The sequence below is a fragment of the Bidens hawaiensis genome, unplaced genomic scaffold (genome assembly GCF_021521415.1).
Source record: "Bidens hawaiensis isolate Kalapana, Puna unplaced genomic scaffold, B.hawaiensis_p1.1 tig00009039_1, whole genome shotgun sequence".
NCBI classification, from domain to species: Eukaryota; Viridiplantae; Streptophyta; class Magnoliopsida; order Asterales; family Asteraceae; genus Bidens; species Bidens hawaiensis.
Genome location: NW_027491661.1, coordinates 1 through 72,089, shown reverse-complemented (window position 1 = coordinate 72,089; position 72,089 = coordinate 1). Strand labels below are relative to the sequence as shown.

The window sequence follows — 72,089 nt, the reverse complement described above, 5'->3', positions numbered from 1 at the left end:
GAGCTCAGTACCGATACCGAAAATCCCGATCCCGAAAATCGCAAATTTTTGGTACCGGTACCGGTATTTAAGGTAAAATTCGGGAAATACCGATACCATACCGTACCGGTCCCGAAAACTCAAAACCTTGGTACCGATTAGGTACCGACGGTACCAAAACGGTACCGATTTCGATACCGGTACCAATCGGTACCATACCGATTTTTGCTAATCCCTACTCTAAAGAGTCTAAACCCTAACTATTATGCATTAATCAGATAAATGATTTTAGTTTTTGGTATAGTTCGGTTTTAGGGAATTACCCTGACCACTTTACCAATGAATTCCATCATGGACCGAAGTAGCAAAAAAAAAAACCTGAATAAATTAAACATAAAATTGACAAATTTCAAACTTTGGACTGATGTAGCAAAAACATCAAACCACATGGACGAAACTGACCATTAACTAAAAATAAACATGAGAAAGACAAAAATACCCCTAAAACTAACAGCATAGTTGGATGCCGTTAGACCGGGGGGGACGTAATTGGCTAATGTTTAAAATTATAAGGACTAAATTAACAAAATTTCAAACTTTGGACTAAAGTAGCGAAAGTAGCAAACCACTAGGAGAAAATGGCTATTAACTCCAACAAAAAAGTAAAGGATGAAATATATGTAAGTATTTTATTTTTATAATTTACCTTGAATTGAGTCTTCGGATGAGTTAATCCATGCAGGTACCAACACCATCTCCTCATCCGTTTCCCACTTTAATCTTTCGCCTTTTTCCCTGGTTGTTTGATTTTCATATTTTTTTTCTATGACTTCGTTTACATTTTGATGTGGCAGGAGCTACTTGTGGTTCGGGTACTTGAGTATCGGGTATTTGAGTTTTGGGTACTTGCGAAAAATATAAGGCATTGGCAGTCGATATAACATATCGGTGAACGGTTGCATGGTGGGTGGCTTACGGGCCGATAACCTTTTTGGTTGGCAAAGAAAATGTTAGCAGGGTCATTGTTGTTTTTAGGCAAACTAGCTCACCACAATTGAGCTGCTCCCACAGATTCGGGGTTAAGCTCGGGTTCATGGTTATAGAAAGTTGAGAAATTGATTGTATTTTGATGAGACTCGAGAGTGTTTTGAAGTTAAAATGATGTGTTGAATAAAAATGAGGTTGGTTGTTTAAATATGTTAAAAATCATTTTTTTAAATTTAAACAATAATATTACCGTTGGTTTGAGAGAGGGCCCACCAACCACCCTCTTTTACCCCCTGTTTATTTTTTTTAATTTAAACAGTAATATTACCATTGATTTGATACTTGTACGACTTATAGGCTCCGCTTAAAGACTTGTATGAGTTATGAACAGTAGGGAATTGTGGAGGGAAGCACATTGATGCCATACCCCATAGCCTTTAGTCCTTAAGAGCATTCAAAACGGTAGAACTTCATAAACCGGTCACATTATATTACACACTTTTCTAAAAAACATTATTTTCATTCATAACATCAAACCTCTACGAACTCAATTAAAAAATATATAATTGCATATATGTAATGTATATATATGTGTACGCAAGAAAGATGACCCACCACCCCGTCCGAGGACCGGCTCTTCTCCATAAACCTCCGTCCGCGGATTCTCCCCACAACGCAGCCCCCTCCTTTTCTCTCGTCCGTTCGCCCTAAAACCGCCACAACACATAGCGTTGTACGTGCTCTAACAACTAATCTTGTGGTTTTGAAATAAATACTAGTATTTAATTATTCTTATGATTTAATTATTATTATTTTGAAAGGCCGAATTATTTTGGAAGAAAAAACGGGACGACTAGTAAGAAGAGAGAAACCCGAAATACAAAATGGAAAAAAAATGGAAAATACAAGAACAAACACACTACAAAGGATAATTAACTAAATGAAACATACACCATTTCTTCCAATACGTCATTTCTCCCCGGTCAAGGCTCAATCTTTTGCTCACATTTTTTACCCACAAGAAAGACAATAATGTTGAGAGAGAGAGAGAGAGAAAACTTCAAGAACAAAAATGAATGACAACAATTACTCGTAAATTTTTTAACCTTATTAAGACAATATTTGACATTTGTTACGTATAATTATACTATATATAAATGGAAACCTAATGTTGTAGTATTTTAGGGGAGGTCCAATCAGTGGCTGGCGTGTGACAGTCACTAAGTTAATTTTTTCTTTTTAATATTTTGAAATATGTTTTAGTATTTATTGATTTGAAAGTAATAAAAATAACAAAAATGGAAGCTGGTATGGTGGTATTGCATTATTGTTGCAACTTGAAAGCCTTGAGTTTGAGTCTCTTTTAGCCGGGTTTTTTGTTTCTTTTGTTTTTAGTGGTTTTTTTGTAATTTTCTTTTTGTTTTTTTTAAGAAATAGATTTTTTTTTTATTTATAGATTTTACATCAAATCAAATAATAAGGTGGTGTGGTGATAAAGTTATAATGTACTATGTTTTATATGTGTTTGAACCGTGTTTCCGGTGCAACGCGCCGAATGCAACCTCTTGTTGTTATAAAACTAAAAGTGTAGAGTGATGCTCTTTAACTTCCATCAAAGGCGGTTAGTGTTAGTTGGTTTGGTAGTTGCTTTCGAGTACAATAAATTGCAATGGAATAGAGCAGTCCCAAGAGTGACCATATGAGAGCATGGTTGGTCCCTTCATGATATGATTATTTCGATGAAAATTGTATTGATTAAAGTTTTCTCTTTTAAATAGAACGAACATTTGAAAACTATATTGTAAATAATAAGTTAAAAACGAATCTACATATGAAGATGTAAGGTATATAATATTACATTTTAATTGTTCTAATTAGGGGTGTTAATTAATCGATCCTATTTGAGAAAACAAGAATCAAAACCGAATTCAAAACGGGTTAGCATCAAACTAGATTTTGAATTCAGTTTTCAAATCGAATTAGGAATTGTTAAAACAAATAAAAACTTTATATAATTTTGATAATTAATAGAAAAACATATTGAACTTGATAAACAAATCGAAGATATATTCGTAAGTTTAGTTGCTTGAAGAAGTTCGAGATTAGAAATTCTTGTGGGGATTGCGTAAATCGGCCAAATTGAGAAGGAACACTATCTATAATTTGGTCCCTACTTTCATGAATGGCTGAATATAAAACTGTGTTTTTTCCTTTTACTTTCATAAACTTTTATATGGTGTTTAAATGAATACCTGTACTAATTTGTTAGACCCAAATAGAAAAAAATATAACATGGAACCCTATATGCATAGAAAAAAATATAACATGTTACACAACTCAAATGGGGGCTGGGCCCAATATGGATTCGTTAAATATATAATTAAAAAGAAAACAGTTTAAATAGAACTACAAATATTAAAATAAAAAAAAATCTCTTTAACAAAATAAATATCTACTAAAATCTTACAAGAATCAATTACTAGTTAGTCCCCCCCCCCCCCCTCTAATTATTTATAAGCTAAACAGGTCAAAATATATAAATGGGTTTTACATATCAATCTAAACGGGTTGGATATCGACATACTTTTTAACATACGTTATAAAAGCCTAACCCAAATATTTCTGTTTTATGTTTAATTTGCGTCTAAATTCTCTTTCGTGTTAATTTCCGCTTCTAGTTATAATCGTAAGAGATAATATTTGTCTGGCTCTACTATAATATTTTAGAGTACTACACACTCGCACTTCGAATTGATGTTTTGAACAAACTTATGATGTGTATAACTTAAAAGAATGTTGCAAATGAGTTAGTAGTCCCTTGCGTCGCAGATTGGAGACATTTAACAAACATGCTAATGATTTGAATTTTCTATCCCTAACTTTGAATATTATATTTAGAGAATTATAAGTAGACATAATGGACTTTTTTTTATCATTAGTAATTTACCATGAATGAAATATATAAAATAGAGTGTTGAGAAAGTATTATCTTTAGAGGTATATATGGTGCGAATATGAGTGGTGGTAGAAAGTTTAAAATTGAGAATACACTATATGAATTTGGAGTAGTCACAAACAAGTTCTATTTATCGAAAAATCAATTGGTTGAACTTTTCTTTCTTTCTTTGACCATCACCATTTATGGCTTTTATACTTCCATCAATTCTAGGTTATTGGCTTCTACACGACACGGATAGAAATATAAAAATCGTCAAGTTATCATATATACAATTTCAAATGATAAATTATTTTTTAATATTTTTTTTGAAACAACATGATTTTTAACTGCAATTCATATTCATACGCAAACAAAGTACTTAAATACATAAACTTATAAAAAATGACTTTATATGTAGAATGTCTACAAAGAAAATTTAAAACTTTAAAACGTAAGTTTCATAAACTTTAAAAACTAATATTAATATAAAACAAACAAACAAACTTCACTAACATTATTCTGGAAAGCAAGCAAATCAAAATATAAAAACATCCATGAAAGATTTCGATAAGCATCCAAGAATGATTCGGGTTCTTTTATTCATGGACCGGAAACACATTTGACGACATAAACATTCACATACCAATCTAACAAAATAGTGACTAATTGGCTACGAAAACTGGTTTTACATTTCATGTGAAAAGTCCTACACCCTCATAAACTGAAGCACATTCAAAGCTCATTTAAGAACCATAACCAAATCTAAACATTTTTAAAATGACATGTTTTAACTAGAATCAAATCGTTACGCTTTTAGAATGACCCACTTAAACACGAACCAAATCGATATCTTTTAAATTAACCTGGTATGACCATAACCAAATCAATGTGATTTTAAAAAGACCCGTTGAAACCAGAATTGTGACATTTGTCAATTTCGGGTTATTTTATACTTATATTCTTAATGTAAACCCGACCCGTTTTGTATCCCGAACCTTTCGATATTATCAAAATGATGAATTGTATGTTAAATATTTGTTTTATAGTTGTTGGATAAAAAAAACACCCTTTTCGGTTCTTAAAATTCCCCGAAAACGCTCAAAACGAACTCCAGGGACTAAAACTACCAAAATGGAGACTTGAAGGACCCATTTGTAGTTTGTGCTTCTTGGGTCAATAACCAACCCATTTTCATGAAACACCCTTTATGAAAGACCCATTCAACTTACTCTATATATACACACTCATCTTCTTCATTTGTGCTTGCTCATTTCTTCATTTCTCTCTCAAATTCTTGAATTCTAAGGTTGTTCTTCATAAGCTAATCTTTCATTTTAACTAACTTCTCAACACTTAAAGCTTGATGTTACAACATATATATAATATACACTCCTTGTTTACCTTCGGTCTTTCATTTCTCCGGTCTCGGCCGGTTGAAATGTCGGGCTAGTAAGGCAAGATACATGGAGGACTTTGTAGTCCTTGTTTATATATTTAACAAATCTAACCATATAACTTGTTATACTTGCTTAAATTCTACATATTTTAGTTTATTGTTCATATTTGTCAAGTTCCATGGTATTGGGTATGTGGTGACTAGCCTCGGTTTCATCCCGAGTTGAGAACCGAACCAAAAACCGAACTTTTGTTTAAAAGCATTATTGTTAACTTTTTGAATGTAAAACTTGAGTATTATTATTTATAAGTTATTTTACAATTTCCATGGTAATTGGGTATGTGGTAACCATCCTCGGTCTTACTCCGAGTCAAGGACCGAACCAAAAACCGAACTTTTGTTTAAAAGCTTTATTGTTAACTTTTTGAATGTAAAACTTGAGTATTATTATTTATAAGTTATTTTACAAGTTCCATGATAATTGTGTATGTGGTAACCATCCTCGGTTTTATTCCGAGTCAATGACCGAACCAAAAACCGAACTAAACCGAGTTCACTCGCTTAAGACACACAAGTGTGTTTTTAGCCACCAAAACTCATATTTTTCTTCAAGATTATATTTTAAATCAATTTTAGTTAGTTTCTAAACATACTTGGCATGTCGGTAACCAACTTGATCTTATAACAAGTTCGAACTGATAAGGTCGTATACTCGCTTAACGAACGTTAAGGTTCTTCACAATAGAACTACATACTTGGTTAAGTCTATTTTGATTTTATTAAGTTATCTCATAACATTTATTATTTTGGGAAGTTAACTGTAAGCTTGGTCAATTATCAAGTCTCGAACCGACAAACCCGAACACTCGTTTAAACCTCGTTTTAGGTATTCTTATAACCAAGGGTTTTGCAATATCGCATTTTAACCCACATTATTACTTAACATAGGTTGAGTAAAAAAAAAAAGAAAAAAACTAATGAATAGAATACCGAGACCCGGTTTCGAGTAAACTTATTTTACAAAACTCGTTTCTTTAATTTCTCAAATATCTGCATTTTAAATCCTAAACTTTATTTATTTACTTTATTTGTCATGTATTTTATTTTAAACCCTTCCAAGAATACCTACTAACACAAGACCCGTTTAATATAGGTCTTGCTCGTTAAACCGATATCTCCGATTATTCACGACACTATCTTTCAAGTTACTTGTTAATGTGAGTACTTTTTCATCCCCCGTTTTTCCATCTTTCATTTTGGGGGTGGCATTGTATACTTATTCAAATTCAAATGATTTATACTTGAGTCTTAAACCACAACACGTATTGTATATGTTTACTTAAATAAATGCTCGATTTGGTGTTATATGCTTTACATGATTATGTGTAAATTCTTAATTGCTAAGGCGGGTAGCCTCTTGAATGCTAAGGCGGGTAGCCTCATCAAAGTATGATCATATGTTAATTCCGAGTATATATGGTATCCCCATATAGAAAGGTGTCGTCAATGTATTCTTATTGACGATTTCATTATTGTCGTCAATGTATTCTTATTGACGGTTTTATTATCTAAATTGTTGCTATTATTTATTGTTTTCATATACTAGTTGTGGATTTCATACTATATACTTATTGTCCAAAACTATGAAAATTGATCACCAACCTTCGTGTTGACTAACTCTATTTTATGCAATGTTACAGGTTTGATGTTAGCTTGATTGGATTACTTGAAGAAACTTATTATCTTGGCTTTAGGATATTAGAAAATAAAAGAACAAGTTATTTGTTTATCTATCTATTTGGCATTTTGTATGAACAATTGTTGTGTTATTTATGATGATATAGATTTAAATGAGTTGTTTAAATATTGTAACTTTATAGTGTCATTGTGCAATGAGCAATCATGTCGCGCCTCGATGTTTCCGCCTTCATTGGTCGGGGTGTGACAGATTGGTATCAGAGCCATCGACTATAGGATAGGTGGTTAGACGTAACAGCCTAGTATAGTTTATGCTCTAAGGTCCCTATACGTGTGCTCATACGTGTTTACCATACTTGATTGTTTATTGCATTTATTAATTATTTATAAACTTGTTTAAAAATCTATCTCATCATAAATGTACACACACACACTTTCAATAGTATTCTAAGGTATTTTTAACTTAAAACAAAACATTAGTTTTTATATTGTGTTTTATGAATTACAAGCTTAACTTGGATCTCGTTGTTTACAATCTCCTTAAAGCTAGGTTCTATAATTTGTTTTGTGACGACCGTAGGGAACGAAACACTTGATTCGATCATTTGACAAAAAGATTCCAAGAATCGAATGTGATTTACTTACCTGGGATGATTGGGTTTAGTGTTGGTTTCTAAGTCAAGCAACTCGAGTTATATGAGCCGACACTTTAAGTTGTCATATGCGAGCGTTCCGGTCGCCTTCTTATTTTTATGGTGTTGAAAACATAAAAGCCACGGTGATACGTGGACAAGTGTTTTTAACATCTCGTTGTATCTCCGTTTTGTTGTATGTTATTATCATGATTTGAGGCAACAACATGAAAGACGCGGTGATACGTGCACATGTTCGACTCCATATATATTACTTTTACATAAGTTTTTATTGCCGAGATATCAAATCATGGTGGTTCATGTACGATTTTCCCAACTATATATATGTTTACAAGAAATTTTGTTATTTTTTTTTCGGAATATCAAATCATGGTGGTTCATGTATGATTTTTCCGACTATATACAAATTTCAACACTTCAAAACGTCCAAATTTTAAATTCTCGAAACTTTGAAACATATATTTATATATACGTTTTTATCATTTGGTTTATGTATAAACTTTATTTCTACTAACATTCTCATCCTTATGACACTAGGATTCACGTAAAAAAAATGGTTACACACATCTTCTATTTTAAAGTCAATGCCCTCAAACTCACTACAATTCTTAATAATTTTTAGAATGCCTCCGCTACGACGCCACTACCGCAAGGACTCCAGACGCAAGATGGGCGCTTTAGTAGCCGAACAAGTCGCCGCTGTGATTCCCAAACTCCTAACTCACTTGCAAGCAAACCAACCTCCACCCGTTGTAGCACCCGTTGAACCCACACCCGCTCCCTACTTGTATAAACAATTTACCGGTGCTAACCCAACCAAATTCCTTGGTACGAACCGTGCGACTACCTTGTTGCAATGGTTTGAAAAGATGGAAAGTGTGTTCCGACACAGCGAGTGCCCCGAAGCGAAGAAAACTAATTTCGCTTCGAGCATGTTTGAGGAAACTGCTATTACGTGGTGGGGTAGTGTTATGCATCTCCAAGGGGCGGAAATTGCCATGGCGCTTCCATGGACCGAACTTAAGGAACTCATGATGAAGAAGTTTTGTCCCAAACACGAGCTCCAAAAGCTTGAAGCCGAATTTTGGGAATTGAAACAAGAAAGTGGTGATAATGCTGCTTACTCGCTCCGTTTTCATGAATTGAGCACCCTTGTACCTCATTTGGTTACCCCGCTCGAACGTAAAATCGACAAATATATCGGGGGTTTACCCATGCTAATTCGGGACTCAGTCATGAGTAGCAAACCCGAGAACCTTGAGGATGCAATTACTCTAGCCGGTGCGCTATCGGAGAACCATGTTAAGGTGGGTACCCTAACCATCAAGAAGAAAAGTGATAAAAGCAAAACCGAACTCGCACCTCAAGCCAAAGTTGACCCACCACTTCAAGCCATCAACTACTCAAACTCTTCCCGCCACAACAACAAAAAGAAACCCAAACAAAACCACCGAAACTATGTCGTTACCCAACCGCAACCGCAACAACAACCCCAAGCTCCCCCACAAAATCGAAAACCCTATATCAGTTCTTTTCCACTATGCAACAATTGTCAACTTCATCACCCATCTCACTTACCTTGTCGCCATTGCACCATTTGTAACCGTTTTGGCCATCTAAATAACACATGTCGTTCCGCACAACGTACTCAACCCAACAAACCAAGAACCACTCCACAAAACACCCAAAACCGCTTTGCACCTTACCCGCAAAACCCTCCTCAACAACCCCGAGCTTGCTTTAACTGTGGTGACCCAAATCATTTCCGCAACAATTGCCCACGACTCACTTTTGCAAACCAAGCCCAAACTGTAACCATACCCTACTATCAAACCCAAGCCTACCAAGTCCAAACCTACCAACCTCAACTTCCCCAACTCAATGCACCACTCATCCAACCCATGCAAGCCATCCAAGCACCTCCTCCTCCACCACCTCATGCACCTCAAGGAAATCCCGGTAACCAAGGACTAGCTTTTATGATGAATGCTAGTCAAGCTCAAGTGACAAACGATGTTGTGAACGGTATGTTTTTAGTGAACGAGCATTTGGCTTCTATATTATTTGATACGGGTGCCGATAGAAGTTTTATTTCATTAAAGTTTGAATCTACTCTTGCCGTACCTCACACTAAGCTTTCTCGACCCTTTTCTGTCGAAGTCGCCAATGGAAATTCTATCACCATAAACTCGGTCCTTCGTAATTGTTCTCTCACTCTTTGTAAGCGTAAATTCTCCATCGATCTCATTCCGATGCAAATGGGAAGTTTCGATGTCATAGTTGGCATGGATTGGTTATCTTTGCACCGTGCCGAAGTCGTTTGTTATGATAAATTCATTCGGATTCCGCTTGTCAACGGTAAAACTCTCAAGGTCTACGGCAAAAATGTTTCCTAAAAGGCTCAATCTCATGTCGTGTTCTCAATCGCAAAAATACTTACGCCAAAAGTATGTTCCGTTCCTAGCCCAAGCGATGGTAAAAGACCACAAGGAAAGAAAAATCCAAGATATCTCCATTGTTTGTGATTTCCTCGACATCTTTCCAGATGATGTTACCGGTCTTCCACCCATTCGTCCGGTTGAATTTTGAATCGATCTTGTGCCCGGCGCAATGCCCGTGGCCAAGGCTCCTTACCGTTTAGCCCCGAAGGAAATGCAAGAGTTATCAAACCAACTCGAAGAACTTTCCGACAAAGGCTTTATTTGTCCAAGCTCCTCTCCTTGGGGTGCTCCCATCCTCTTCGTGAAAAAGAAAGATGGCTCATTTCGCATGTGCATCGATTATCGTGAACTCAATAAACTCACTATCAAAAATCGTTATCCTTTGCCACGAATCGACGACCTCTTCGATCAACTCCAAGGCGCAACGTGTTTTTCCAAAATCGATCTTCGATCGGGATATCATCAGTTGCGTGTTCGCGAAGAAGACATTCCAAAAACTGCATTCCGTACTCGATATGGACATTTTGAATTTTTGGTCATGCCCATCGGGTTAACCAATGCACCCGCGGTATTTATGGATCTCATGAACCGCGTTTGCAAACCGTTTCTAGATAAATTCGTTATTGTCTTTATTGATGACATTCTCATCTTCTCTAAATCCAAAGCCGAGCATGAGCATCACTTGCGTTCCATTCTCGAAGTCTTAAGAAAAGAACGACTTTACGCCAAATTATCAAAATGTGATTTTTGGCTAGAGGAAGTTCAATTTTTGGGACACATCGTCAATGACAAGGGTATTCATGTTGATCCCGCAAAAATCGAAGCCGTCAAAGATTGGAAGACTCCGACTACACCCACAAAAATTCGATCTTTTCTCGGTTTGCCCGGATATTATCGGCGTTTCATCCAAAATTTTTCCAAGATCTCTTTACCCCTCACTTCCCTAACTCACAAAGGACAGTCTTATGAATGGGGATCCAAACAAGATGAAGCATTTAATACTCTTAAATACATATATATATATATATATATAATAAACTTTATATAATACAATCAGATTTTGATAATCTTAAAATTATCGGACCCAAAAATTTCTTTCTTTCATAATTCGTTTGGTAAAATCTAGGTTATTTGGCTCAAGCCAAAATCCAATTGGTAAAAATGTTACCATAGCTTCACGAATCATCGGTTAACCGTTTGTTATTAATATATTTGATTTTATTACTATATTTTTGCTATATTTATTGTTATAACGTTAATGGCGTTTATAAAAATAGCTTATATATTTGAACATTTCACTTCATTAGGGTTGACAAACCTTTTTATTTCGGCTCGGTCGAGGTATATAAATTTTTTCAGAGATAACCCTGGCTACAAGCAAAATTCATCGCATCGGAATACACTCGCCTCCTAACCAGGGAATGTTATGGTTTGTAAAGGCCTTTTGGGCATGTTCTAACTAAGCCCATTAGAGTAATCTTAGGGACTAAGTTAAAAACCTTAGTTCTAGTCTACATATTCCAGTCAATTGTTATAATATGTGTGGCTTTTGTAGCACCAATAATGAAATAATCTAGTTGTAGCTCGTAGATGAGGCTTCATGTTGGGACTGAATCACATAAAATTCTTATGTCATGTCTGTTTACTTTCTATTTTTGCGTGTTTATCGTTTGTGCATGTGTGTTGTCTCCGCATTGCCGCTTTGTTCCTAATAGGGAAGACCCTCACCTAAGGCTGATGTCCGTGAACACTCGCCTAAAGGCAGGATATTGCAGTGAGATAAAATAACCGGTAATCGTTATCTACTCGTCTAGTCTCTCGTCATCATCCAATATCGCCAAAACTAAATATTGAAGACAGAAAGATTACGAGAAAAAAAATAGCAGGTAAATATAATTATATATAAACAAATACGTATGGTAATCATAATTTACTTGTCTATTCAATTAATCTATTTCTACACCTACAAGTAATTTAATTTATATTTACATGTATTTGAATTTTTGATATCCTTTTAGAAGAATTATACGGTAAACTCAAATATTTTTCTCTTTAATTCAAGGACAACTATTTATAATATTAAAAATATAATTAATATATATATATATATTCCTATTTATCTACTTATATTTTATATATTTGACTAGTCAGGTGCCCGCGCGATGCAGCGGTGTACGCGCAAACGCAACCGGTGTTAGTACGTTTGTAACCTCGCACGTTACGTGCATTTAACGTGGCATAGGGCGTGTAACCGGTGCCAGTAAGCGCGCCACATAATGCTTATACACGAGCAATCCAATATGTATAAACAATCTCATTTGCGTAAATGTTGCTTGAACGCATGCAACCGGTGGCGACAATCAAGAAGCAAAGATAAAATGTACAGTAATTTCAAATAAATTGCTTTTTAACCCAATCTGTTTTGACGGACATGTTCCGACCCGAAAACATTTTAACCCGAAACCCGTTTTGACATGCCCCTTTCGATCTAAATCCATCCCGACATGAACAACCTTTTTTTTTGTATTAACTTGTTCCAACCCTAACTCGCTTCGATACCATTAGCCAAACTTGCCCGATCCGTTGCCTGTAATAACTGGTAATCACGTAACATGCTAGTTTTTTAAAAATTAATAACCTATAGCAATATCGTACTCAAATTAAAGAGAATAAAATGCTCGTTTTTATGGTGTAATTTTTTAGAAAAAATATTAACTTGTGAAAAAGTTATAGCCGTTAAAAATTCCTGTGTGGTAGTTGGTTTAGAATGAGGGAAAAATGTGTAAATATTTAATAAATTAACAAAACTTTATTGAAGTTGAAGGACAAATTATTTTTGAATATGAAAAGACTATACTATCCTACATTCCTAAAATCCTATGCAATGTTACTTGTAAAGTATACAACAAAAGTGACACCTCTTAAAATTTAAGAGTTCCATTACTCCTATATTATAAATAGTATATATATAAATATTAATGCTTTAATATGATACTAGTATATTCATTTAGAAATAATTTGTATTCATATTGGCAGAGAATCAAATGAAAGTACGAGAATGAGTCCCAATCAACATAAAGGCAAATCATCAGAGAAGAAGGGTTGAGGTATGCGGTCTCAGATGGGCATTCGTTATGACAAGAAAAACAGAAATATTAATTTTTTAACGGCCAACAAGATTTTATTGCTATAAGCATTAACACCAACTAGCAAGATGCTAGCCCTCAAAAAACAACCGCCCAATATAACGCAAAACACACCTAGCTAAGAGCTGCCCATACCGCCCATATACATAACTAAATTAAAAGAACACCAACTCTCCCAAGTCAATGATGTATTCTTTGATCTATTCTTCACTCATAAGAAGCTTAACGCTTTGATCTCAGTTACGACATTTCTTATAGCTGGTACTTTTCGAACACCAAGGAATTTCTCGCATTTCAAAAACACCACATCATTGTAAGACGCATCACATGAAGCGTTTTAGCTTTACGAAAAAATAATAATCATAACTGTTGATTTAGGTTAAGCATTTTTAAACATATACGATCATTATATGTATTTTGTTATCCTTTTAGAAAAATTATGCCATACGGTATACTCTCAAAACATTTTTCTCTTTAGTTCAAGGCAATAGTGATGACCAGAAAAAAGAATAAAAATAAAAGTGTTTGAGCTGTGTTCGTACGGTATGTCGAACTTTAGCGACCACCCAATACACGAAGTCTTAAATTTATTATTTTGTCGTTTCACACTGGTCCGTCATTAATTCGTCACACCAACTAAAGTGATTTAAAACTTCTCAAAATAAAAGAGCTTATGAAAAATTTATACAAAAATCGTTTTACAGAAAAACTTTAAAGTTTTAGAAACTCGTAAAGACTCAATATCCACCAAGTATAGATGAATAAGTTCATCTTATAATAGTGTTTAGAACGTTGTGTCATAAAAGACTCAATCTTAATCAAAGAAAAAGAAGAAAAAAAAAACAACGAACAAACTCTAATAACAAAAAAAGATATGTTAGCTAGTTTGTTACAACTTTGTCGTAAGTATTCAATTCCAGTAGAAAATGAGTGAATTGATCAAGTTACGAAGCACTCAAATACTTGGTTATAATAGGGATGAACGTTTTGTCTCAAATACCCGTACTCGTATCCGTATCGTACCCGTACGCGTACCCATATTCGTACCGATTTAGCCTATTCGGTACGGGTATCGGTACTCGTTTTTGTTGAATTTCAGTACATGTATAATCGGGTATAGGTACGGGCACATTTGGCATTTTGTACCTGTTTGAAATATGTAGGGGTTTAATTGGAATTCTTCATATTTAATATCTAAAATAAATTCTCCAACTATGTTATTACTGAACAAGTAACAAACGGCTCTTCAATATTAAGGTGCTGTTTGTTTTTTCAGAGGTAAAACGTCTGCAGTCTGCAGACCACATCTGCAGACATCTGTAGCAGAAGAGGTGGACCAAACCTCTGCACTCTGCAAGAAGAGACTGTTTGTTTTTTAACGTCTGCAGACTGCTAAAACTTTCAATATAATCTCTATACCAAAACCACAAATTATCCAACAACAATTAAAAATATATAAATCCAAATTTTATACCTCTGAACTAGCAAATTATAAAAATTACATTAACAATTTTCCACGTGAATGTTTTTTCCTCCAAAAGTTTCTTCAATTGTTTTCGAAAGTAGATAGTTCATGCATAATGAATGAAACGAGCCAAAACTCGAGCTTAAAACAACTCACAAGTCGATGACATAAACCTAAACTTTCTACAAACCTTTTTTAACTAAAAATTTTCTATAGACTTTTTATAATCCTTAACTTTCTACAAACTTTTTTCAAGTAAAAACTAATAATACTTGAACAATTATGCAAAATTATAATTGAACAAAAAAAACTAATCAATTAGCAACTCAATTGAACAAATCAATTATTAAGAATTCAATTAACAAAAACTTAATAACTTAATTGATATCTGATGGAAATAATGAGTTTAGAAGAGGTTGGAAGACTATGGTCCAAGTCTGCACTAAGAAGAGGGCGCGCAGACGTTTTTTAATGAAACGTCTTTGAAAAAACAAACAGTCTGCAGAGGGCAGTGTCTGCGCGTAGTCTGCGCGCTGCAGACAAAAGAGGCCAGGAAGATCTTTTGTAAAAAAACAAACACCACCTAAATAATGTAACATCCAAGACTCAAACAAACAAACAAATTACTTAAAGTCGTCAATCGTATTAGGGTTCTTCAATACTATCTTATTATTAAATTGACGACCAATTTGGTACTTGTACTAATTTGGCACCCGCCACATACCTGTACGAGTACCATTACCTGGACTAATTCAGGCTGTTTGTTACTCGTACGGGTACCAGTTTCAAGATCGTCGAAGATTTGGAAATGAAAAAACAAAGTAGTACAAAAGCAGCATTGTACCGAAATACCCGTACCATACCGAAAAATTTGGTAGGAATATTATTACACGTTTTTATTGATTTTTTGTACGAGTACAATCAGGTACATGTACGGATACGGATACGAGTATTGTACCAAGCCCATTCCTTGGTTATAACATTAGTCACTAAAAGGATGTTTCTAAACCATTCAAAAGGTGTGTGTGTTTTTTTTGTATTTTTTTACTATCAACAAAAAATTTTATTATAAGAAGCTAGCAAAAATCTAGACACACCAAAACATCAATCAATACAACCACAGGACACCCACCAAGACCGAAGTCACGGATGACTCAATCACTTTGCTAGCCTAAAACGATATTTAAAAAAAGACCTTGTTGTAAAAATTTATCTTACTTTCACTTCAAATAAATCAAAATGTTGCCATCATCTTTTGCAAATACAAAAAGTAATGCAATTCCTCACATATTCTTATACATAATTCAGTTTAACCGCTGCTTAAATCATACACATTAATCCAAATCCCAAATTAAATGTATGATTATTAATTTTGGTATGGAAATTGAAGACCTTAATTAAAAAGTGAGGGCCTAAAACAGTAGCTTCATTTAACTGTGCCTAGAGAAGGTCTTGAGCGAAAAAACTAAACAAAACCATCAACTTGGTTACACCCGAAACCCACACAAATCTTTCTAACACAATCCCACCTTAGATGACTTATATTTAACCAAAAAAAAAATTAATAAAATAAAAAATAAAAAAACTAATCACCTTGTTTTTTAAACTATTGAAATCTATCAAATTGTTTAAAATACTTTTTTTACCTCATCAAAATCTAAGAATACATATTACATACACTTTGTCAAAATAAAACTAAATGTTTTCGTTCTTTTCTATTAAGAAGAGAAGACCACCCATTAGCTAGGTTATACAATTAGATTCCTCCTACTAAAAGCCAATCATTGGTTCATTTCACCGTCTCTAGAAACGGTTTGACCAAAGTCACCAAACAAAACCATTGACCTGGTTACACTGAAACCCACACCAATCTTTCTAACAAACCCATCTTAGATAACTTATTGTGAACCCAAAATAATAATAATAATAATAATCACTATTGAAATCATCAAAATGTTTAAAATAAAAAATTTTATCTAATCAAAATCTAAGAAAGCAATTTACGTATACTTGGTCAAATTAAAACTAAATGTTCTCACTCTTTTCTATTAAGCAGAGAAGACCACTCATTAGCTAAGTTACACAGTTAGATTCCTCCTACAAGAGCCCTATCATTGTTTTCATTTAACTGTCTTTAGAAATGGTCATGAAGTCACCAAGCAAAACCATCGACCTGGTTACACCTGAAACACGCATCAATCTTTCTAAGACAAGCCCACCTTAGATGACTTATTTTAACCCAAAAAAACTAATCACCATTGAAGAAACACTAAATCGAACTGAATAGTCCGATCGGGTATTTCCCCAGATATGAGTATTCTGAAGCGCTATGAGAACAAATCCAAGCTAGTGCCTGCAAATAGAACACCGTGAGTCTCGTTACGAGAAGGACAGAGTGGGGGGTCTTCCCGTAACCACCCTCCGGTGTGAGAATCAGTACTGTATTCTAATCGGAAAATAATACGAGTACCGCTATATTGCGTAAGGCTTGAAAGTGTGAATGAATACCTTGAAGAGGTGATCTTCGTATTTATAGCCGAAGGTGGGGGGAAGGTGATTGGTGAAGTTGTCACTATCAAGTTATTCCCTCTCTACCTGAATGGACACGTGTCGAACCTTTACTGGATGTGACAGCCTGGCCCCGTTTATGGTGTAGCCATTATCTGTGCACGTCGTGGGATGGCCATTACGTGTCCAGGTGTCTTCTTTCCATTGGTCGATGTCGCTATCAGGGGGTGTTGGGGAATCTTCTAGAAATAATTTGTTGCAACTGCTCTTCCATATCACGTGGAAATCATGCGTGTGATGAGTCCCTTGAATTGTTTGTGGATTCCTTTCGCGGATGCTCGCGTGGCCATCCGCGGGTTATGGTGGAGATCCATCAAGTGTGTCTTGGATCATGGATGGCTTTACCAGTCCACGTGTTCCTTTCGCGGAGATCTTTCGACGATCCGCGGATTGGATAAGGGATCCATGGGTGGCGGATGTCTTCTGACGATCTGCGGGTCGGGGTGAGCGGTCAGTGGGTAGCTTTGCTACCCTCCCTCTATAAGTCCCCCTAGTCCATTGTTGCTTCCGTGATGCGATATCGCGGGTGTAATTATGGACTTTGTGGAGGCCTTTGACGTGGGTTGTAACTACTAACCCTTTGGATTCCTGTTGCTTTTGGACTAGCGTACTGTTTTGGCGTCTGCAATGTGACATCTCCCGTCTGAATCATGTCAGGAGTGACGCTCAAGGTTGGTGCACGACTTTTTAGGCAGTTGATTCAAAATTATTTTGTTTTGTTAGTTCCCGCCTAACATGTCGTCTTCTGATTGGAGGGTTCCAGCGTGTGAGCTGGAACCCTCTCTCTTTGCATTAATTGCGATGTGTATATATATGAGAGGCCGTTTCAGTTTCCGACTTACTTGCAAAAACTTTTCCTCCAAACCTCTCTATCTTCTCTCTGTTTTTCTTCTTCTTTTGATCTTTCTAGGTTTCCGATCAACCATGGCTGGTGGTAAGAAGAAGGGTAGCAAGGCTAAAGAGGGCAAGAAGGATTCCTCGAAGGGGCTGGTGGAATATATATGCATCAATTGGAAGGTTTCTGACTTCCAAGATATCGTCAACCTTTATGGGTTGGCGCCGGAGTGGGAGCCTGAGCTTCCTTCTCCTGGTTCTCTGGCTGATCAGCCACCGGCCAGAAAGATTGCTTTGTACGATGAGTCTTTCACCACAGGAAATTTTTGGTTGCCTATCACCAAGTTTTTCGGTGATTTCTTGGTTGCATATGGGATTCACATTTCCCAGTTGCATCCGTTCGGATTCATGAGGCTCCGACACTTCTAGTTTTGCTGTAGAGCCTTCGAGGTGGAGCCTACGGTGGATCGCTTTCTCGCTATCTACAAAATTCAAACCCACGGTAGCTGGTTTAGCTTCGCCGTCCAGGGGAAAGCTATCGAGACTGAGCCTCCAAGGAGTGCTCATGAGTGGAAGAACAAGTTTTTGTGGGTCAATACGGACGTTATTCCGCTAACCATGACCCACCGTTCGTTGACCGCCAAATTCTCCCTTCCAGCTGCTGATTCGGAAGGTCAGGGGTGGTTCCAGAAGCTGACGCGAACTCCTACTCCGATGGGTCTGATACCTGAATCCGTGCTGGTTTAGGTGGGGATGAGCCGTCTGTGGTAGTATCCTGCGGAGCGACCATACTTCTCCCGAGACGACGAACGTAAGATCTTCCTCTACTGTGTCTCTTGATGTTGTTCTTTATACTTATGCATGTTTGCCTTCTTTTGTTTCCGTTACAGGGGATGGTTCGTTGTTTGAAGTTCTCATTCCCTCCGTCGTGGGGAATATGTTCAAGATGCCCTTGGAGATGTATCAAGAGCCTGTTCTTGATCACTTTAAGGATAACTTCCTTTCCCCCTGCGAGGTCGCGCAGAGCCGGTGGTCAACGAGTCTGCGGTAGCTCAAGGTGTGTACATTCTGAACCCTAAACCTCTTACCGTTATGCATCTGGACGGGACGATAGTCCTTTTTTCTAGTGTAGAGTCCTTTCTTCTAGTGTAGAGTCCTCTAGCGAGGATTCAACTAGTGAGGGTTCCCCACCCGGTACCCCGGAGAGTTTTCATGCTGGCGTATTGCGTGCTATTGAAAATATGATCCGCCGCAAGAAGAGGGCGGATACCGCTGGTGTATCCGGCCTAAACAAGGATTCTGATGCCGATGAACCCGCTGGTGGGGAGGCTAATGAAGACGTTGAGGATCACGTTGATAGGGAGACCTTTAAGAATGCCGATGATCCCGTTGGTGGGGAGGCACCTAGTAACGCCGATGATCCCACCGGTGGGGAGGCTTCCAAAATTGGAGGGGAGGGTCCTCTCCTTAAGAAGATCAAGCTGACCCAGCTCCAAGACCGGGTCCGGAAGAGGACGACCACACGCCGGCCCGCAGGTATCTGAAACTATTCATTTCCGGCTCCATACTTGTGAATATCGCTAACTTTTGTCTCTGGATTAACAACCGCCACTATTGTTCGCTCGCCTTCTCCGCCTCCGGAGGTTTTGCAAGCGGGGGTTAACGAGGATGTGCCTTCCGAGGATGCCGATATGCAGCCTCCCGAGGTAGTGGTGGAAACTGAGGTTGTGTCCCCCAAGAATAGAACTCAGACTCCCCCAATTTCCACGGGTGAAAAGGGGGAATCCTCAAATTTTTTATCTCAGGATCAGGGGGATTCCCTTTTTCGTCCTTCATGGAATCTTGGCCCAGACGCGCTTTTTACCGATCCGCGTGTGTGCCAAGAAACTTTGAACATTGCCTCCCACCCTCTGAGTGTAACAGGATACACTCCCAGACTCAGGCTAGTTTGGCGCAGGCACTTAGCTATCATCTGGCTAATGTGTTATCGACTAGCCGTGAGGTATTTAAGGGTTGGGTTGTGGGGAAAACCGACCTTGAGCGCGCTGTCCACCGCATGGTCGAAGCTGAAGCAGCGAGCGATGCTGCCCAGGCGGAGGCTAAGAAGAAAGAAGTTGCTCTCCTGGCTGCTCAGGAAGAGAACAGGTGTTTGAAGGAGCGGATAGCCGCTCAGGTCGAGTTCATTGCCACCCGGGATGAGGAGGTCCGGAGACTTGCGTCCGAGGTAAAGGAGAAGGATGACCGTCTTGCCTCTGTTACTGAAGAGAAGGCGGGTCTGGAAAAGGCCTTCATCGATGCCTCGGACGAGAGGAAATGACTCCTCAAGTTTGGCATTACCAAGGTAAATATTTCAATCCTCTCTCTTATCAAGAGTATCATTCTGACTTTCCTTGGACCAGATTTTCAGGCTTATCAAGGACGGACCTGAGCTTGGGGATTGCCTTGCTGACCTGCTGGTCAGTTGTTCGCGGATAGGTCGCCAGGTTGGCTTTGCGGAAGGTTATTCTATGGCTCGGGAGGGACGTCCGTCTTCCGAGTTTGAGCTTCATGGCCAGGATTGTCCAAAGGAATATGATGCACAGATGGATTTCTTCGATAAGCTTTCTTTTGACATCCTGAGGTATATTGATGCAAATGGACGCTTTTGACCAACCATGTTTTTAAACTGTTTAAAACGAAAAATTTTACCTCATCAATATCTAAGAATGCATCTTACACATAATTGGTTAAAATAAAACTAAATGTTCTCCCTCTTTTCTATTAAGCGTAGAAGACCATCCATTAGCTAGGTTATTCCTTATTGTTAGATTCCTCCACTAGAGCCCAATCATTGTTTTTATTTCAGTGTCCCTAGAGACGATCCTGATCGAAGTCACCAAACAAAACCATCAACTTGGTTACATCCGAAACACACACCAATCTTTCTAAGACAAGCCCACCTTAGATGACTTATTTTTAACCAAAAAATAAATAAAATAAAAACTAATCACCTTGTTTTTAAACTGTTTAAAATGAAAATTTTTACCTCATCGAAATCTAAGAATGCATCTTACATATACTTGGTCAAAATAAAACTAAATGTTCTCCTTTTATATTAAGAAGAGAAAGCCGCTCATTAGCTAGGTACGTTATTCCTCAGAGTTAGATTTCTCCTACTAGTTTTGCCTCATTGGCTGAGTTTTAAATATATAAAAATGCATTGACATTAACAATAAACAAATGTAAAAACTTATTTTGTTTTTAACCACGCTATTTAACAATTAAAAACATATTTAAATGACTTTAAGATAAAACATCACGTAGGTATTGATTATTACTTAAAAATGTTAAAAACTTTAATCTTGTTGCATATATAAAACTGTTGACTTCATATTTTATTGGAATATAGTATAACAAAATATCTTCACTAAAAGAATATGTCATCATGATAAGGTATGATAGTGAAATTTTTATCCTTTCCAACTTTTTATATCGAATATATGTATATACGACCAATCAGGCTACCCCAGAATATTATCGTAACTTATTTGAACGACGTAGTGCTTGTTATATACACACGTATAAATGAGTTAGATTAAAAAAGAAGCAAGCATTAACATGTTACTAATACCCAATTTATTGATGATTATATATTTTTCGGTTCATATACTATAGTTAGTTACTAATCATTTTTTAAGATAGTGCACGTTATCGATAAATACGAAACATGAAGCATTAAGTAGAAGTTCTCTTGATGGAAAAAAATAAAGCATTTTTATCCTAAATTGGCATAACTTTACGCTTAGCGTTTTAGGTTTAGAGTGCGGTTATAAGCAATACCCCATTCGGAGCAATAACGAATGAGACTGAAAACAAAGTAATGGGATATTCATAAAACTTAGTATTTGTACCCACACTAGAAAATAAAAGATAACCATGTGAACCTTTTTGTTGTATATCAAATAACAATGTTTAGCAACCGATTAAATTAAAATATCCGAACTTGTACGTGTAGAATACCGTAGATAGATTCCAATAGCCTAAGCCTTGGTCCTTTCATGACTATAAAGCCAAACCAACCTCAAACAAAAACTTGACTGTCATATGTTACTGCAAAGCCTACGTTTAATAACTGTAGCACATATAACGTACAACTAAACTTTAATTGGAGAATAAACACGTGTTATTATAGCGTAGAATCTATTCCTTTCCAACTTTCAATATCAACCGCGCCAATATGTGTAAGTCGCAATGCAGTCAATCTTTAAAAAAGTTGAGTGGTTGTCCGTCTTCAGAATCTTCAAGGCATGGTGCTAACGGTATTTCTTTTTGTCTCACGATATTATTCATTCGATCATTCTAGATTATCATTCTATTCAGATAAAAGTATGATATAGTGAAATTGATATATGAGAATTAATACAAGAACGTTTAGGGACTGGAATAACAGTTAGAGAAAGGTAAAGGGGTAACAAACATTACCCACTAGCAATATGTTGAGAGAACAACTTCATTTTCAAGCAAAGTGGCAAACTTATTCCATTTTTTTCCCTCTAATATTAATATTATTTTAATTTAACTTAACGTTAATTTGAATTCCAGTGTTTCCCCTGTCTCTTTCAATAAAGAGTCTAGCAGCCTTTGTCTAGTGGAAGGGTATTTTAGACAAAGTACAGAAAGTACAATAAGAGCTTCTTTGACAAGATGACTTGAGTAGTTAAACCCACTACCCCTACTCCCCAAGTAGTGCCTCTAATTAAGGAATCAAGTCAACATAGTTTACTCTCTTATAAGGAACTTCGGCTTAGTGATTTCCTATGGCTTAGTGATAGTCCGGTTGTTTTTCTTAAAAGAGGTCGCTAGTTCGAGCCTCTTTGGCTGAGATGGGTTTACCCGGTTGTTGGGTTTCTGTCTAAGGGGAATTTCGAGTCGGGGTGAAATGACAACTAACTGACGGTTAAAAACCCGTCACATACTAACAGGTTGACTTGGAAAAAAAACATTTTTAAAAAAGGCTTTGTCCCTCCAATAATAGAAAAAGACATAACGCAAACTAAGTAAATATTAATATTTATAATATAAAAAACTTTAAAATTATTAAAATATAAAAACGAAGAACTGCAAGAACCGAAAAATACGTATATATGGTGATTGGCGGATAAAAAGATGAGAAAAAAGGAGAATCAGTTTTATAGTCTATTATTATTTTCTAAAAGGTTAAAATTATTAATATTATTTTCTAAAAGACTAAACTTATAATTGTTTATAACATGAATTCTTTTTGCTGTAAATCCATTTCAGTTTATTTGCTGCAAATTTTAAAATTTCATCCAAACACCCCACAAGACTATATAAATTATCATACGTAAGTATTAAATTGAAGAATTGGTACATATTTCCATTTAAGTAGATGGTTTAAAAAAGGCTTGATAATTAGTTGCTATATTAGAACGGATGTTACCAGAAAAAAACATAACTGATTTTACAAGAGTCTCTGAAACATCAGTTCACACTTAATGCATAATCAATTTTTGAAAGAAAAAAAATTCATAAATTTTTGAGACTTTAACTTAAATTTCAGTTATTTCTATATAGAACATTTATCTCAATTTATACAAAGACACTTTATACATAACTAGAGTGATCTAAATGTTACATTTATATACATAACAGATTTTAAACCAGAAACAGAATAACCACATGTATTTGTTTCTTTATAACTCCGTAATTTAAAATTAGTATCATTATAAAGTATGATGATTCGACATGATATATAGATTGAGTAGATAAAAAGAAAAAAAGATTATGTTGTGAGATACGTAGTTGGAACAAAATCAAAATACTTTGAGAACCAAGATTCCTAAACTCCTTTTCTTTTGTCACTTCATTTGCCACTATAAGTAGCCGTTCACATTTCATTCTCTTCACACTTCACACTTTCAACTTCCAACTTCTTCTTGTGTGAGAATGGCGGTTAAGGGCGTTGGCTATGTTGTAATTCTTTGTGCACTTTTGACCGCAGTCAGCGCTCGGATTCACGGAGTTTACACCGGCGGGCAGTGGGAGAGTGCCCACGCCACCTTCTATGGCGGTAGCGACGGCTCTGGGACTATGGGTGAGTCATCATTTATATTTTAATATGCTACAACTAACTAACTAATAAACCATTTGCGTTTTAATATATTACAACTAACTAACTAACTAACCGTTAGACACAAATGGTTAAGTTGTGTGCCCCTGATAGAAAAAGTTTTTTTAGGAGCAGCGCTTCTGAAAGTTAAAACCCTGCGAAATACATGTGTGAATTATTTATTTATTCTAAAAACTCGAGTTAAAATAAGAAACAGATTCTGTACTTATTTTTTTCTTTTAAATCGTACTTGCTTACACTATACGTTTTTGAGTTATGTTGATTTATTATATGCTATTTACCTTTGCAAGTGAAGATAATTATGTTGTTTTAATTTTTTACATTTTACTTAAAAAAAATCTTTCTAATTCTTTTTGTAAAATACTCGAAACCCGATAAAACCATGACAAATTTGGATATATGGGTGTCTATTTAAAATTTTCAAGCCTAAAAAACCCAGAACTAGAAATTTTAATCCCTAAAACACATGTAGTTACAACTAACTAACAAAGCCAACAAGTCGGTGTTTTGGATTGCTTATTTTCATAAACTTATAACTAATTTACTTTTTGAAAAGTAATAAAGTGTTTGGGTTTGCTTTTGGTGCGACAGAAAAAAATTAATAAATTACACTTTTGTAACTTATTAACTTATTAAAAAGTTACGTGTTTTAATAAGGAATGTCAAACGCCTCCTTGACACTACTAATATTTTGGTTTGTGTTACAGGAGGAGCATGCGGCTATGGAAATTTATACAGCCAGGGCTACGGCGTCAACACCGCGGCACTCAGCACGGCTCTGTTCAACAACGGGCAGAGCTGCGGTGCGTGTTTCGAGATAAAGTGTGTGAATGACCCACAGTGGTGTCATCCCGGCAGCCCGTCTATTTTCATAACGGCCACAAATTTCTGTCCACCTAATTTTGCTCAGCCGAGTGATAATGGCGGGTGGTGCAACCCGCCTCGAACCCATTTTGATCTTGCCATGCCTATGTTTCTCAAGATTGCCCAATACCGTGCCGGAATTGTTCCCGTCTCTTACCGCCGGTGAGTCGTTTTCTAACATCTATTTAAATTACTGGAGTTGTTATTTTACTTCTAGTTTCTTTACATGATATAAAATACTACAAATAGAACTTTTATTAGACTACACGATTAACCTAACAGAATGAAAATTTAAATTTAAATAACCAATAAAACCAAACAGAAATAACGTCTTAAACCAATATCTGACAGTTGGGTTTTCTTTTTTTTTTTCTTCGAAAAAGAAAAAGAAAATTATAGTTTACTTTTGATTATGCATGATTCCAAAACTGAGCCGCACTGAAACCGTACCATACGAAAACGACACTATCCGCACAAAAACCAGACTAAACCGTGGAATCGAACCACACTGAACTTTCCTACAATGGTTGTTAATTGTTAATGGTTTTATGGTCCAAACTCATTTGGGCCAAACTTTCGGCCCAAATGTATAAATAACCTTTTGGGTAAAGATTTTGACCCAACAGGCCAATATCATCTCGGGTAATCTTTTTTGGTCTCGAACTTTTAAGCTCAGACGTAAAACCAAAGATCTACCCACAACCAACCAAACTCATATTTGAAATTGAAAAACTGAAACAGAAAGGTTTCTAAGACCGAAAAGCAGTTTTGATGTTTGAACTCAAAAACTGAAACCAAGTTTCCAAGTTTCACATCTAAAAATAGACATAGTGGGCTTTGACTCTTTTTGGTCTCACTATTCTTTAATTTCCAAATTTACCCTTGTAGAACTAAACTTACAAATCATTTTGCTTACATAGGGTCCCATGCCGAAAACAAGGCGGGATTAGATTCACCATCAACGGATTCCGTTACTTCAACTTGGTTCTCATCACCAATGTCGCTGGAGCCGGGGACATAACACAAGCATGGGTGAAAGGTTCAAGGACTGAATGGATGAGCCTTAGCCGTAACTGGGGTCAAAACTGGCAGTCAAATGTTGTGCTAGTTGGCCAGTCACTTTCATTTAGAGTTAGGGGAAGTGATCGTCGCACCTCCACCTCATGGAACATTGTCCCCGCTAACTGGAACTTTGGTCAAACCTTTATCGGGAAAAATTTCCGAGTTTAACCTCTCTTGATTATTGAAGGGGATTAAGTTGGAACTTAAGGTTTTGATCTTACTAATAGTCATTACACTATAATAAAGATTTTGGTGTGCTAGGTTTAGGTGTCATTTTAATTTGAAATCAGGTTTTGACTTTTGACTTTGAGAGAAGAAAGTCAAAAGAAAGAGATAGGACCAAGTTTAGTAGTGTGTGATTGAGAGGTTTGTTTGAGGGGTATTTTTGACATTTGAGAAATGCTTAATAGGAGCTGAAGACGAGTCTCGACTCGTGACGGCCCGAGCTTTCGTTTTTTTATCATCTATCATTATTATCAATGATGAGAATGCAATTATCTATTTTGCTTTGGTTTAGTTTTTTTGGTTGTGTTTAAACTTTAAATGATGGATTGGTATTTAACACCATGTTCATAAATGATTGCCACCTAACCAAACATCCAAACCGAATCAAGTCATCGTGTTCGAAATCCAATGGTACGATTCTCTATTTGGTTGTTGAGTTTGGAACTTGAAACAGGTCCTGTAAGCTGAGCCGTCCTTTATGTAACTCTTTGGAATATCTAGTCATGTATAAGTGTTATAACCATGAACCAATTTTTTTATTGAACAGAAAACAAACGGCCTTAAAACAGTGCAATGAAGTATTCTTAAAACTCAGCCACCTACGATCATTAACACATAGTTAAGCGATCGGTCACATGATTCACCTCCGTTTTTGAACATCCCAATCCACACATCCGTAGCTGAACATTTGCAATACTTTAATATCTATTTAAATTACTAAAATAAATCTTTCACTTCTGGTTTCATTAAACGAATATAAAAATACTAGAAAAATTACTTTCGTTTCTAGACTACACGGTCTATAAATTTTCTAGACTACCGAATTTGTAGAACGTAAAATGTACGGTCCGTTTTTTTAGTTAATGCATATGGATTAGTCACAAACTGTTAAACCTATTAAAACTATATGTTCGTCCAACCGGAATTGGACCAAAAAATTTGTTCAAATTATATATTATAATATATTATCTTATAAAACAAATAGGCAACTGTTCACCTTCAACCTTCTCTCTTCTCTCTCCTTCTTCAGACGCTAGAATTTATTGTCCTCCCTTGCAAAAGGATTCTACAATCAATCAGTGATATTAATGATCCGTTTCATATTACCTTCATCGAATTAATTGCCCTATTCATTAAATTGTGGTTTCAATTGGTCATCATTTTCTGATCCATCATCTCCGTTTCAGTTGAAAACAGAAGGGGGATTCAATTGGGGTTATCTTCAATGATTAAGGATCGGTTATCGGAAGAAGTGCTATAAGATGAAAGAAAGGTTAGTCAGTGTATCGAAGGAGACGGCCACCAGTGCTATTGCTTTTTCCGGCCATTAACGTCAATAACTCCGGCATCAAGAACAAGGTATAGTGTTTATATTATTTGAGCAGTTACCCTATTAATTAAACCTTCTTAACTGTCTATGAATTGAATGGTGTTCATCGACTTGTGAGGAATCAAAGCGTGCATCAACAATCCAGGGAAGCTCCACCACACTTTCGTTAATGGCGTAAGGTTTCGGCCTTGTTTATCTGCATTTTTTCTCATTGTAAAGGATTTTGATTGATTTCCATCAACAAATGTTTGATTTTTGTTATTTAGGTTTGTCAACTATGATGGTGCGCCCAACGATTCCATTTTGTTATTGTCAGGTTCGTCACGCCTATACGTGTTATTATTATCAATGTTTGAATTATTTATCAACATAATTGGATTCTTGATAACTTTTTGATGATATTAGAGACAATAGGTATCTAATATGTTTTTTTGTGGGATGCTTTATTTTTTTTAAGCTTTATATTTTTGTCTAATTCTTCTTTTCTCTCTTAATCGATCAATATCTAGCATGTAATTTATGAGAATGCGTGCAGTCGAATCATATGGCTTGGAGATTTAAATTACCAGATTGCCCTCTCGTATCGAGCTGCAAAGGCCCTTGTCAAGATGCAAAATTGGAGGGCTTTATTGGAAAAAGATCAGGCAAGTCTTGAAACTTAATTTTATTTTCTGCATATTCATCCATGAATTCATATAATTATGACTCTCTAATACTTATAATAGTAGGATAGAGCGGGCTGGTCGGGTCGAGCCCGGTAGCGGGTCAAACGGGTTCTGGTCGGGACTGGTTATAAGAAAAGTGAATTTAGTTCAAAAGAATTTGGTTAGTATAGTATCAATTTTGGTTTGGGGTCAGAACAGATTATAAGGAAAATGAGTTTGGGTCAAACCGATATCATTTTTTGTTCAGTTCTGAACGGGTATAAGCAAAATGAGTTTGGGTCAAACCGATATCATTTTTTGTTCAGTTCAGAACAGGATTAAGCAAAATGAGTTTGGGCCAAAACAGACTATTTTTAACCAACCGGGTTTATGTGATTACAGCTTCGGATAGAACAAAGAAGGGGACGCGTGTTTAAAGGATGGAGTGGAGGGAAGATATATTTCCCTCCAACATACAAATATTCAAATAATTTGGATCGATATGCGGGCGATGATTTGCACCCGAAAGAAAAACGAAGAACACCCGTATGGTAAATATTTAAAAAAAATGAAAAGTTTAACAAAGAACCTCATTTATGACATTTTTAAGATGGATCTTTTGGTTCAGGTGCATTTTAACTTTCAAGTCCACGAAAGTTATGAAAGCAATGAAACAACAAACAAAAGGAAAGTAAAATCATGAAACTGACCAAAATACTATATATGCTGATATGGTTGTCACCTATGTTAACTTATTTATTATAAATAAAAAGATACTAATTAAGTTAATTTAAAGTTTAGGTCAATATGGGTTTTAAGAAAAATGGCTTCGGCGGCAAAACGGGTCATTTAAAAAAACAGTTTAGTTTGTGCCAAAACAGGTTTTAGCCAAAATAGAGTGGGATGAAAATAGTAGTTTTAGGAAAAAAAAAACAGATTAGAATCGCAAGGATTAAAAGATGTGTTTTGATGAGAAGGGAAGCCATGGGCAAAATGGTTTAATCAGATTAGAATTACAAGGCTTAAAAGATGTGTTTTGATGAGAACGAAAGCCATGGGCAAAATGGTCAACTTGCTCAAAAGGGGGTTAAATAATTCCAGCATTATTTTTGGTGTATTTAAAAGTATGATGATTACTCGGCTGTCTGGTCAAGAAAGACCTTATTGTCGAGTTTGACATTTTTGTTAGGTTTGACTTTTCTAGGATCAAAATTGATTTTAGTATGAGTTGACTTCATGGTTCGCTGACTTTTTCCTTGGTCACCATTGATGGTTGGTGGGCTGTTGTTAAACATTTGTTGTTTGGATGCTTTAGTAATCAGATTTAACATGTATTGAGTCGCTTCCCTAAGAAAATTTTGATTGTTGTTGAATTTCAGCTTAATGTTTGACAGGAAATATATGGAAATTAGTCGAAGTGGTTGGTTTTTTTCCTTGGTGAACGGTATTTAGTATGTTACTCCTTATCTTCCTGATTCCACTCTCTGTAAGTAACTAAATATGTTAACTCCTGCCCTGTTCCTAAGATCACACACCAATGCATACCCAATACTTTACACATATTTCTACAACTACGCATGATCATTTTAGGATTAACTTTAATCAGCACAACTCTTTGTTTACCATTTGTCTAATTAAAGATTCAAACACAATTTCCTTGTAATACCACCATATAAACTCTCTAATCCATTTAATGATTTCAAATCATTTTTCTACAATTCTTGACAATTTCATCTAGCTATGTTGGTTGAAGTTTCATAATCTACTGTTACTAATCTTTGAAATTGATAAAATTAGCTCAAATTACAATAATTAGCAACAAACCGTTACTAACTATTTAATTCAGCACCTAAATTTCTAAGTTTGTTATGAATTAATTATTTTGGTCATCTTCAACCAAAACTTGTATAAAACTTGCATTGGTACATGAGAGTTTGCAGTGTAAGTGTAATTTGGTTCCGATGAAAACGGTTTATGTAAAATGGGTCATTTTAGAAAGGTGTCCATTTGGTTTGGGTCAAAACGGGTCGTTTTAAAAAGATACCAGTTTGGTTCAGGTCAAAATCGGCCATTTATTTTAAAAAGGTATCGGTTTGGTTCGTGTAAAAATGGGTCATTTTAAAATGGTATCGGTTTTGTTCATGTCAAAACGAGCCATTTTATAATGGTATCACTTTTGTTCGGGTTATTTTAAAAAGGTATCAATTTTGTTCCGATAAAAATGGTTCATTTAGGCATCGATCTGGATTCGGTCAAGTATTATTTAAAAAGGTATTGATTTGGTTCAAGTCAAAACTGGTCTTTTTAAAACATATCTGTAGCAGGTTGTTGATTACAAATAACTGAATTTTGTATGATGCTTTGTTGTGTAGATACGGAGATGGTCAGTCGACTGATGATGCGGCAACATTTTATAATTGGTTTAGCGAGGTAAATTATAAATGCTGTTAGGGAGATGAGAAAGGAGATTGGCTTGAAAAACTTAACTGAGGTGTATTGTTGGCAATGCCAACATTCTTCATCGATTTGGATGGAGTTTGTTCTACCTTACACTGAAGGCATGCACACAAATCATACATTTAACTTATTTTGTTAAAATGTGTTATATCCAAGCTAAAGAATGATGTACTCAATTTTGAAATCATACATTTGTCGTATTTCCCAATCGAATGAATTATTATATACACCAAAAAAATGTTAACTGCTTAATTTTAAAAAACATGTAATTTGTTTTATGTTAGAAAAATCTGGTTTGATATACCATGTCAAAATACAATCTGCAAGGAAAATATAAATTTTGTATAGTAAAATATAAAGGTACCGTAACAAACTAAACCGCTGCCATACAAAATTTTCGTTGTGTCCCCGCCGCAACGCGAGGGCACACCTCCTAGCGTATATATATATATATAGGATCAGGATCATGTGAGAACTTTTTGAGAATTGAGAACTATGAGAACCATTTTGGACCACAAAAAAACCCAAAAATAAAAAAAATCATAAAACAAAAAAAAAACTCAAAAATAAAAAAAGTAAAAAAACCAGAGTTCTTATTTATCATTCTGATTTCTAAAAAAAAAATTCTCGGTTTAGCTAAATTATACATATACATATATGTATAATATGTACATATATGTACACACATGTTTTTTTTCTATACACATGTATAATTTAAGATAAATGCTAATGTACATATGTGTACATTACATAACTAAAAATTAAATGAAAGAATACATATGTGTATAGGTATAATACGAATTAAAAAAAAATCGGTTTTTTTTATTATACATATATGTATAATATGTACACACATGTTTTTTCCTATACACATATGTATAATTTAAGGTAAATGATAATCTACATATGTGCATATTACGTAACTAGAGATTAAATGAAAGTATACATATGTGTATAGGTATAATGCGAATTAAAAAGAAAAAAAAAATTCGGTTTTTTTTCCTTAATGAAACCGGAATGAAATATAAGAATTTTGGTTCTTTTACTTTTTTAAAATTTTCGGTTTTGTTTGTTTTATAATTGTTTAATATCTTTTTAGAGAGTTTTTTTAGTGGTCCAAAATGGTTCCCAAAGTTCTCAATTTGCCAATGGTTCTCTTAAGATCCTTACCCTATATATATATATATATATATATATATCATGCCATCATACTATTAAGCATGAAATAAGCCATCACATGGTCATAATAAAAATAAAAAAAATAATGACAAAAAAAAATAAATAAATAAAACTGGTTAAAGCAAGGACTGGGTGCCACACATTCATTTCTACCAGTTTTAACTTATTTTACATAAAACATAGTCTTAAAACAGTGCAATCCATAAACCCATGACCAAATGCAACAAACATTTAGCCACCAACAATTATTAACACATAACTAAACGATCTGTCACACGACTCGCCTGCGCTTCTGAGCATCCCTCTGAGCATCCCACATCTTCAAAAGATACGAAACCCCCTCCTGCAAGCTAGCTTTCCTCCCTTCCGTAAAATTCCACAGCTCGGTGGTTATGTACATTCCACTCGGATTATAATCATTAATCTCGATCAAAGCAGTTGTCACAGCGTTATACACTTCTTCACCCATGTCGCGCTTTAAACCTTTCAGCTTCTCATCGTTTTCATCAATAATCCCCTGTACCATAACATCAAACTTTTATCCACAAGTTTCAAGAACTGATCTAATTCCAACATATTTGTTAACCGATAACCACACGCACCTTTGATTTCCTGTTCACTGTTACAATTTTAAACGGATGCCAGTTCGGATCTCTGAGATATTCTTCCCACAACGAACGCATTTCTGAGGAGCGGTCCTCCGCGTCTATCTCACCGTACTTCCTTTTCATAGCGTCTAAAAAGGGTTTATTCTCAAGCTCCCCCATTCTCTTCACACCAATATGCGCACTTGATAGATCCTTCAACCCCTACACGCATAACATATTATTATTATTGACTTCCTAGGTTAAATACAATGGTTAAGTGATTGATGATTAACATAACGGAAAAAAAAGTGATTAATGATTATAAAACACTTGCATCGATTAATTCTTTGCGTGCATCTTGCAGCTCGTCATTGCTTTTGCGTTCTTGAACAACAAGAGTCTGATTTAAGCTTTCTAAATCATCAAGCTCTTCCTCTTTTTCCCTCAGGTTTTTGTGTATGTCTTCTACTTTCTTCATAACTTCCAAATCATCATCTCCCATGTGCTTCATAACATTTAATTGGCCCCTCAAACGCTCTATTTCAAGCTCGACTGCTTGCTTTGCATCTAGTTGCTTCTCGAGTAAAATAATTTTCTTGTGAAGTTCTTCCTTTTCCCTCTGCGGTGGATAATAATAATAATCATAATCATAGATCCGCAACACGAAACATGATCTTTTTTTAAAAGAAGAAACTAAGTTAAAACGCGAACTTTTTGATCTTCAGCAAGTTTCATGACACTTTCATCAGCTTTCTTTTGTTCATTAGATGCCCTTTGAAGCAAACTGTTTCTTGCAGCATTCTGACATAAAAATAAAACTAGCCAAAGTTAACAAAATTAAAGAGATGGTTAATAAAATAGCATTTTAAAAAACACCTGTTCCATCTCTTCAGAAACCTTTTTCCTTTCGTTTTCATTGTAAACCTCACGTTTTTCCAGCTCTTGCCCACGAAGCTCGAGCTCCTTCTTTTCATTTACCAGCCGTAATTTAATCTTTTCATGATCGTTAAAGATCTTTTGAAAATGCTCGCGTGCGCCGACCTGGATTTTCTTGAGATCTGATAAACAAATAGTTAAAAACAGTTTAGTAAATACTAAACAGTGACTAATAATATAACTGCATAAATGACCTGTAAACAAAACGGACGCACACGAACAAGGCATGTTTGTGTTCGTTCGTTTAACTTTAACCAAACAAGCAATCGAACAAGAACAATCAAACAAAAATAGTTTTATGACTCACGTTCGCCCGTTAATAAAATGAGCATGTTTGTGTTCGTTTATGTTTGTTTGTTAACAATATAAACAAACAATTCACGAACTAACATAATTGAACAACATAACTGAGCTGAAACCAGTTAAATATAACGTGAAATGCAAATGCTGGGCCTGGTTATTAAAACTAGACTAAGTTGTGACGAGCCAAAAAGGTTCAAATGAATATATTAATAAACTTAAGAAAACGTAAACTGTCGGACATAAATGAATTTAAATGAGGAAACGTTCACGAACATAAGTGAACAAATGAAACATGTGTTCATGTTCGTTTTTCTTTTCATGTCAGTTCGTTTACGAACATAAACGAACTTCCCGCCGACGGTTCACGAATTATTCCCCAAACGTACAGATCATTTACAGCCTTGCAGGCCTATGCATAATCTTTAAGAACAAAAACGCAACCTTCATTATAAGATTGATGAAGCAAATCTTTTTCAGCAATTAACTTGCTTAGCGAACTTTCGGTCTCAATAAATTTACTCTCCATTTCTTCAAAATGTCGTTTCTTCACTTCAATCACACTTGCCAAATTCGACACGAGCGAGTTCGCCTTTCGGTCTTCTTCCGCCATAATATCAGAAACGGTTCTAAGATCGCCAATCTTGCGAAGATGCTCGCCAATAATATTAAGAGCTTGGTAATCATCAGCACGTGCTACCCAACCGTAAATTTCAGATTTATGATCCTTGACAACCTTCCAATCCCGCTTACCGTGATGATCCGCTTCATAAGCCTTCTCAAATGACATGGCGTTGTTAAACCCTTCCCACCCTTTGTTAAACTCAACAATCGCGGATCCGGAGTGACCACGAAAGTTCCACAGCGGAACAACGCGCGTGGGATTAAACCCCCTCGCGGTCAACTGGTCCCTCATGTTTGACCCGCTTTTACCTACGTATCGCCCGTCTTTAAGCTCGATTGGGAGATTTACAACTATACCCTTCCATGGCCATACAAACATCTCATCACCATCATGGTCAGCAAGGCGGTCAATTTCGTCTATGGGCTTTGATGGACCCGAGGTTTGGGCTATGTCTTTTTCAAGAAACTTGACTAAAGCAAGATGGTTTGCTTTGTCTTTTGGATTTCTCTTTTTCGAGTCACTTTTTCCCACCATTGTAGCATGCTGAAGAAGATCCTTGTATTTATAATCTTGTTTTTTTTTGTTGGGGCAAAATGGGCAAGTGAAGGTTTCTTCAGATAACTTGACTCGGTGCTTTCCGCCTTTTAGTTGTTCATAAGATTCTTCCACATATTCCTCGACTTCGGAATCACTTCCGTCAGTGTCTCCTCCTGAGCTTTGATCCATATAATCATCCTCCATTTTTTCTGTAAAGTATAATAACAATAACCAAAATAATTAAAAAAGGATTGTCATAACAAGTGAACAAACAAGCATTTCCGGTATAATCCCATCGTATGGTAGGATCGGCTCTACGGTAACAAAATGAAGAGAAAACTATACTAGTATCATATAACAATTAGTAAAAAAAATATATTTTTAGCAGTAAACTACTGGTAAAACAAAATGGTGAGAAAACTATAGTACGAACAAATAATAACAAAATAAAGCGTGGAGTATAGTATCTAGATAACATAAACATCAACAAAACAAAAGGTACCAAAAATAGCAGTAAACTACTTGCAGCGCAAAATGAAGAGAAAACTACAGTAGTAACAGATTACAAAAGAAAATGTAAGTATAATATCCAGATAACATAAACATAAACATAAACATCAAGAAAACAAAAGATACCAAAAATAATAGCAGTAAACTACTTGTAACACAAAATGATGAGAAAAACTATAGAAGTAACAGAAACGTGACAAAAGTAAAGTGTAGTATCTACATAGCATAAACATTAACAAAACAAAAAAAGTAGCAAAATTAATAGCAGTAAACCACTGGCAACACAAAATGATTAAAAAACCAAAATCATACTAGTACAGATTAAAAAAGACTTTATAAACAAAAAAATTACCAGCCCACACCCTCGGTTTCTTGCAGATTTACACTAATAAAAACACAATTTTACATGACTAGAAAATCATAACTATAACATTTCAAACATCATAGTAATGCTATGACCTCAAGATCTATGAATATAATTTTTAAACGACTTAGGGTTGTTTGGCAATCTTGTGCTGAATCATTAAGAGGCATGACCGATTAAGAGGCAGCCTCTAAATCGTTCATCATGTTTCTAAAACATACCTGTTAAGAGGCTCTATAAACCACTAAAAGGTGTATTTTTAGTGAACGAAATGCTCTCTACATCTGACCAATTCAACCAAACACAGTCTGACCGATTCAGAGGCTAGGGTTGCAGGTTGTTGCCCGCTTGCTTTCTAATTCGATCAATTTTGTAAAAGCTTCAATTTTGGAAACAAAAAACCTAACTTTTTATGAGCCGGTAACGATTACTGAAGGGAAACCCAAATGTAGCATACATAAATCAAATTACAAGCCATACTCAGCAATTTTACTAAGTAAACATAAATATTAGAATATGTATAATAAACACTAAAGAAGCATACAATTAAAGACTACAGAAAGGAATTGAGCAAATTGTACAAGATCGATGGATGGGTTACCTGAAGGAAGGTAATTAGAAATTGGGGGTTAGGGTTTAGGAGTAGGAAGGATGATGAAGTGAAGACCGAAGAGGGAGGGGGTTGTTTGTACTTTTTGTGAGTTGAGAAACGCAAAATACCATTCAAGATTCGATAAATTAAAAACAAAAAGAAAAAAAAAAAAAAAAAAGGAAAGTAGTTTCAAGTCAAGTGCTCTTGTCGTCTATTGAATCACAAGTTCACACTAAATTAGATATTATCAAAAATTATTATTTAATTTAATTTGTTATATAACTAGTTTTTATCCGACGCGTTGCGTCGGGCAAGCCGCTAAATCTGGACGGTGGTAAACCCAAGCATTACTGGTCCTAAGTGTTGAGGCGGTAAGTCAACGTGAATTCGGTTGATTTTGGTTACGTGTGTTATTATACGATAACTAAAACAAAAAAGTTATAAAAATTCAGATGGACCAATGGGGTTGCGTCTGTTGGCAAAACTCGAGTATTGGTAAAACCGGGTGTTACTGATCCCTGGCGTTGAGACGGTGAGCTTATGCAAATTCGATTGTTTTTTCTTGTTCGTTACGAAACCGGAAACTAAAAAATTTAGCATTCCGTCGTTTTTCGTTATATTCGTTACACTACTGAAACTAAAACAAAATGTGGTAAGTCTACGTAGATGATGTAAGTTTCTATCACGTTCGTTACAATATCCGAACTAACAAAAAACAAATAAAAAACATAACAAAACTAATTAGAAATATAATTATCAAAATTAAAAAATGAAAAGCAAAACAAAAATTAAATTAAAAAAACTTGACCCAATTAAACATTGCCAAGTGAACCAATCATGCATCTACGTCACCAAACTTCTCTATTATATATATTAGTAATGTCGGTATAGAATGGAAACCCATAAAAACCCTATGTAGCATCATTTTTTCTTTATAAACAAAAAAATTATATTTGAAAACGAAAACAGATACTCCTGTCTGTCCCTAAGAAGCGTATAATTGGCATATCGAATTTCGGGGACGAAATTTCTTAATGTGAGGAGAATGTGACATTCGTGACAAAACCGGATACACCTCAATATTTACAAACCGAATAAGCGACTACACGCGTATTACATACCGAATAAACGAATAACCGAACGGGTCTGGTTATGACCCAGATATCCTGGGGGGGCATCTGTAAGTGATATACGTTTAATATAAGCCTGCATATTGATTATAGCCTTAGTATGATAGCAAACCAGTTAAACAAAAACATGCTCGTTTAACTACACGCTATAGATTTAAACACGAAAGAGAGTTACAAAACAAGCATTGTATCATCCGTTAAGACGAAAAAGACTTACCAAACACTTAATTGAAATATTTTCAGCGATCCGTGAAAATATTTTCGATTTTTACAAACGTATAGTATGTTTTTATAAATTTACACAAAAATGACCGAAAAACACTCGTTTTCGCGCTGTTTGTCGTACCCGATAAATTTTTTCGCGCCAAACACCGATCCCGAAATAAACTTGGACTCGAGATTTAACGTTTGGGAACGCTAAACAAAATTATTGGGCCATAATTGGGCCTAAAAATGGCCTCACATTCTCCCGGCCGCCAACCATGACCAACACCACCTAAAGATATACTAACTTGTTTATCTTCACTCCTAAGCTATTTTCCACCAAAATATCTGCATTGAAGCTGCTTTAGACCTATTCCTCCATATTCCATCCAAACCCTAGGTAAAATAATCATTTTGATCATCTTTTTTTTTTGCTTATATAAACATGTTTAAACACATAAAATCATAGTTTGATTACCAAAAATCATTCCTGACCATGCAAAAACCTTAAAAATGGTCCAAAAACATGTTTTTATCTTACACATGGTTAGGAATCGGAATCATACTCTTTTTTGGCCACAAACATGGATTAGATGGTTTAAACGGTGTTTTTACGGCTCAAAGGTTCGGTTTAATACCCTAACCGAAACCCTAAGTTGAGAGGCTGCCATGTTGATGAAAAATGCTTGTTTTGTGATACAGGACCTGTATCTAGCTTTCATAGAAGCACAAGAACCCGAAAACCTGATTAGAAGGGCGAAAACGAACCAAAACCGCTAAGGTAATACCGAATTACTCGATTATGGGCTGTTTAGGATTCGATTGTGATGTGCATATTTTTAGGTCATGAAATTTTGTAGGGAGATCAGGGACCATATCATTGAGTCCCTGTTCAAATTTGGTAATTTTTAGACCATCCGAGAATATTTGGCGAATTTATTACCAAATTGGGACGTTTATTTGGGAAAAATAGTTAAAGTGCTTGAAAAATTATAAAAATTTTTGAGGAACTCAGATTTGGTATATTTTGATCACACATGAAATTTGGGAGTATTTGGAAAAGCCTAAGAAGGCTTTATGCATATGCGTTCATATGAGTTTTTATAGTCGTTTTTGGCCCGAAGAGAATATTGAACAAGATTGTTACATTCTGGAATTGATACAGATATTTTTGGGATATAATTTGAGCATCCATGAAATTTTGTGGAATTTTTGAAAATCGTTTGGTATAAACGGATGATTTTCGGGCTAAATATAGCAGGTAAAATGAATTTTTATAAATTAATAAACCAATAAATAATTCTAGAAATATTTTTATAAAAATCAAAATATTTTATTTGATAAGTGGCTAAATTTTTATAATTTAATGATTAATGGTTAATTAATTATGCTAATTTGAAAATTAAACAAATTCAATTCTTATAAAAACCGGTAAGTTCGTGATTAACGAACCTGCGAGAATATCAGAACACCAAGAGTGATCAAAAATCATATTTTTGGATTAATTATATAAAAACGACCATTTTATGAGAAACATGGAAAACCTGGATAGATTGTGCGCGTTTCTTCTCAAATCAAACTGAATAAACGGAAACGGGCCCCGTAGCGAATCCGGAACTCCAATGTGTGATATTTCTTTATAACTTAATTATTTTATTGACCAACGCATTTACCCAAGCTTACATCCCCATAACTGTTTTCTGAACGCATAAACGAATAACTTGGCCCAGCTGGGAAACGGGGAAACTGAGCCAGGTTCGGTTTTAAGTATTAGACATTGAACAATATCACAATCTAAGGCTATTGACACTTTCTGGGTATTCCAGCAATACCCATAATAGATATACAGCCGAGTCTAGTATTGCGATTATAATAATATTAATATAATATTAATTATAGGAATTAGTGATAGCAAATCAAACAAACCACGAGCTGACTCGGTGCTGATTATCTACTAAATCGTGAGTTTCATGACCCCACTTTTAAACTGTTTTTACAAACTTTCGGGGTGAAAAACATGTTAATACATATCTGTATACTATGAAATGTTTGATGATGGGAATTATCTAAGTGCTAATACACGAAAGTCCCCACGAACATAGTGATTAACTTTGAGCCGGTGGCTTGTGAATAGTACTATTGGTTTGACAAACCTAAACGAAATCGGCCTGGTTACCGTGTCACATAGGGCCGTTTGCACATAACCATACTTATACAAACAGGCTATGTAGTGTTAAAAATAGCTACCGAGGCATGTTGTGGGCGGAAGGGGAGTCACAGTGGTTGATTGAGCGTGGGAAATGGATGCACGCAGCACAGACAATCAAGGCTTCACTGTAGCTTAGCATAATTACATCATAAACATATAAACAAACGTACTTGTGAACGTACATACATACATACTTGCGTATTTACAAACTATGATTGTTGTACGCACAACTGATTTCTTGAAACTCGTGAAACTCACCAACTATTTGTAGTTGACCCGTTTTAACATGTTTTTCAGGTACTGGATTGGATTAGAAAGTCAATATGCTATGTGTTTGACTTGCGATCAATGGTGGGTGAATTGATGCAAGTGTGCTAATAGGAAGTAAAGCCGCTTAACGGGCTGGATTTAGTTTGTATCACCTAGTTGTAAACAAAGTTAGATCGATGTAAAATATTGTAAACTAGTTTGTATTGTTTTTTTATAAACAATGTGGTTGATACCAGAGGTGTCTGTTACATTTCTGTTTTACGATTCTGCAAATCGCTTAACTGGGTGTGACACAATACCCGGATCTGAACCCGACCCGGGTATTGCCAATACCCGATTTTCCAATACCCAATCATATCCGAACCCGGTTCCATACCCAAACCCAGGTATTTGAAAAACCCGATTTGTGCACCTCTACCTCATCCTAATATCCTCATCTTTATAATAAAAATCGTATATGTTTCTTTTGTTTAATTAAATAATATTTTTTACACTTTTATCATTATTTTTTTCCTCTCTTATTCACTTACAACTACTTACAAAAAATTTAAAAAATAAATGAAGGGACAAATTTACAAAAAATAACTATCCTTTCTCTCTACCTACTATCAATCCAATCTTATAATTTGAAAATTCCCTTCATAGTTTTTTAAGGGATGGGCTAAGAATTTGGTTCATATTACGAGCGAGACCCCCCCCCCCCCCGAATACCCAATACCAGTGTCCATACATGTACTTATACCCGTCTATTTGGTACTGTTATCGGTACCAAGATTTTAGAATTTTGGTATTCGATACTAGCAGTACGCGTATTTCGGTACTGGTTTAGAATATGTAGGTTTTATTTGGGATTTCCCACAATGAAAGTACTCGTGCTTATTATATTCAAGCGGATTTTTCAAAACATGAATTGCCCCCATATCTTACTATCATTTAGCGAAGATTAAACGAATATTAACTTTCTTTAGTTTGGTTTATTTTGTTTAAACATCTTGATAAGTTTTTTTGGGAGAATCTGTATATTTTGGTATTCAATAGTTGATTATTAATGGATTTGATATTATGGTTTATTTTTAGCTTTGGTATTATGTTTCGGCTGTGGTTTACGATTTGAAATTATAATTTATTGAATGTTTGTACCGTATAGTTGTATGGAGATTTAAAAAAAACACGAAGTTGTACCATAGCGGATACCAGACCCGTACTCGTACATAAAATTTGATATGGGTATGGGTATCCAGTTTTATTGATTTTCGATCCAGATACCTTTAGGTACTGATACAAGTACGGTTACTATACCGATCTAATACCCAGTTCAAATCCCATTCACAATAAGAGGTAGATGTGTTTTCTACGGATTTTTTTTCTCGCATTTAAGAAGTTGGTTGGGAATGGAAGATGGGATATAATGTTCTTAGTGAAAATTTGTTTATATTGCCTAACATATATGGCTTTTGGATTTGAAGATCTTTCTAGAATCCACCTCTCTATTCTTTGGGATAGAGATACGATGATGCTACATCTCATCATCTTCATATCCTATTTATACATTTGTTTTTGGTGATTGATTGATTGATCAATCAATTTTTAACCCCCAATGAAATATATTGATCGAGTAAATGGAACATATTCAATGAACTTAAAAAAAAATTAAAACTATTACGAACTCAACGGGACCTTCTCCCTCAAATCATACAAACAAAGTAGGGAATCCGTTGAGTTCTTACACTTACATGTATACAATTCACTTCATCCTATTACCATAGAGATGAATCCAACCTGAAATATGAACTGTAAAAGAAAATGCCTACTAAACCGATCACAAGAATACCAACTACGATAACTATTATCCAGAAAGGAATTATTCCAGTAGTATCAGCCATTTTCGCCACTTCCCACTGCAGTTCATCAATATTTTATAGTTCCATTTTTAAGATGCCACATATAATGGTTTGATTACTGATTTAAAAGTTAAATGTTTATAAAACAAAACTAGCAAATGTTAATATTTTTTTATTTGGTGTTCTTCCTTTAACAAGATGAAGGTAATTTTTGATCCAAAGTACAGCGTGATGATCTGAATCATTGTTACACTAGACTTTCAGTGATTCCATACTATACTGAGCGTCTGAACCTAGCTGTCCCTTTATTACATGTACGACATAGACCACATGCATCTGGAGATGAAATTTATATTTTACTATTTATTTATTCAGTTCTTTTTTTCTTAACGACCAACAAAAATTACCTAAATATTTCGTATGGGGTGACCTAATGACAAAAGGTCACCGTCAGTTGGCCCAATCTAGCCGTACAGAGCCCTTAAATGCCTCTTGGTTATCCCCAGTTTCGGAGAAAACCCACCCGCCAGAAGGCCTACTAGTGATACAACCCGGACGCTCTCATGATCGAAACAGAGATCACAAAGATCACGGTTTTCCTTCCTTAAAACCACCCGTGTCATCTCCAAAATGTTGTATGTGGGGATCGAACCCGAGTCTTCATTAAAAAATTCAAATTTCATGCTTCATACCACTACACCACATTGAAAATAACCTATTTTTTAATTTTAATGTCTTGGTTTGAGTCTTGAGGGTCATAATAAAATAAAATTAATTAAACTAAATTAAACATTTCAAACTTTTTTTAAGTTTTCCTACACATTCTCCCCTATTATCTCGACAAATTAGTTGCTTGCGTAGTGAAAATAATCTAATTAAACTGACCCCTCGAGCCACTCGTTACTATTTTGGGCCTCCCGCACATGTTACTATTCTTCATCATGTTACATTTCATAACCAAATCACACTCATTACCCCAGTCAACCCATTTTAGCCAATCTCACCTATATTGTCTTCGGTCTTCACATCTTTGCTCTCAAAGCGCTTCTCATTTCTGGCTTTTCAAAGTATCGCCAAGGATATTTAAATCTCTCTATTATATATGAATACTAGATTTTATCCCCGTATTACGGGGGTTGTTTTACGTTATACGTTTTTAATATTTATATATGTATATTTGGATTTTAATTTTATTTATTGTAAGAAAATTAATAATTAATATACTTTAGGTTTGATGATGAAATAGTTTCACAAATAAATTATATGTTATAATCCGGTTTAAAAGCTATCTGGGTTTGGTGATACCCATTACCCGTTTATTTTATTTATTATAAAATTGTTTCTTAATTATAAATAATATTTAAAAAAAAAAATAAAATAGGATATTGATTTTTAGTATATTCTTATTTTATAGGATTTTCATATCAAATATTTGATTAGATTATTTTTTAACATAATGAGATGTTATAACCCGTTTAAGAGCTATCTGGGTTTGGTGAGACATTTACCCGTGAATTCGGGTCAAATGCGTTAGAAGCCTTTATTTACAAATAAAGCAATCCGATGGCTTGAGATAATGGTTGTTTTACATTTTTCGTTTTTTAATATTTATTTTTGGAGTTTAATTTTCTTTATTGTAAGAAAGTTAATAATATACTTAGGGTTTGATGATGAAAGGGTTTCATAAATATATGATATGTTATAACCCATTTAAAAGCTATCTAGATTTGGTGACCCATGACCTGCTTATGTTTTTTTACTATAAAATTGTTTATTAATTACAAATAATATCTTTTTCTTTTTAAATTGGATATTAAATTTTAGTATATCCCTATTTTATAGGATTTTCATATCAAATAATTGGTTAGATTAATTTTTAATTTAATGAGATGTTATAACCCGTTTAAAAGCTATTTGATTTTGGTAAGACCCATACACATGAATTTGGGTAAATCAATGAGAGGCCTCCATTTAAAAATCAAGAAATCTGGTGGCTTCCATAAAAGGGGGGTAGCGACCACATCGCGACACATAGGATTTTAGGGTTTTCGTTTATATGTATTATAGATTTTATTCAACTTTTAATAAGGTATTTAAAGAGGTAGTTTTCCGCTACGTAAACTTTGAAAAAAATCAAAACAGGTACCAATTTGTAACATCCCGAAATTTCAAGATAATATTAATTATATTACTTAATAATAGAGGGAAAGTTTACTCGGGTTATCTGGAAATGAATAAAAGAATAGGAGTTGGTATGGGTCGGGCTAGTGTCGGGTAATGGACGTTGGTTATGGATTTGGATTAATTGAGATGGGTTAAATGAGAATGGGATTTCAGGGATATAAATACCCCCAAAATCCCAAAATATCTTCATTTTCCCCCACTCTCCTAAACACACACATACACACACACCAAGCACACCCAAAACCGCCGCCGGCCGGGCCGAGAAAGAAGGAAGGATCGAGCGAGGTCCGGGTAAGAGAGAAAGATTAGTGGTGATACCAAGATGAACGAGATCCAAACAAGTTCAAAAGGTATGATTCTTGAACTTTGAAGTTTAAAGATCCAAGCTTTTTAGTGTTAAGTGACCGGAAATGGTCGGGAAGCGTAGTGGGTGATATTGAACCATAGCGGGGGTGTTAAAATCGCTCGAAATGTTGGACAGAAACCAAACAGCAGGCTGTCTGGGCAACTTCGCCTTCATCTGGGCAACTTCGCCTTCATCTGGGCAACTTCGCCTTCAAGCGATGAACTTCGCCTGCAAGCTAAGTTCGCCTGATGAACTTCGCCTGCAAGCTAAGTTCGCCTGATGACAAGTTCGTCTGAGGTTTAAGTTCGCCTGATGACAAGTTCGCCTGAGGTTTAACTTCGCCTAAAGCTAAGTTCGCCTGAGGTTTAACTTCGCCTAAAGCTAAGTTCGCCTGAGGTTTAAGTTGGCCTGATGACAAGTTCGCCTGAGGTTTAACTTCGCCTAAAGCTAAGTTCGCCTGAGGTTTAACTTCGCCTAAAGCCCAGTTCGCCTGAGGTTTAACTTCGCCTAAAGCCCAGTTCGCCTGAGGTTTAACTTCGCCTAAAGCTAAGTTCGCCTGAGGTTTAACTTCGCCTAAAGCCAAGTTCGATTAGAAAATAAATTAAAAATCTAATGAAAAATGTGTTAAGACAGTTAATGGAAATAAAATTTTTCCAAGCTGACCTGGCAGCTCGACCCCAGCCAGGGGCTCTGCCCCTTGGACCCTGCTAGGGGCTGCCGCCCCTAGACCCCGCTGCCAGGGGCGCTGCCCCCGGACCCCCGTTCGTTGTGGGTCATATAAAGATAGAAATACATTATGAGAGGTGATAGTTAATTGATACGTATACTTGTTATACAGTCAGCCGTGCACAACTGAGGAAAGGGATTACGACGGTGAACGTAACCGTGTTCAGGTGAGTTTCTAGCCCCATTTATGTGTTATGTTTTCGGGGCTGTGTGCATACTTAATATGTTTTTTAATACACTTATCCTAAGAGATAAGTGTATGCCTTATATGGATAATGTGAAATGTATGAATGATTGCTTGATGGTACGTGAACGATCTTCGGATATTGCACGTACTGTCAGGTCGCAGCACTAAGAATAAGGTAAGTATGTTATGTAAGTTTATGCGTATGAACATGATAGAGATAATAGAAGAAAGAAATGATAATGTATGGTTGTATGGTTGCGAAAAGGGAACCGAGCCCTAATAATACTCGAGGAATGTAGGGCGTAATGCCCTTTATAACGTAAGATATGAAAGTAAGTTAATACAAAAGAAAGTAAGGAAGTATGGAAGTAAGAAAGTATGAATGAAAGGATATAATTTTATGTGTATGTCGTGTATGGTATATGTGATAGATACGATTGATTGCTTGACGGTACGTGAACGATCTTCGGATATTGCACGTATCGTCGAGGGAAGTGATTAGCTCCTTACATGGATAATAAATATCAACTTATAGATAGTGTTCCTTCAATGGAAAGTATAGTGTTCCTTCAATGGAAAGTATAGGGTTCCTTCAATGGAAAGTATAGGGTTCCTTCTATGGAAAGTATAGTGTTCCTTCAATGGATAGTAAAGTGTTCCTTCAATGGAAAGTATACAGAGTGTTCTTCCTATGGAAATTATATATAGTATGGTAATGGTAAAGGTTCTTTTAATAGATATTACGTGATGATCCTCCAATGGATATTTATACGAGGTTAAGGTAGAAATGTGTGTCTTCGGATACGTTAAGAAATATATGAGAATAAAATTGTATGTTGCCTGATTAACTAGAACTCACTCAGCGTAGCTGACTTTTAGTATGCACGCAGGTGAGCTGATTATAGAGTTAGCATGAGGATGACACACGGCATGGATTGAACGGCTGGCATCTGAAGAAAGAAGTAAAGATGTTTTAAATATAAAGTTTTATGTTATGGTATCAAAGAAAAGATTTAATGTTTTGTAACAAATGATTGATGTTTTATATTCCGCGAAAAGTTTTAATAAACTCTGATTTGAAGAACTGTGTTTATGAGTAAATCCGACACGAAAGTAGGGCCACCGGGTTCGGGGCCTTACACAATTGGTCGGTAAACTTTGGAAAAATTCAAAACAGGTACCAATTGGTCGATGCCTAGGCCATCAAGATTTGGTTGCCTAATTTAGGGATAGATTGTACAACATTGAAATGTAGTAATTGATATATCTTTTCTCAGTGAGAAATATTTTCATCATCGTACTTAGTATATCCCATCGATAGTAAAGCTATGGTAGAAATATATTAAGCTTTATTACATGCATTGTATATGTTGATCCAAAATGCATACTTCTTTTTATGTTGACAAATTCCAGTCCCAACTAACCCCTGAAAGCGGTAACATGCTTAAAATTAATCAAATGGTAATCGTTTTTTATGGGTATCATGATCTTGTAATTCATAATCATCCATGAGTTTTAGGCCATTCTGTTGTCTTCTAAGTGACGGTTTTCGTGGTCTTTGATGCCTTAGATGCAGGTTTTCGAGCTGCCGCAATTCCCATTCTCTGGTGTGTTTTTTCTCCAAGTATAAATTAACGTTCAACTTGTGGAGTTTCCTCTCAAGCCACATGATATCTTCTTCCACTGTAACCAGTTCTGTTAGTAGTTCTTTTATCTGCAATGAAACAATGAATTATGAGTTATGATACTCTTACATACTTTTAAAAACTATATTCTCTATATGGTAACAATAATTATGGGGGTGTTTGGGATTCCTTATTTTAGTCTTCTTATAACTTAGGTAGCGTTTGGTATGCAGGAATAATAGTAGGAATGGAATGATTCATTACGTGGGAATGAAAAATGTGATGTTTGGTTGCTCAATGGAATGGAATCATCCATTACACATGGAATCCCATTCTATCAAAACCATTTCTTCCCACCCCCCTTCTTTTTTTTCATTCCATTCCTTCTTCACCCTACTTTCTCAACACCACCACCACCTAACAACCACCACCACCACTACCATCGACACCACCACCAACTCCGTCGACACCACCACCGCCGTCACTACCATCACCACCGCCACCACCATTTTCCTCACCGGAGTTACCACCGTTGCCATTGTAAGTTTTTATTTTATTTTATTTTTTGGTTAAAAAGTATTTTGAGATATGAGTGCTTTTATTGTTTCTATTTCATTTCTACAATTTTTTTTGGATACCAAACAATAAAAATGAATAAATTATTTTCATTCCCATAGGTTAACCAAACAAGGAAATGGAATAGTAATGATTCATTTCATTCCATTGTCCATTCCATTCCTTCTTCCATTCCATTCCCTCCTCATTCCATTACCTTCAACCAAACATACCCTTATTGTTATAACTTATAAGTCATACTTTACAAAAGTGTAACCTATGACTTATTGCTCTCACAACGTTGAAGTCATTCAAACACCTTACTACTTTTTGGAGAAGTTATAAGTCATAAGGAGGCTAAAATGTGACATTCGTGACAAAACAAGGTACACCTTTTAGCTATTACGTATATGGGGGCATCTATAAGTGATATATGTATATTAGTAACTAACTGATCAATATTAGCCTTGGTATATAGAAAACCAGTTAAACGGAAAGATTTCTGGCTAACAGTATGCTATGATATTAAACGCAAATGCTAGTACCAAAACAAGCATTGTATCATCCGTCAAGCAGAAAAAGACTTATGAAATAATTATTTGAGATGTTTTAAGCAACTTGCGAAAATATTTTGGATTTTTACAACCAAATGGTACGTTTTATTTAATTTGCAAAATTAAGCCGAAAAACAACGCAAAAACGAGCGTTTTATAAAGAATCCCAAACACCCTAAATCTTAACTCAAGGACTTTACTGGGCTTATATTTGAGACATTCATTAAAAAATGAATGAAATGTTTTATTTACCTTAAAGGGAAGTTGAGTTTGAATGGATAAACATGGGCTACAAGGGTGAAGTGGACCATCCAATGCATACATCAAGACTTTGGTTAAATTCAACTCCTCCTCTAATTCTTCTTCAAGTTGCTCAATCTACACACAACCCTCTTCTCAGACTCATTTTACCTCTAACCACACACAACTATTTGATTATTAAATGTTTACTACATGAATAAAAAACAAAAAAAGATATGACCTCTAGCTGAAGATCCATTGTTTTTTGCTTCTCCTGAGACTCCTGCATTATGAGCTCCTCAAATTTCATTGTATTCAAGAATCACAGAAATAGAGAGAGAAAGAGATGATGGGGAGGTGTGATTTGGAGTAGAGTGTAGTGTAAGGATCTATAATATAGGTCACCTGCATGTTGTCTCCGCTCTGTGTTCATCATAATTAACTCTCTTCAACAAAAATACAAGAATAACTATTTCTTATATATATATATTTATTATTGTTTTAGATCAACTTTACCGTTCTGAAATTATTTTGGGTATCTATTTTATGTTTGTCTATTATAAAAATTGTTTTGAATATCCGAACGGCCAGTGGCGGATTCAGAAATTTTATTTAGTGGGGGTAAAAGAATTAGTAAAAGAAAATACATATATAAGGAAAATTTATTTCTTTGTTCAATGAAAACTTGTTAGATATAATTATGATTTCACACAATTATAAGTATTATAAAAGAAAATTTATGAACATGTAGCAATTACCATCCGTAAGTCACTATTTTAAATATGATAAATGAAAAACAAGGTTAAAAGTTGTTGAAATATTGACTTTTACTCATTCTGTGAGCCGGAATAGCTATAAAGATGTTAAAGTAGAAAGGGAATGACTTATTGCTAGTTGGGCTTGAATTTGGTCTAAAAGGAAAGATTGGGAATTTGGGCCTTTGGGGGCATGAGAAAAAAATTAATGGGGGCATATTGAGTTTAAAGGCTATTTTTCTAATAACATACACTAAATCTAAATAACTGAGTGAGGGTGAGCAATAGAATCTTGAACAATAATTTGAATAAGCTGGACTTAATAGATATAAATCTTTTTTAGGAAAAGTTACAATTGAGTGAAAAAGCTGTGATATACATTTTATAAGGTTTACTTTTTTATGAAAGAAAATATAAAAAAGTAATATTGTGTTGGGGTAAAATTAGAGCCGTTGGAGAGGGGAGCTATGAGCTATCAATTCCATCATCACGTTTGATGCTTTCCACATGCAATCTGATCAGGCACTTCCCCAAATGGAAATCACAAGTTCGATGTTGATCGGACCCATCAATAACATTTGCTGTGTTCTCACACCATTGTATTCATCATTATTTTTTCCCAAACTTAAGATTGGTGTACGATTAAAAGGAACTTTAAACTCCAAGTAACAATATGATATATAAATATTAAAAAATAGTATAAAAGATTATAATACCTGTAAAATGATAAAAATGAACTTAAGATTATAGCTTGATCAAACAAATAAATTCAAAAATAAAAGTAATAAAATATTTTTTATAAATCAAATTAGTTGCTACGTTCATTAATAAAATTTTAAAAATATCTATAAAATAAAAGTGATAAAAATATATCTTTATAAATAAATATAAAAAGTACATATCTATATAAAAAATAAGTTGGTTAATTAATTAATAAAATTCTAGTCAAATCTATGAAACTATAAAATAAAAGTGATAAAAAGAAAAGAAAACAAGAAAAAATAAAGGACACTTTATCAGAATATCAGTTATAAGTTACAAGTAACAAAAGTTACAAAAACTACTCTTTGTTTGATAAATGATGAAGTCTTGTTTTGTTTTAAGTAAGAAATAAGCAAAGTAATTTGTTAGATATGGATGTGGCATGGGGATACGATAGGGAAGTAGGGAACACTGGTGAATTGGGCCGGACAAGAAGACAGGAATGATTGTTAGTTTGTTAGGGTTGGGCCAACTTGAAGGAAGCCAAAACGCCATCCGTGGGACTCGAACCCACGACCACGTGGTTAAAAGCCACGCGCTCTACCAACTGAGCTAGAACGGCTTATCTGCAAGTAGCTTTGATATGTCCTTTGATGTATAGGTTCCTACTAAAATTTTGAAGTCACACATGTCTTTACAGGCACTCTTTTCATTTGATCAGAACGAAGTGTTACCATTTGATAAGAATAAACAAAATTGTGTAGCTTGAAGGTTTCTTAGTAATTGTACAAAAGAAAAGGCTGAGAAAAATTGTTTAATGTTTTTTCTTTTTATCAGCATACGATTTTTGTTCACCTTCAACTACTTCCGATACTTCTTGAAGTTGATGAATCTTCTCGATGGTTTTGTTGACTTATTTCAACTCAACAAATTAAGGTTATGCATTTTATTTCATGTGGTCGCATTATTCAACTTAATGCTAAAATAATAACTACTATTATATAGAACTCTAAGTGTAAATGTGCATCCCAACTTTCACTACACAGTACATCCTAACTTGGACCGTGGTTGATATCGAAGTTGCACACCTTTTGGTTGAGAATTGCATTAGGTCATCTCCCGCGTTTTGTAGAGTTAAAACTCGATACATAGTTATGTAATTTTACTTTGGTAATTCACACTATTCAATTTTACTTTACAAATTTCGTAATATTTACCTTTAAACATAGACTTCATCCATAAACGACGGTTGGTGATTTTAGTGTCATTAGGCCATTTTAGGTCGTTGAGGATTCATTTGAGACCAAATGAGAAATTATAATATAATTGATACAAAGTTGTGAGACATCAGGTGCACACTTGATCAAAACTATTTTCTAATTTCTAATGCATCATTGCCTCAATGGTAGTGAGCAAAGCTCACCAAAACAACAAAGTTTGAGTCTTGCCCCCGATAGCTGGATCCAAGGGGCGACAACCCATAGCTGAGGGTCGAAATCACTAAAATTGGAAAACATTGCTTGATATTGATGGGCAATATTAACATCAATCATCTGTACTTTTGTAGCAAAACTGATCTTCGATAGCCTATGAAATTCAGTAGCAACTTTGTTCTTCGGTAGCAACATTGGTCTTCAATAGAAAACTGAAGTTTGGTAGTTATGGCAGTTATAACCTCCAAACGTTTTGACCCCTATATAAAATCATTTGGTCTGATTTTAGGCATCGGATTCTCACAAATTCTAGTGCCAATTCTAAAGAAATTGCACATTGTTCTTCAATTAAGAACTTTGACGTGCCACCAAAATAATCTTAATCTGGAAGCGGAGAACACATGACTCGAAAGGATTATCAACGAACCTCCAGACAAGAAAGACAGCATAAACAAAACTCTTCATCACCAACTAACATAATTAACTGTAACCGCTAACAGATTCTTTTAACAGGTTTATGAACTCTCCCACCACTAAAACAACCACAACACAACACAACACAACTCACATTACAAATATCTAAAATTCAGACACAGAACCTACACAACTTCCACAACTAAAATCAAACATTACAGATAAATCACCACCGGGTCTCTTTCCATCCTCCGAATTCTTGTCCATAAGTTTCATTTTCCACCTGCATCCATTAAATACTTACATTCCAATTCTTGAATATCAAATTTTCAAATGGTATGTGTAAACTATGAACTAGATTAAATACCCTTGGGGTGAAAGTGATGCCCACTCGAATATCTCCAGAGTAGCTTTGACTGCTATCCACAACACTGTACTTTTGAGCCCGTAATTCTGCAGTTCCGTTCTCCACTCCAAGCTCCAATAACTCTTTCAAGTATATTCTGTATGCATACATGATTAACAAGTAGATTCTTTTGTGAAACAATAATAAAGATTGCACGGCCTTACGTTGTTTGTCCAATGTAGTCATCAGATGACAAGGTGTCATGGTCCATAATCTTCAGAACAAGTGCCGGTTGATCATCTGCTCCTGGATATTCAACACGGAATGTGAACTTTTCATTCCAATTTGGGTTCTTGCCCTACCCTGCATCATTTACATGTTACAATTTTTTCTAATTAATTCAAACTCTGAATAATATAATATATTGATCCAAGTCATAAAAACAACTTATTTATATAAAACAAACTTTCTTTTCTTTATCTAAAATCACATTATTGTCACATTCCTTATTCAAATGGTAACTTAGATTATGCATTAATAATGTTGAGTCTTATTGTTTTTTCACATTGTGTATAATTTCAACCAAGCAATGTAAGGGTATTAATGTATTATTACCTTTGGCAATATTGCTCTTGTGCTCTTGACTCCTGTATTTGATCAACACATATGGGTCTATTTTGTCTGCACCAAAATGAATGAAAGGTAATAAGGTTATTTGGTGATTGTAATTTTTTTAGAATACATTTATTACTTTATTATATCAATATATGCTTCAAGGCTGCATGCACCAATCGGCTTGGGTGTCGATGGTTGAGTGTTATGTGCCTTACGTCCAAGGTTTGATGCAAAACCACTATTGAGCCGAGGGTCTCACTGGAAGCAGCTTCTCTATTCCTATTGGGTAGAGGTAAGGCTGTCTACATCTTATCCTCCTCAGACCCTACCATAGCTTTGCTATTGGTGGGATTTACTGAGTACGATGATGATGATATGCTTCAAACCACAATGATATATCAAATGTGCTTATGTCATCAAGAAGGGCCTAAAAATAACTAAAATGATTAAATGATTATTTAACATTCAGTGGTTACCTACGGCCTACCTACCACCAAAATCAATAAACAATTTTTGACGTAGTTTTGACTTTTGAGAAATAAATGTAAACGAGCTGCGCCCGAGTTCGGCTCGTTTCGAGCCATTTTTCTAACGCTCGAGCTCGAATCGGATCGTTTATCGTTTATTAAAATTATTTGTTGACATTTTTAATTATATATCATATAATTTGAGAAAAACCTTAACGAGCCTAAGCTAGTAAGCTCCGCTAAAGCTGTTCCGTATGTTAAACGAGCCAAAACTTGGTTGGAGGTCGACATTGCAGTGTAAAATTAATTAATAGAAATTCAAAATGTTAAACGATCTTCCATACATGGCTCGAGCTTAATTTATTTGAGGTTGTGACTCAATAAGGCTCGGCTCATTTCGAGCTTTTTATCGAGCCGATCTCAATTAGCTCACGAGTGGCTCGGCTTTGGAACCGATGACACATAGTTCACAATTCTAGCTAACACCGATCACTGCAATTGACGGTCAACGTAACAAACGAGCAAATCCTCAATCAACTGATCAATTCAAATATCAAACATATTCTATTGAAAACAGACGCGATAACAGTCAAAATTATGGAAATTAACGTCGAAGATTATTATAAGCATTTGAATACGTACTGAAGAAATCGGATTTGGTGAGACCGTGAGCATCCACCAGACTCACCTCCATTACTCCGGTCGTCATCTTCAATTATGTTTCTCTCTCACACACACACTAAACAAACTTACAGAGGAGAATTGGCTTAATATGATGAAAGTGAAAATAACACGCAGAAGGCAGTCTGATATAGAAAATGAAAGACGTGACTGCTAACAGCTTGTAATATGAGAAAATGACGAAAATGTTCATTTTATCGGTTAAAGTAAACAAAAACAAGTTTATCCGATTAACTTTTTCTTATAATGTTCACCTAGTGGACCCCTACACTTTTTAATTGTAGTTGACGAGATTTTCAACTAACAAGATTCTGCTACGTGTCATATTAATCTCGTCAAAAACTAAACAAATCAAATCTTGTTGGTCTCCAAAATTGATCTCCTCGGACGTCTAAAAAATATGTCGGCTCCGGCAATTTAAAGAAAAAATATTGGCTTGACAGGTTTTTGGCGCGTGACAGAATCTTGTTGGTTGAAAATCTTGTTAGCTAATAATTAAAAAGTGTGTGGGACGATGAGATTGAAGGTGGATATTATGGGAAAAGTGGGACAAATGAACGTTTTGTTTACTTTGGCTGATTAGTGGATATTTTCGTCATTTTCCCTTATATGATATCGTCAGACGTCTAAAAAATCTGTCGGCTCTGGCAATTTAAAGAAAAAAAATTATTAACATGATAGTTTTTTTGACGCGTGACAGAATTTTGTTGGTTGAAAATCTTGTCAGCTAATGATTAAAAAGTGTGTGGGATGATGAGATTAAAGGTGGAGGTTATGGGAAAAATTGGACAAATGAACGTTTTGTTTACTTTGGCTGATTAGTGGATATTTTTGTCAATTTCCCTTATATGATCTCATCGGACGTCTAAAAATCTGTCGGCTCCGACAATTTAAAGAAAAAATATTGACCTGACAGTTTTTTGACGCATGACAGAATCTTGTTGGTTGAAAATCCTGTCAACTAATGATTAAAAAGTGTGTGTGACGATGAGATCAAAGGTGGACGTTATGGGAAAAATGGGACTTTGGCAGATTAGTGGACATTTTCGTCATTTCCCCTTATAGTATTTACATGTTAAATCCCTGTACGTTCAAGCAATGGCCAAACAACTACTTGTAGTTTCTTAATGGTTATTAAAGTGGTGCACTTGTCATGAACGAGACATGAAGAATTGAAGATTCCTGTTGACATCTTTGATTTTTTCAAAGTCAGCCGTTGACTCGGTTAATATGTCTTTACATAATTTTTGAATACTACTTTTAAAATTACTGCTAAAACATGGGTTCTTGACTCCTTGATGCCATCGAAATCGAACTTTGCAACTATTGGGTCTTTAGATTTTTGTCGTATCTTTAGAAAGTATTTAAAAGCATCACATTCAACATATCAGAAGTTATAGTTATGGACCTATGGTTTTCAGTGGTGTCAGGGGAGGCCAAGTAATTGAGGTCTAGAGCCTTGGTGTCTCTCGCTACTGTTTGTTGTTTTCATTCGTCACCGTTGATAGGGCGACGTTGTAATAAAGATGGAGAAGGTAAATCGGAAATGAATTCATAAAAGTGTTAGATGTTCTAGTAAACGTTTAGATAAAATTTATGTAGGAGACATTTAGTTGTAGTATATTCATTGTTCTAAATGTTACAAATGCATTTTTATTTATATAGGTTATTCTACTAGTCTACACATAAAGTAACCGACATACTATCCTCATTAGAAGGTGTTTAGAAGAAGTAGATAGTCGGATTCAATAAACTGCTTCGTAGCTAGGAAACAACGGCAAGAAGGTTTAAACCCGAAGTTTCTAATATTAATTTACAGAAATATTTGGATATTGTGTATTTGTGAGTATAATTTTTCGATATGCTCACCGAAAATGAACATAACATTACTAATCTAACTTTTGATTTTACGTTAAAACTTAAAAGTCACTTATTCTTTGCTTTTTCTAAACGATGAATTCTAAAAACAAATATAGTTTAGGAACAACAATTAGACGTGTAGTAGGTGTACACTACTATCTAGTTACAAACTGATTAAAGTAAAACCTAACTTTACCGAAATTGTATAAAAGCAAACCAAATTATATATTCAGTTAATCAGTTTTCAATCCGTTTAAACCGTATACACATTGTTTTTTTTCTTTTGTCAAACCTTTTTTATTTACTGTTTTCAGTGTCATATTGCCGCACACATGATACACTGATATCCTTTAAACATAGTTTATTATATGTTTTGTTTTTATCACCGCACACATGATACACCAATCTCCTTTAAAATCTCATCTTTTTTTTTTTCTTTAAAGAACAAAGAATCTATATATGATGAATAAAATTTAAAAACATATAATAAACTATGGTTTTTTATTACCGCACACATATATGGTTTTTTGGAAGCGAGGTGATTTTATTAAAATTTAAAAACTTCCTGTAAGAAACTAAAATCCTATGGTACAAACATGTCAGTTGAAGCAGAAAATTCACAAAACTAATTGGTTCTGTAAACATGCGGTGTTGTTTAATCTCATTGTTTTTTTTTTCTGAACAGCTGTAAATTAGGAATGACCAATTTATATACAAATTAAAAGATTAAGCGATTATAAGTATAAAAGTTCGCTAAAAGACATGTTAAAAGTTGGCAAAAGTGTTCAGGTTTCTCTACTAGTTGATTTTTTGATAATCCAAACTACCATATGAGCAATTTACTTACAAGAAATTAAACAAATACAAGTATAAAAAGCGCTAAAAGACACTTCGAAAGTTGTAAGAAGTGTTCAAGTGTCCTTGCGAATTGACTTTTGATAATCTAAACTATTTTCAGTTAACCTGTAGGCAATTTACAATTTATAATGGTATTTTAACCAATGACACTAAAGTGTAACACCTCAAATGGTTTTGATAGTATGATCATGGTTCGGTGTATCCAATACGAACCAAAGATTATGATAAAGTATGGTCAAGTTAATACAATTCGGGTAGTATGATGGTAGTTCAGTACGACCAAAGCAAGCTGCAGAATATGAAGATGATACGGTTCAGTTAAAATGTAGTTTGGATCACCTGATGATATTAAGAATGGTTTATCTGATTATCTCGACAAAGGTCATAATACAATTGTAGCAAACTGGGGACCACCGGTAACATACTTACAACTGTTAACATCCAAGTGAAAATATTTAACTCGGATAGGGAACCACTTGCCATGTAAGAGTTTGAATCCGAGGTAAATCGCGGTTCCACTTTACATCATGGAAGTGAGTGTATTTATAATGTTCAAAATTACGTTAAGCCCCTAAAAGTTGAAGTCATGTCAACCAGTCCACTTGTAATTGTTTTTTTAGTAATTTAAAAAGGTGGTTTGGTGTGAAAGTATGAGGAGTGGTGTCATAGTTTTTATTAAGACTTGGAATCTTCGATAATATTAATTCCTCCATGGTGTCTTTGATTTCTTCAAAGTCAGCAATACTTCTCTAGTTCTCCATCGAATTCATTTAGCTATTGTTCTTGATTTTTATAAATTTACGATTAATATTTCGAACGTCCATCATAACACTTCAGTCTGAAAGTAATTACATGGTTCATAAACATCATCTAGGATATTACCTACTTATCCAAATTGTCGGCTTCTTTGAGCCTATCTCGTCATATATATACCTCTTCTAGCCTCGAACTTCTCGGTATATACAACAATGAAAAGAACTATAGCTAAGAGCATGAATTTGGGGTTAGCAATCCCGGTTTAGCAACTTTTCAACACTTAATTAAGTCGTAGGTCTGACATGCATGACAAAAACTTAGGGTAAGATAACTAATACCCTTAATCGCCATAACCAATTCTAATAACTACCCCTAACCTCCAATACTTAGGGTAACATAATAAGACAATAATATAAATAATAACTTAGGATAAAAACTTAATTATTATTTCAACATGACACACCATTACGGCTTGAGATTGTGACTTCATTAACCCGGAGGCGGATATGATAGTGAAAACAAATTAAGAAGCAATGGACTTGCTAAATATTTTAAAATGCAATACTTTTATATATAAAAAAAATCATCAATTACAACTTCCACATTACACCATGCATAAATTTTAAAAAATCTCTATTATCATAAATCAACATTTTTACTACTAAATTAAGCAACCATATACAGTTTACATGATGAACATTTACAAAATCAATGCCATTGGCTCTCTTTCCATCCACCAAATTCTTGTCCATAATTTTGGGTTTCAACCTGTAACCACCAAAATAATCAGGGAAAATATACATACAAATGCACAATACGTAATCAATTTTAATTAGAGAACTGCGAGGTAAAGTGATTATGTACCCTTGGAGTGAAGGTGACTCCGACTTGAATATCTCCACAGTAGTTTTGATTACTACCCACAACACGATATTTTTGTGGATGCAGTTCCGTGCTTCCATTCTCAACTCCTCGTTCCAATACTTCTTTCAAGTGTATCCTGAATTCGTCAATTAATCAGAATTAAAACAATACCACTTTGACATCTCTTGTAACACCAAATATCCTAAACTGCATACGTACGTTGTTTGTCCGATGTAGTCATCAGACGAGAATGTGTCATGGTCCATAATCTTGAGAACAAGCTTGGGTTGCTTGTCAGCTCCTGGATATTCTACCCGGAATTTGAATTTTTCGTTCCATTTTGGGTTACTTCCTTGCCCTGCATCATATATAATATATTTAACATTTATATTATGATTTTGCTGATATGAACATGTTTATACTTGACAATATTCAAATTATACCTTTGGCAATACTGGTTTTGTGTTCTTGACTCCTGTATTGGATCAACACATATGGATCTATTTTGTCTGCCAAAATAGACAAATTTAAGTTATTTAAATTTCACTCGATCATCGAGCTGAGCTCAAGCCAAGGCCAACTTAGGCTCAGCTTAAATTCTAAACTGAGCCAGCTCAGCTCAGCTCAGCTCGAATTTTAAACCTAGCTGGGCCAGCTCGGCTTGGCTCGGCTTCAAACCAAGCGAATTTTGAGCTACATTTTTGCGCTTGTCAAGTGAGTTTGGAGCAATGAGCTATTTCGACGATCCAATATACATAAATTAAAAAAAAAAAACGTACTAAGGAAATCGGATTTGCTGAGACCGCGAGCATCCACTAGATTGACCTCCAGTATTCCTATCGTCATCTCTCTCTGTGTATATATGTATCTCTTTGAATCACACAAAAGAATGAACTGAAACTTATGGAAATGAATGTATTTATAATGTTAAATGGTTAAGCTAGCCCCATAAATTTGAAGTCATGTCAATTGAGTCCACTTGTAATTATTTAAAAGGGTGGTTAGCTAAGAAAGTGCGCGCGAAGTGGTGGTGGTATAACTGTTTTGAGTAAGACTTCTGGAATCCTAAATCCTTCAATGGCGTCTTGACCTCTTCAAAGTCCTCCATAGAATGCAATTTCTAAATCTAATTTCAGGTTTTTTTTTAAGAAAGATGCTTCAATATATTCCTCGTTAGATAATTTATTAATAATAATATAATATATTTTTTCACATACTTTGTAGGGTTTTTTTTAAGAAAAATGCTTCATTTACTCCCATGCATGCAGGTTTTTCTTTCTTGAATTCAATTTAATAGGTTTTCTCATTTTCTCAATTTGGTAATTGTTTTCTTTGAATCAAGTCGTTCTTTACATGGTTAAGTCAATATAGTGTACCATGTAGGTTCAAATAAACATTTTTAAGTAGCTATGAACCATATTTAACAGGTGGGTATTTGTTGGGAAATCATCATTTTATTCATATTAACAAATAGCATTACCAAACTAAACACTTGAGAAGTTGAGAACTTTATTTGTATACTCTGAAAGTGCCAATTGTAAGTTGAGAACTTACAATTTTAGCCAATTATCTTGTTTTTGCTCAATTATACAACTTTAATACCTTTTTTTTAATTTGTTGCAACTAGATAATTGGCTTAGTTTTGGATTAGAGGCAAACTAAAAGAGACATTACATATTACAAAGGTCATCTCTAACCCTAAATAAACAGACCCCCCCCCACCCCCCAAAAAAAAAACCATTGTTCTTCCTCAACGTCAATGAATTACGATATGATGCTTTGCCCATGTGGTTCGTCATTATTGTTCGAACATCTTGGGCATCATTTAACTTTGGTCGATTTTTTATAGTTGTGGTAAAAAGATATATTAAAAACTATTTTGTTCACTTCTAACCTAATTAATCGATGTTGGTCCCCCAATTTCTAACCTAATCGATGTTATACGCAAAGGTGCAAAGCCGTGTGATTGTTATTTGGCTTAACCCTCCTATGTGTAGAGCTACTTTTATAAAACCTAGACTTTTGAAAAAAAAAATTAACATACATAAAGAAAATACAAAAACAATGGCTAAGATGAGCTCAGATCTTGAAGCTACCGGAAGAAAATTAGCAATCAAGAACAAAATGCTAAAAAATATATTATGCATTTCATGGTTGTTTTTCATCTTTTATCATGTATTCCAGTGACCTTTTTTAATTGCAATATATAATATGTAATATCTCTTTTGGTTTGTCTATGTATCTAAAACTAATCCAAGTATCTAGTTGCAATGGATTCAAAAAAGTTACTAAAGCCGCGTAATTGAACAAACCACGAGTATGAAAATAACATTTAGCTTACAAGAGAAAATATATAAAATAAACAAAATTATCAATTTACCCTGACTTAACGGGCAAAAATAGACGGAGGTAGAAAAAAGTATTAAAATTTTAAAAAAGTGAAGTAGCCATTTCCCATTTGCACTAAATTCAAAAATGATATTAAAGTTGCGTAATTGGACAAACTACATGTACTAAAATGGCACTTAACTATTAAAAAAAACTGAGCCTTTTTAAAAATTTTTTTTAACAGAAGTCAATGAGCAAATATCATTTAAAAACAATTAATTTATAAAAAAACAAAAGAATGCTGCATATGGATTTGTTAAATAGAATTAAGTAGGACAAATACATTCATACCTGGGATGCAGGTCACTTGCCACACTGATTTGGTACAAACTGAAGAACTAGAGATGGTGTTTACTTATCAGTTGCTTAGTGTTTTTTATGTGCCCTTAAGAGACACGTAGCATGTTGTGATTTAAGGGAGCGGGTGTTAAGCTACAGGTAGGCTGAGTCCTCGTCCGCCTATATGATAGACGTGTTGCAGTGTCATGGAAGGGGTGCATAAATCGGGTATTTGACCATAACTGGTTCCGGGTATGGTCAACAAGACAGCAAACCACCTTCTATTTTTTTTCTTTTACAAGCTTTAAATAAGATTTGTGTTTAAACTTGATAAAACTTATTTGTTATCAAACAAAAATCGTATTTAAAAAAAACGATACAAAGAAAATACACCTTAAAGCATTCATAGAGTTCCATAATCCATAAAACATGCAACACAATACAAAGTCTTCACATGAGAATTCTAGGAACATACATGCCAGGTCCCGAGGTCACCAGGCTTAGTTTTAAGTAAATATAATGCATGCACATAATAACCAACTCAACTGAAACTTGTGTATTCTAATCACGCGGCGGTGACATATCAGCAGACCGAGACCTAGAACCAGATGGTGACCTAGATGCTCCACCAGGAGATGGCCTGTACCGTGCGCTTCCTCCGTCTGGAAACCTCCTACAACATAATCACATTCGCCCCATTCAAAAAAACCGTTTTTAAAAAATAACAGTAATAATAATAATAATAATAATAAGATATAAATATTTAACAGAGTGCTTGCTGTAACAATACCTATCATCATTATGATCAGCAGCTCCATCATAACCCAGGGAATCACTGCGCGATCGGGGTGCCCTTCTAACAGGGGATGGAGAATAATGCCGTCTTCTTTTGGGAGCAGGAGAATAAGACCTGCTCAATTACAATGGTTCACCCTCTTAAACAAAATAAAGAGTTAATTACACAAATAGTCCATGCGGTATGTCCGTTTTAGTTCTCATGTATCAAAAGTTACAGGCTTAGACCAACCATTTGTCAAAACGTAACACCATGGTCCCTGAATTGGATTAAATGCTAACATATTCTGCTAATTTTTTAAAAATGACTAAAATACCCCTACCTATTACAAAAGAAAATTGGGCCTGGCTTGAGAGACTTATTAATTTAATTTTTTAAGTTCAGGGTAATTTGGTCATTTCAAATGCAATTTACAGAAAAAGTTAACAGCCTTCCATTTCATAGATCACTAGTGTTGCGTGCTGGCAAATAATCGGTCTTGCAATACAACCACACCACATGGACCATTCGTGTGACTAATTCTAAATTAAGCAAATCCTCTTAAAAACCAAAAATTACCTTGATCGATGACGATTTCTGGAGCCTGAAGGATGGCGAGGAGACCGAGAGCGGGACCGAGACCGAGATCGCCCGTGATAAGATCGCCTGCCTTCATGACTGGAGGGTCCCCTGATTATTTTTCAAAATAACAAAATAATCAGAAAACCATGGCATATGAAACATTTAATTAATAAAAACCCACCAGCGTGTGTTAATTAATAATTACCTAACCCTAGCTCTTCTACGCATCTCCTCGGGCCTCTTTCTTGTGTCTGAAGCAAGAACAACAGAAATCTCCCGACCAGCAAACATACGCCTGTTCATATGATGTTGGGCTTCTACAGCATCATACGGGTCCACAAACTGCACAAATGCGAATCCACGTGGCTCCCTGCGTACAACTAAAAGAATCTTTAACAAAAGCACCAAGTACACATAGGGTTCCTGATAACAAGCCAACCAATATCCGACACGAGTTGACTCACATTTTTCTTATTATACCTTTCTTATTATACAAAAGTACATGGAAGCAGCTAAGATCCAAATGGCTGACCTTTTCCTCTACTATCAAAAATCTTGAATTTCTTGTAAAGATTTGAACTTGAAATCAATAGTGTCCAAAACAAAAACTCACTTCAACTTCTTCTCAATTGATGAAGAACCGATCGATTTATATAATTTCTCTTCATATTCGAACATTCTTGAATTACAATCTTGGTTGAACTAATGTTAAGCAATGTGGGGCTTGGGCTTGTTTTAACTTCAAAGTTCAAACCAACCATACCCCCTGATGACAAACCAGGTCAAAACATAACTCCCTAGAACCGGTCACATACATTTTTAACACAGATATTATGATTATTAACAACTATCGATTTATCCCTTTTTGAGTTATGAAATTATTGAAGCAATTAGCGCTAACTTATTATTACTTATTAGTATTCCCACTCACCCTGTGTAATAGTTCTTTGGAAGATACACATCCCTCACCACTCCAAACCGCTCAAACGGGACGCGAAGCTCTTCAGGCCTAAAAGTCCAATCAAAACAACACAATTTGATAATCATATTAATAGAAGAATGAACGTTCAGCATGAAGTTTGCTCATATTCGTTTATTTAATAAAAGAACGAACATGAACAAAAGCCATGTCCATTAAATTGTATTCGTAAACATTCGATAATGTGTTCGTTTACGTACCGTTTACGTTTGTTCATTAAAAATTTGTAATACTTTATAGTGACTTTTCTAATATTATCATATACGAGTATTTTGTGATAATTAAATTTAAAAACTACCATATGAATATGAACGTAAAGATAAACACCAGCACAAACATGGTAGCCGAACCGACCCATTGGCACTAACCAATCTCGGTTAGCCAAATCAAATAAAACATTGTTTGCGTTCATTTACGTTCGTTTGTGCTCATGAACCATTAGTGAACAAGTTCATTTCCTTAATGAACGAACATGAATAGCCGCTCCTGTTCGTGAACAGCTCAGCGGACGAACATATAATCATATCATTTAAAATTAAACACGTATAAATCGAGGATCTTGTTTTCTAAAATTTGACCTGCAATTTAAGGGAATATTGCGAACCAAAAGGCTGCCTTGATTCTGGTCTTTCGACAGCCTGCCTCGGTCACCACCGCCATAGCCTCGTCTCGGAGGAGGGCTTCGAGGTCGACCTCCGCCATGGGCTCTGCGTGGAGGACTGTAGTACGCTGGACTGTATCTCCGCATTTCAAACCCTAACATAAGAAATTATAATAATCGTTAAATTAGCATCATCCTGGTCTACAATTTCTAATCGGTAACGAAATTGAAACAAGAATATGAATGTTGTTTGTAATTTTCGATTTAGGTCGTGAGGATTAAATGCTGAATATGATATATGTGAAGGTGATTGTGAAATTGTAGATATAAGATATGAATGAATAAGATGAGATGGGTTACCGAATTGATGTGACAACGGAAGAGCAGATCGAGAAGAGAAGATTCGGTGCCCTAGCTCAAGGTAAAGGACCTTCTTGTCTTATTTTGTGTTCGGTCGGTATGTTTGGGATTGCTTACAGTCGGGAACGGTTTGGTATGGTACAGGTTTATGAAGACAAAATTCATTAAAATAACGGTACCATATCATATCAATCTCGGGTATGGTATCGGTAGTGAAGGCAAAATTTAGTAAGATAATGGTACCGTATCATATTGTAACGTTCATAAAATTTTGGTTCAAAAATGATAATTTATTAGCTTAAGCAGATCTCAGGTAGATCGAGCTTTTTGACAAGCAGATCTCAAATAGCTCGTGAGCCGAGCTTAAACAAACAAGAGTCTAAAAATAAATAAGCTTGAGTTTCACTTATTGAGCTCGAGCGGGCTCGCGAGCCTAAACGAACATGCTATTTATAATATAATATATACATATTAAATAATTTTTAATTAGAATATATATAGTGTTACAAAAGTAACTAAATCATATATTATATATATATATATATATATATAAATATAACTAATATATATAAAGATAATTAAAAAATAGTAAACGAGTCGAGTCCGAATTTGAAAAATTACTCACGGGCTGAGCTTGAGCTTTGGAAATAAAGATCGAAACTAGTTGAGCTCAAGCTCTGTATAAATTAAACGAGTGGAGCTCGGACTCAGCTTGTTTACACCCCTTAAGTAACAAAAATGCAAAAGTAATAACTCCAACATAAAGTGTGTGTTCGGGATTGCTTATTTAAGTCCAAAAAGACTTTTTGTCAAAACGACTTTTTAATTTCTGACTTTTTAATATGAGTTTGGATTGGTTAATGTGGTGAGGAAAACCGAAATTGCAAAAAAGAGGATTATCTTTTAAAAGGAGTATAATAGGTTTTGAGTGCTTGAGAGATATAATGGGTAATTACAAATAATAAGTTATAAGAAGTTTCAAAAAGTCACACGCTAACATGACACTATTTCAAAAGTTATTACGAAAGGTCATTTTGACTTTACCTAAATAACTTTTCAACTTTTTGACAAGCAGACCTCAAATAGCTCGAAAGCTGCTCGATTTGTTTGCAACCCTATTTTTACCAAAGGGTGTTTGTGTGATGCGGCATGGAAGATAGACTTTGGTATACACGTAATAAATGGTAGCATGCTAAGTTTTTTTAATTGAAAACAAAGCAATAGAAAATATCATACTCAAACTAAAGAGAACAAAATGTTTGTTTATATGGTGCATCAAAACCGAACATTAAACTTTGATTTCATTCGGCCATAAAAAGGAATATCGAAAATTCGAGTGTGATAACAATGAAGTAGAAGAACTCAAATTACTAATGAACCACTCAGACCAAGACATAACTTTTACTTGTTTAAATAACGTTTAATCTCGTGGATACGTATAATTTTGAAGAACATGTGAGTGATTCATGTACCTATACATTTATTTCATGTATTTAAGTATTTCTAAGTAAAATTTTTGGCCCGAATTTAATTTTGGTTATCAACTGCAATTGACAAAACTGAAAAAAAAAACCAAAAAGTTAATCGAATAAACCGAAAAAATTAATCGAAGCATGTTGATTAATTTAGTTTGGGCTATTAGCCGAATAAAATCGAAACTGTGCACACCCTTGATCATAGGCATTGAAAGGTTATATTTTTTTACTTATACACAAAACGTGTGTTTCCTTTATTATATATAGTATAGATAAAATATAATAGTTGATGTTATCTTACAACTATATAAAAAATAAAATAAAACCTGTAATATTCTTTTAAGTATATTATATCCCTACCAATATTCGACTTGAGCTAAGCTTAAATGAGTTCATATTTAGAAAAGCTTATTTTTAAACTGGAGCTCATATGATATTAAAAAAAAAATCGAGCCAAATTAATATGACAAGATTAAAACCCGCGAGCTTAAAGAAGCATATTATTTATGTAAACATAACGAATCTTATATAATGTACCAAGCTTATTGTTACACCCTTACTGATGTGTTAAGTTAGTCTAAACAACATAGCGTACATGCACATATTGTTTTTATATAACAAATTGAATTAAACAAAAACACATAACCACAACCACCATAATTAATACTCAGAAGACAAAATATCGATTAGTGTCAAAATGAAGAACGTTACTATCATAAAAGAAAGGATGGCCAAAATGCAAATGTGTGGGGGTAACTTATTTATCATATGGCGTGACCCCTCTAAAAGTCGTGTCACTATCGTATCTTAGGCGACAATTAATGTTATCCTCTTGCCTTCTTTAGAACCTCTAAATTTATTGATTTAATAATATATTATAAAGTCATACAGAAATACTTTATTTTTAAAAACCTTAATTTCTGTAAATGTTTATAAAGATACCTAACCCTGTTTATCGAATTGACGTCTAACATGTAGTTCAACTAAAGTGGACCTAACTTTGGTGACCCCAACTCGCAAGTTAAGAACTCTTGGATTAAGTTTAACCGTTTAAGCCCTCAACCTTATATAAATAAAGGCCACTCGCAAATCTGTTTGTTTTCTCTCAATAAGATCTCTCTTACATATATTATTACATGCTAAATATAATTTACAAGATGGACATCTCTAACTTGTGCTTCAAAGTGTCTACGAGGCTTTAAATATGTAAACTCTGTAATCAGTTGTGGTTGTAGCTTACATTGCAAGGCGACAAAAAAATAAATTCTATACTGTTGTATGGGAGACGAATCTGAACCAGATCTAAGTACTCAAGTTCAAAACCTCGATGATGCGAATTTTGGATTCAACAATATGTTATCAAAATTATGATGAAAAGATCATGATCTTCAACTTTATGTTTCTTGCAAAGTTACTTGAGTGGATAACAAACATAGAAATATTTTAAAAAAATATGTGGCCTAAAGACGAAAGTACCCCACAAGCGAATATTCTTCATTTTGTGTCTAAACACGTCATTCACCCATATCCTCCACTTACCAAGTCCAGGCCCTTTTTAGTCATTTCGCATTCCACCCAAATCCTCTATATATCAATTTCCCCCGTTTCTTTCGTCTTCATCCTCTGCCAGTTGATTGTATCTCAATTTATTTACACAATTTCTCTCAATCTTATTCCTCTTTGGATCTCTGTTTCAAATATTGTTGTGAAACATTTTATTAATCCGTTCTTTTTGATTGATGTAATCACAATCCTTAAAAAACCCACATAGCGAACAAACAAACAGAAGCAATAATCTTGGAAAAAATTAAAACTTGATCAGTTTGCGAATCAATTAATATTTTCGGATACCCTTTTCGTTCAATTGAAATGGGTTGTCGTCAATTTAGGGTTTTTGTTTCTTAAAATTAGAATTTGTAATTGGGTGTTATATTGACGGTGGGTTATAGGGTGATTGATTTTAATTGGAGTATATGGATTGTAGGGTGTACCCTGAAACAGGGGACCCGTGGCTGATGGTGGCGGGAAGTGGGTCCGGTGGTGGTGGGAGGGTGTTGGGTGGGGCGTTTAGCCATGAAAGTGAACATGATTTGGCGGCGATGGTTAGCGATTTCTTGGAGAATGGAAGTAGTTGTGGTGCCGATTCGCGGTGCAGTAGCGATAGCGATTCGGGTTTCTGTGAACTCGCTCACCTCGCCGACAAGATTTCGGTAAGTTTGGTTCATATTATTTGCTGTTTATCATACAAAGTTGTCAACTTTTGTATATTGATATTTGTTAATCTGTGGTTTATACATAATTGGTTATTTATTTATGATCAGTTTAGCTATGTCATTGTTTTTTTTCAGCCAAACTTTGATATAAGATTATTAGTTGTCCAGAATCGAAAATTCATTGGATTTTAATATGTTTAGATGCATTAGGTGGAAAATGAGTAAATGACAATCTTGTGATGTTCGGTTAGGACTTTCTGTTAATATATTTACTTGATTTTGAAGTAATATGTTGAGTTTGTCCAAATTTCTAAAGAGCAAAGTTCGTCCTTTGGTCATTTTCGCCACTTTCGTCCAAAATCTTTTTTTTGCCTCCTTTGGGTGTCATGGGGTTTCATTTTCTTGCCATTTCAGTCGAACTCATTAACAGAACTCTTGCTCACCTTGCCGACAAGATTCCGGTACTCTTGCTCTATCTAACTTTAAAGATTTTCCATTATTAGTTATTGCTTCATGCCTCATAAATGTTTGCAAGTTTCGTTCATATATTTGCTGTTTATCATAATTTTTTGTCAATTGTTTTAGCTTTTAGGTAAACTGGATTTTAATAATCCAAACTATGATCTGTTGGTCCAAAATATGCTTCCCAGTTTGGTTCTTAATCATCACTGTGAGCGAAATTGAGTAAAAAATATATGTAAATCAATGACGATTATGATACTGGGATTGAGATTGCTCTATATTGAAAGTGAAAGTTAAGGCTGTCAGCAATCAAATTGATAGTATGGATTATTATCTGCCAATGTGTGTAATAATTTGGATTATTATAATCCAACTTTCCCTTTTTTTTGCCTAATTATCTTTAATAAAGACGCCGAGTTGTCAAAATTCATTGGATTCTGATATGTTTAGGCACATTAGGTGGAAAATGACAATCTTGTGATGTTCAATTAGGACTTTTCATTAATACTTTAGCCTGATTTTGAAGTAGGTTTGTTGAGTTTGTCCAAATTTCAAAAGTTTGTGTCTATGTTACTTTTAGGAGCCATAATGTATATTTTTTGACTTTTTGTTACAAATCAAGAAAGAATATGCCTTTGTAGTTGATGAATTAGATACTTGAATTTTGATTATTATTTTGCTTTCATGCAGTACTACAAAGGTTTGCAAGATCAACACGGGATTGACATGCTATCAGTGGTTACCTCTCTCATCTTATCGATCAATTCCATGGATCTTGAATATATGAAATGTTCATGTAATAGTAGTTGCATTAGGTTCTCTCTGGTCAAACTTCTCAGACTTTCCGGTTATGATGCTGCTGTTTGCACATCCAGGTGGCAGGGGACCGGAAAAGTTCCCGGAGGTAATTTTTTTGATGCTAAAACTTATTATTATTATTATATAATATATATAATAATAAAAACATTAGACATATTGCGTAAAAACGCAGGCGATCATGAATACATTGATATCATAAACTACACCGATTCTACGAACTCCGACCGTTTAATCATTGACATCGATTTTAGAAGTCATTTTGAGATAGCTAGAGCCGTCCCGTCCTACAACCGGATATTGAACTCGCTTCCTGTTGTTTACGTGGGCCCGTTAACAAAACTAAAACAGTATCTTCAAGTAATGGTGGAAGCTGCCAAGTCATCACTTAAACAAAACTCCATGCCACTTCCTCCATGGAGATCACTTGCATATCTTCAATCAAAATGGGACTCTTCTTTTGAAACCGAGCCAGTTTCTGACCCATTTGTTTCTCAACATAAACTATGTGCTGGCCATCTGAACCGGGTCAAATCTTTGATCCAGTTTGAGATGGAAACGGATAGGGGTCATCTGAAGAAACCCGCGAGTCGAGCAATGGTGGATAGGTGGAGGATGAGAAATTAAGATTTAAAAACACGGTGAGATGTAAAGAATGTTGCACGGTTAAAATAAGGTGATTAATAATTTTGAAGTTTAAACCTCACAAGATTGATGCTTTTTTTGGGGTCATCGAAGTCGTGACGGGGTTGTATACTTGGTTTTTTATATGTTTTGTTGAGTTACCTTGTTTCATCTTTTGATGATGAGATGAGATGAGATGATCAGATCCTCAGTGTTTTGTTATGTGGATCTGATGGAGTTTTGGTTTGTATTTTAGTTTGAAGTTTGTTGAGTTGTTATAAGAGGTTGGTTGGATACTGTTATATTCTTTAATTTATAGAAGATAAGGTTTATGCCATAATAATGGAGAATATGTATTTTTTTTTCTTCTGTTCTTTTGGTTTTTCCGAATCTGCATCCTTGAATGGTAGTAGGGGTGTTTATTATTCAAACCGGACTTGAGTAACCCGAAATTCGATCCGAACCAAATTTGAATTTCAATTTATTCAAGTCGAATATTTATTTGATTTGAAATTTTATTCAAGTGCGAACGGTTCAAATTAACTCAATAATATTTATGTGTTTTTTTTGCTTTTATGTACTACACATTGTGCTTCAAGTTCAAATGGCCCTTCAAAATTTTTTTTAGGGAAAAAATAGAGTTAGCTTTTTTACATTACTCGTTCTAACATTTAATAAATAACAATACGATCGATTCAAGTTATTTAACCATTTAACCTAGCCGCTAAAAGAAAGGAAACTTTGAATGTATGAGTTAGATATTAGTTTAGAAACGTTTTTTTTATAATTTTGAAAATTTTTTATTTTATTTTCCAAATACAATTATTCGAATAATTTCGAATTCGAGTATCTATTCGAATGTTTTTTGAAATTTTTTTATTTTATTTTCCAAATACAATTTATTTGAATAATTTTGAATTCGAGTACACTTATTCGATTTTTAGCGAATTCAAGTCGAATTCAAATTTCAGTTTTACATTTGAATAACTCAATTCGAATAACCCAAATTCAATTCAGAGTTAAAAGGACCGAGACAAGTGGCTTGGGTGACATCTTAATTCTTACAATGCAAGTGCATTTCAAATTTTCCCAGAGTCCACTGTTTTCTTGAATAGTTGAATGCTTAATTGGGCTATAAGTTCTGGCTTTGAAAGAATGGATTGGGCCGAATGTACATGTTTGTCTCATGCCATATCTTAGTATCTTAAATTCTTATTCTTATGTGGCAACTAGCAACTACCAAGACCAAGTACCCACATCGAAGATTTGGAGGAAAACAGCCAGCGTCTCGCTCGAAACTAGCTCATATGTAAACAGGCCAAGCTGGGTCGGTTTGTAAATAAGCCAGGCCATTGGCTCAGGTGTTCGTGGCGCACTTGATAATGGGCTCATTGGCTCTCCTTATTGGTCTCTTTAAATAAGTTACCAAATTTAATATGCATATAATAATAACATAATACCAAATTTAATATGCATATAATAATAACACATATAATATGCGTAGAGCTTATTAAAAAAATGCACGTATAATGTATAAACTCACGTATTTATAAATTTAGTATTGTGTATGTTAAACTTATATTTTTGTCTTTTATATCAGTATTTGTGAAATTAACGAGGCAAGAGCTGGCTTGAGTTTTTTACAAGTTGAGCTCGAGTTTTCATCTTATTAAAATAAATGACTAGAGCTGGCTCATTTAAGTTCAAGCTCGAGCCCCGAGCTTGCTCTAATTCGGCTAGACTAGTGAACAACACTAACCATAAAGGGACAAAGTATTATGTTAAACTGCCTTTAGTCACTATTACTAATATGTTTACATTTTATTGTCGTATACTCGTGTATCATGCTCATTGTTGTCTTAGGCTCTTGTTTCCTACATGGGCGGAATTAAGGGTGGCAAATGTGACCCATAGGTTGAATGAGTTGTAATAAAATGTATATAATGGGTCAGAATGCATGGGTCAAGCTAAAAAAAGAAAATGATTGAAACGGGTTCCATAAAAAAAAAAAAAAAAAACCCTCAAAAAATGTCAACCCGTTTTGACCCATTTTAATCCTTTTCTTTTTTTAGTTTGACTCATACTGACTCATTATATACATTTTATTACAACCCATGAGTCACATTTGACACCCCCTAGATGGAACATTTGTCATATTTTATATTGTCATCCTCACACATATTATCATCAATTATGTAGTTAAACGGGATGTAAACATTCTTTTATTGTAACTTCAACCATTTATTTTTTTAGTTAGCTTTTAGTT

General features: G+C 34.8%; 5 protein-coding genes, 1 non-coding gene and 1 pseudogene across 7 annotated transcripts; 2 read left to right on the top strand and 5 right to left on the bottom strand.

Annotated features, from left to right (window-relative positions):
- The first annotated feature begins 23,970 nt into the window (after positions 1 to 23,970).
- Positions 23,971 to 26,554, top strand: LOC143530800 (expansin-A4-like). The gene is made up of 3 exons (XM_077026236.1): positions 23,971 to 24,199; positions 24,943 to 25,261; positions 26,020 to 26,554. The coding sequence occupies exons 1-3, from the start codon at positions 24,052 to 24,054 to the stop codon at positions 26,327 to 26,329; spliced, it is 777 nt and encodes a 258-aa protein (XP_076882351.1). The 5' UTR covers positions 23,971 to 24,051; the 3' UTR covers positions 26,330 to 26,554.
- Positions 26,555 to 32,182: 5,628 nt separating this feature from the next.
- Positions 32,183 to 35,214, bottom strand: LOC143530832 (protein INVOLVED IN DE NOVO 2-like). The gene is made up of 6 exons (XM_077026263.1): positions 34,264 to 35,214; positions 33,460 to 33,641; positions 33,295 to 33,384; positions 32,918 to 33,202; positions 32,599 to 32,805; positions 32,183 to 32,513 (listed from the first exon to the last, which is right to left on the bottom strand). The coding sequence occupies exons 1-6, from the start codon at positions 35,183 to 35,185 to the stop codon at positions 32,268 to 32,270; spliced, it is 1,932 nt and encodes a 643-aa protein (XP_076882378.1). The 5' UTR covers positions 35,186 to 35,214; the 3' UTR covers positions 32,183 to 32,267.
- Positions 35,215 to 50,524: 15,310 nt separating this feature from the next.
- TRNAK-UUU (transfer RNA lysine (anticodon UUU)) lies at positions 50,525 to 50,597 on the bottom strand. Its single transcript has one exon. It is a non-coding gene; the product is annotated as a tRNA-Lys (tRNA).
- A 1,288-nt stretch (positions 50,598 to 51,885) lies between these two features.
- On the bottom strand, positions 51,886 to 53,990 carry LOC143530799 (16 kDa phloem protein 1-like; annotated as a pseudogene). The gene is made up of 5 exons (XR_013134919.1): positions 53,893 to 53,990; positions 52,784 to 52,849; positions 52,393 to 52,531; positions 52,190 to 52,325; positions 51,886 to 52,105 (listed from the first exon to the last, which is right to left on the bottom strand). The product of XR_013134919.1 is annotated as a 16 kDa phloem protein 1-like (transcript).
- Positions 53,991 to 58,113: 4,123 nt separating this feature from the next.
- Positions 58,114 to 59,127, bottom strand: LOC143530864 (16 kDa phloem protein 1-like). Its single transcript, XM_077026290.1, has 5 exons — positions 59,049 to 59,127; positions 58,713 to 58,778; positions 58,489 to 58,627; positions 58,270 to 58,405; positions 58,114 to 58,173 (listed from the first exon to the last, which is right to left on the bottom strand). Exons 1-5 carry the CDS (start codon positions 59,113 to 59,115, stop codon positions 58,114 to 58,116), a joined length of 468 nt encoding a protein of 155 aa, XP_076882405.1. The 5' UTR covers positions 59,116 to 59,127.
- A 2,212-nt stretch (positions 59,128 to 61,339) lies between these two features.
- On the bottom strand, positions 61,340 to 64,020 carry LOC143530798 (serine/arginine-rich SC35-like splicing factor SCL30). Its single transcript, XM_077026235.1, has 6 exons — positions 63,851 to 64,020; positions 63,225 to 63,302; positions 62,499 to 62,663; positions 62,291 to 62,401; positions 61,727 to 61,846; positions 61,340 to 61,609 (listed from the first exon to the last, which is right to left on the bottom strand). Exons 1-6 carry the CDS (start codon positions 64,018 to 64,020, stop codon positions 61,498 to 61,500), a joined length of 756 nt encoding a protein of 251 aa, XP_076882350.1. The 3' UTR covers positions 61,340 to 61,497.
- Positions 64,021 to 67,504: 3,484 nt separating this feature from the next.
- LOC143530831 (uncharacterized) lies at positions 67,505 to 69,826 on the top strand. Its single transcript, XM_077026262.1, has 3 exons — positions 67,505 to 67,918; positions 69,074 to 69,287; positions 69,375 to 69,826. Exons 1-3 carry the CDS (start codon positions 67,682 to 67,684, stop codon positions 69,824 to 69,826), a joined length of 903 nt encoding a protein of 300 aa, XP_076882377.1. The 5' UTR covers positions 67,505 to 67,681.
- The last annotated feature ends 2,263 nt before the right edge of the window (positions 69,827 to 72,089 follow it).

What these genes read in the sequence shown, in the direction of transcription:
- LOC143530798 (XM_077026235.1), bottom strand. Translation starts at nt 64,020, where the DNA reads ATGCGGAGATACAGTCCAGCGTACTACAGTCCTCCACGCAGAGCCCAT. An exon ending in AATATTCCCTTAAATTGCAG is followed by an intron (nt 63,303 to 63,850) that starts GTCAAATTTTAG and finishes TTGGACTTTTAG; the next exon opens with GCCTGAAGAGCTTCGCGTCC. An exon ending in GCTGATCATAATGATGATAG is followed by an intron (nt 61,610 to 61,726) that starts GTATTGTTACAG and finishes ATTATGTTGTAG; the next exon opens with GAGGTTTCCAGACGGAGGAA.
- LOC143530832 (XM_077026263.1), bottom strand. Translation starts at nt 35,185, where the DNA reads ATGGAGGATGATTATATGGATCAAAGCTCAGGAGGAGACACTGACGGA. An exon ending in TTTCTGAAGAGATGGAACAG is followed by an intron (nt 33,385 to 33,459) that starts GTGTTTTTTAAA and finishes TTTTTATGTCAG; the next exon opens with AATGCTGCAAGAAACAGTTT. An exon ending in CAGTGAACAGGAAATCAAAG is followed by an intron (nt 32,514 to 32,598) that starts GTGCGTGTGGTT and finishes GTTATGGTACAG; the next exon opens with GGGATTATTGATGAAAACGA.
- LOC143530864 (XM_077026290.1), bottom strand. Translation starts at nt 59,115, where the DNA reads ATGACGATAGGAATACTGGAGGTCAATCTAGTGGATGCTCGCGGTCTC. An exon ending in CAAAACCAGTATTGCCAAAG is followed by an intron (nt 58,628 to 58,712) that starts GTATAATTTGAA and finishes TATATGATGCAG; the next exon opens with GGCAAGGAAGTAACCCAAAA. An exon ending in GAGTCACCTTCACTCCAAGG is followed by an intron (nt 58,174 to 58,269) that starts GTACATAATCAC and finishes TGGTGGTTACAG; the next exon opens with GTTGAAACCCAAAATTATGG.
- LOC143530831 (XM_077026262.1), top strand. Translation starts at nt 67,682, where the DNA reads ATGGATTGTAGGGTGTACCCTGAAACAGGGGACCCGTGGCTGATGGTG. An exon ending in ACCTCGCCGACAAGATTTCG is followed by an intron (nt 67,919 to 69,073) that starts GTAAGTTTGGTT and finishes GCTTTCATGCAG; the next exon opens with TACTACAAAGGTTTGCAAGA. An exon ending in GACCGGAAAAGTTCCCGGAG is followed by an intron (nt 69,288 to 69,374) that starts GTAATTTTTTTG and finishes GTAAAAACGCAG; the next exon opens with GCGATCATGAATACATTGAT.
- LOC143530800 (XM_077026236.1), top strand. Translation starts at nt 24,052, where the DNA reads ATGGCGGTTAAGGGCGTTGGCTATGTTGTAATTCTTTGTGCACTTTTG. An exon ending in CGACGGCTCTGGGACTATGG is followed by an intron (nt 24,200 to 24,942) that starts GTGAGTCATCAT and finishes TTTGTGTTACAG; the next exon opens with GAGGAGCATGCGGCTATGGA. An exon ending in GTTCCCGTCTCTTACCGCCG is followed by an intron (nt 25,262 to 26,019) that starts GTGAGTCGTTTT and finishes TTGCTTACATAG; the next exon opens with GGTCCCATGCCGAAAACAAG.